At 40.1% G+C, this 72,089-nt stretch overlaps 3 protein-coding genes across 3 annotated transcripts; 1 reads left to right on the top strand and 2 right to left on the bottom strand.

The window, feature by feature from the left end:
• Positions 1–10,124: 10,124 nt before the first annotated feature.
• Positions 10,125–14,295, bottom strand: LOC308086761 (caspase a-like; the record flags this gene model as incomplete). The annotated part of the gene is made up of 8 exons (XM_080430409.1): positions 10,125–10,157; positions 10,271–10,380; positions 10,519–10,656; positions 10,782–11,016; positions 11,112–11,288; positions 11,413–11,609; positions 12,329–12,613; positions 14,286–14,295. 8 exons carry the CDS (start codon positions 14,293–14,295, stop codon positions 10,125–10,127), a joined length of 1,185 nt encoding a protein of 394 aa, XP_080286535.1.
• Positions 14,296–21,951: 7,656 nt separating this feature from the next.
• Positions 21,952–43,939, top strand: LOC308086254 (ELAV-like protein 1). Its single transcript, XM_080429720.1, has 9 exons — positions 21,952–22,110; positions 25,077–25,134; positions 25,749–25,799; positions 27,928–28,102; positions 32,608–32,711; positions 34,440–34,593; positions 36,851–37,073; positions 40,460–40,637; positions 42,709–43,939. Exons 2-9 carry the CDS (start codon positions 25,099–25,101, stop codon positions 42,871–42,873), a joined length of 1,086 nt encoding a protein of 361 aa, XP_080285846.1. The 5' UTR covers positions 21,952–22,110; positions 25,077–25,098; the 3' UTR covers positions 42,874–43,939.
• A 10,588-nt stretch (positions 43,940–54,527) lies between these two features.
• Positions 54,528–67,906, bottom strand: LOC308086759 (uncharacterized protein). The gene is made up of 4 exons (XM_080430408.1): positions 67,871–67,906; positions 58,127–58,268; positions 56,847–57,605; positions 54,528–56,345 (listed from the first exon to the last, which is right to left on the bottom strand). The coding sequence occupies exons 2-4, from the start codon at positions 58,233–58,235 to the stop codon at positions 55,072–55,074; spliced, it is 2,142 nt and encodes a 713-aa protein (XP_080286534.1). The 5' UTR covers positions 58,236–58,268; positions 67,871–67,906; the 3' UTR covers positions 54,528–55,071.
• Between the last annotated feature and the right edge of the window lie 4,183 nt (positions 67,907–72,089).

Genomic DNA, 72,089 nt, shown 5'->3' with positions numbered 1-72,089 from the left:
TAATCTACTCCCGGTACGTCTGCAGCGCTGCACTATCACATGACAAGAATAATTAATAATTAAATAATTAAAGTTTCTTAACCATCAAAACCATCTACAAATTATTAGATACATATTTCTTTATAGTCATTGTAACATGTGAAGTAGTTTACTACTCATTAAATATATATATTTAAAACTGATGTCATAATTTTTTCTTATCTGGAAGGACTATTGGAACAGTGGCAAAGGGCTACAAGAAGTTGAAGAAGGCTTTGGGGCCCAATGCTTATGTGGACGGTTGTGCCGGTGTGAAAGGGAAAGTCCTTGAGATGTTTCACAGCCACACTGACAACCGCACACAACAGCGAATACTCGAGACTTTCAAGAGGCCAGACAGCAACATCCGTTGCGTCATAGCAACGGTTGCCTTTGGTCTTGGTGTGCAGGTCGACGATGTTCGCCAAGTGTTGCACTGGGGTCCAGCTGTAGATGTCATGAGCTACTGGCAGGAAGTAGGAAGGTGTGCCAGGGATGGCCTACAGGGGAAAGCAATCCTACACATCTACCCCCAGTCAGTGAGTGCCAAGTTCATTCACAAAAGCATGACTGAGCTAATTGGAGCAGTCAAAATTGGCTCGGAATGTATGCGGAAGAGAGTACTGGAGTACTTCTTATTGCCCGAAATGGCAAGTGAGGAAATACCTGCTGCATGCAACAATCGTGGTTGTTGTTGTGTGTGTGACACAAGACTCTAGAGAGGTCACTATTTATTTTAACTTTCATTCAATCCTTAATTAACATGTAAATACAGGCAAATGAGTATCCTAAGCTGGAAGATTAAACATAGTCTAACACACCTTTTTTTTAATTCTGTGTCACGAAGATCCCGTCGGTCATCCATGTCCTCTGCCAGCCGCATCATTTGGTGGGCACATTTCTGAGGATCCCGGATCCCTTGCATGCAGCTGAAGTCCTGGAACCCCTTGTGCTGTCTTCCTGGTAAGTATTCTAATAGTCCATCCTTGTGAAATTCTTCTACAAATGTGGCTATGTCTTCACCATACCTATTTCGAGAAGATGCATGCACACTTGTAGACATGAAGTTTCCCAGTCCGGCCTCTGAAAACAGCCTGTCCACCTCCTTTCCGAACGAGCCAGACAGCTGAGCACACCGGGCAATCTGCTTATCTGTGTAGTTTCCTCGGGATCTTTTAAGCATGTCTGTAAAAGGAAAAAAAACATGATGAAGTTATACAAATAAAATGATTATGTCAGAAGAACACATTTATAAAATGCTCAATGAAGAGTCAAAAGTAAAACCTTTGAACTCGTTGTTCAGAAATTCGTTGACCAAATCCAAGCCGATGTTTCCCCCTGGTTTTCCCTGCAAATTGGCAACACGATTCCAGATCATGTCCTCTTGCAGTCTCTCTGGAAGGTGACCTTCGATTCCTTGAAAATATAAAAATATTAAATAACCAAGCTCATTATTTGACAAGGATACTCCTATTTCATCACTGATTACACATATAGTGATATGTGAACCCATAACACAAATAAGATATTTACAGTCACGTGTAAAAGTTAATCTTACCAGTCAACATTTGGTGGGCGATGATGAAGTATTTTGGATGCTTCCGATTCCAAAAGCTTAGCAGATCCATTTTCCAAATTTCTGTCATTGCTTTGCCATCACCCTCTCTCACAGCATCTCTTCGGGCCAGATGGGACAGTCCCTCCCACAGCACTGCTTTTGAGTAGTTTTGTACATGGTCCTCTCCCTGTGCACCATGCAAGCATTCCTTTGAACAATACCATGTCCCTGTTCAACAACACATGTTAGATGAAGTTAATTAATCATGAAAGTTTTTCGATAGCTTACATTAGAACAGAAATGCCTTTTATGATATGCACTATATAAAAAAGTGTACATTAAGTGTGCAAGTCTACACTCTTTCCTTACCTATGGTCTCAAGCCGCACTTCTGGGGTCAAGCATTCAAGGTGATACCACTCGTGTCTCTTACAGGCGTCCATCAGCTGGCACTGTACCATTGTTCCGCCAAGACGCTGGTGACAGTAGCAGTACACACATGCCCCGTTTTCCCAGCATTCAATGCTGCAGAACCAGTCACCCTTTGGTATTTTCTCCAGATCCACACACGATGGGTGGAACCAGCTGGAACCGCACACGTTGCTGCAGCACTGCACCATCTGCTCATCCTTGTCTTTCAATTGACAAACAAAAAAAACAAATAGTAACAATAGCAAAGGTTATTATAATGTCATCTTTATAATAACTTCTACAATTTGTATAAACGTCTTACTCCAATAAGTACATATAAACACAGTTACCTTCTTCACATGTGCAAAAGGGAAATAATTCTGCACTTTCGTCTCCTTCTACCCACTTAGTAGAAGCGACACGTCTGATGTCCTCTTGTGCAGGTGGCATCCAAGCGAAATCTACAACCTGCCTGGCGAGGTTGTTTAACCACAGTATTTGATCCTTGGTCTTGTCTGGGAAGCCCTGGGGTGTCTGGTCCACTTTGTTGAGGTCACACATTGTGGTGGCACACAATGTGACGTAGGCTGAAGTGACAAACTAAAGAGAGCATAATGCAGTTACACATAGAGCAAACAGTATTCTGATTTCTGTCATTACTGTTGTATACCCCCTGCCACATAGAATTTTTAAATGTATTTTATATCCCATCATCATATATATATGGTTTTTTTTTATGTTGTACCTCAATGAAGTCCCACACATGTTGCACATTTTCCTTCACATTCGTTTTTAGGGACTTGTGGGAAAAGAAGCCCTTCAGGTTCGACAGTGTTCCTCTTGAGCCTACACTATTCTGTTTGAATAGGAGGTTCATGGTGTCCTGTATAGAACAAGTTATTTGTCAAATATATAACAAACATTGACAAGAAAAGTGTAGTAGTAAAAATTGCTAATTATAGCAAGTGTGGCGTTCATATTGAATATATAATGACATTTTTTCTCCATCTGACCTGCAGGAGAATCATGTCTTTGTGAAATTCCTGTGGTGCCTCCACAAGTCCTTCAAAACGTTTTTCCGGATCACTTCCATTGAGCCTGGCGTCACGGCAGTGGACCATTCGCTCCACGCTTAGCCCATCTCCACAGCAAAGTATCGGGTAAGGTTCCCCGCTTAGGTCTGGCACAAATTTATGAAGGGAATCCATGATTTCTAGAACTCCCTCTGTTGTGCTGGGATTTGAGGGTATCACCCCAAGACTGACCTAATCAAGTTTAGAAAAATAGGCTAACTGTAAACAAATAAATAATGGCTGGAGGAAGAACATTTTACATTTCTGGGCACAAAACCAGCACTGCACTTCATTTTCAGATGATAAAGAAAAGAGAGATTACTATTAAAATGTTATCCCTTATTCATATATATTTATTTTCTTACCACTGTGCTCTTTTCCTCCATTTGGCTTGTGTATCTGTGAAGAATGTGCTTCACAACCTTTGGTTTTGTTTTATGAAGAGCCGCCAGATTGTCACTGAGGATCCTCATGACTAAAATAGTCATGCGTTCACGAAGTGCCTCGTAATCCTTTGTCAAGAAACAGTGTGCATTTAAATGTCATACATTTTATCCTTTGTTTTGGGTTAAACAGGATGCGGCTATGTGTGTTCAGTGCTTACTGTACATACCTCTGGTGATGGCAGGACCCGGTTCAGAGGCACATCCACTGCCTTTTGACCTTCTCCATGAAGATGGCCAAAGCTCACTTTATTTTGGTGGGCAAATGTTAGTGCCCACAGCAGGAATTTGTTGCCATGTCCAAGGCGTTGATGTTTGACATGTGCCGTCAACTGTAGAGAAGAAGATCACTTGATTATTTCTTTGATTAAAATAAGCTTTAAGAAAGCTGAAAGACACGCACAGCACAGACCTGATAGGCACAATGTTGTATCGGAACATTTATCAGTAGAAAAAGACTAAAAATCCACACATAAGTGTTATTCTCCCATATGCAAGTAATTTAATAGTAATGTTTCCAGACACCAGCCTCCTCTTATCACCTTCTGTGTAAGCTCACAGGGGAAGGTCTGAGGAGGAGCCAGGTGGCTTGAAAAATTAACATTAAATTACTTACCGCCTTATACTGGTGTGTTTTTTTTTTTGTTTGTGCTTGAATTATTTGCTCTGCATATGTTTTCGCACATTAAAGGAATGGTTAAAACAAAAAAGTACTTGAATGAATTCATGATTTATTTCTTTTTGCAAATTAATGAGACAATAATTTGCTGAGCGGGTGTATTTCCAGCAGAACACTCAAAGAGATTCTTTTGAGTCTCCTACCGGATACATTATCATCTTTTCGCCTGTCAACAAATCATTGGTTAAGGACAAAAAGAAAAACATATCCATGAATTCAAGGCTTTGTGGGGTGTGTAGTTGATAGAAAATAACAAATTTTAAAGTAATTCCTTTAACGTACATTATTATATATTTTTTAATATTCTGTTGTATTACTGAAATATATTTTCATTATTGTTTAATTTCACTTCTATTCTCATTATTATATCCCTCACAGTTGTTATTAAAGTGTGTTATTTACCTGCACATTGTCCCATGTCAGTGAATATGACTTCCCCCTTGAAAGTTGACCACCGAATGACAGTGTCCTTTTCACACCTTTTGGTTTCTAAAGGTGTTAAAAAAGAAATACTCAGTAATGGAATATTTTAGTTGCAGAGGTATATTTTAGATTAATTTTAAAAAATCCAATTTTATTAATGGTTACAAACCTCAATTGATGCCTTCCACAACTTCACCTGGTCATCATGGCCACTTCGCATTCTGTCTACATTGCCCACAGCCGATTTGTGGGACTGACTGATTCCCAGGCAGTTCAGGGTCTGGAAAATTTTGTGAGAGCAGCCCTGTCTCCACAATTCTACTCCTAAACAGCTCTGCACAAAGTTGAGTTTCTTCTGGCCCGCTGTAAACAGGATGACTGACATTACCAGCCCTGTCCTCTTGTCAATCAGTCCTTGTGCTTCAGCCTGTGTCATATGCCTAAAACAAATATGATCAATGTAATATTTAAAATACACTAAAAATGTCAGTGTTTGTGTTACCTTAGAATTATACAAATACATTTAAAATAATTTATTACAGTATCATACCTCCTCTGATTGTCTTCAGTCACTGTATGATGGCTGGTGATTCTATTGGCCTGGGGGAACATTGCCCTGAGGCACGTTAAGGTGACTGGGCCCTTCCCCTCCCCCCATTCCAGGCAGCTCTCCCAAGAGAATTCAGAGATCACTTTAGGGTCAGCATTCCTCCTGAATGGCCCATCTTGATCATCCACTAGTTTCTTCCTCTACAAATAAAAATGAATGGTCAAACACAATATCTAAAGGAAAAGATTAATATAAAAATATTAGCACAAACTTTAGAATAAGTTGAAATATTTTAAAACTTGTTTAACAAAGACACAACTTGATTATGCCCGTTGATGTAAAGTAGATCAATACTTTTAAATGGCAGTTCTATTTACAAAAGAAAAAAAAACCACAACTAAATAATTAAAGTGTAATAACAGAAATCAATAATAATCAAAACAAAAGAAAAGTTAAAACGTAATGGAAGACCTTGTGTTGAATAACTTAATTAAATCCCTTTCATTGTGTATTAACAGAACATAACCAAACAAATATGGAATACCTCTTGCTGAATCACTTCAGAGACGCACTGAATGAAATCCCTTTTGGCTGCATCAATCCTAAGAAGCGTCCTGAATAATCTGAGGTATTTGCTTTGATGTAAATACGTGTAGGCCTGTGCTTTAGGTCCTAATGCAGTGGGTGGTGGTAGGTCTTGAGGTGGAGAAGCAGATGTTGTTGGTGTTGTTTTCCTTTTAGGGTTGGGAGATCCTGTTGATTTTGAAGGTGATGCTTTATATTTAAATGGAGATTTATATGGAGATGGTTTCCTTTTAGGGTTGGAAGATCCAGTTGATTTGGAAGGTGATCCTCCGGATTTCAATGGAGAAAGTGATGCATAGGTTCTCTTTGTTCCTACTTTACCCTTCTTGATGGTCTTTTTCCTCAGATACCAAGTACAACTGGTGCAGATAAAGGTGTTTGTATCAGGGGAAAATCCTGGGAAGACTAATTTCGATGTTCTAGGACTTGTCAAAGTGTAAATTGATCTTCTTTGGTATCCATGTTTTGTTTTCTCAAATAACAATCCACAATTTGCACACGTAGAATCCGGGTAAGCAGACGCCATGGTTTGTGTTGGTCTAATGCCTGATTGCTCTGATTTCTTTTATGCTGAGCTGTGAAACCCCGGTGAATAGGTAAACAGATGTGTTCACTGGCGCAGAATCAGGAACTACTATTTGGGAGAAAGCATATAAAGAGGGTGCAATTCAACATCTGACCAGGGGTGGCAGCACGGCTGCCGGTGTGACTGACACTTCCGGTTACTGTAAACAAAGCGAAGAAGATGCACTAAAATGGAAAAACATTTACTAGATCAACTTTTTGAGGGGTAGTTTCGCTCCGTTCCTAAAATTTTATGCTCCGTTCCAAACTTTAAACATCCGTGCGGCTTGGAATCTACCATTAGTTTTGGGATACAACATATACAAAAGGGTAAACAGCGGAGCCTTGGCGGACGTTCACCCGATTCTGGAAGGTAACGACATAGAACCTCATCTCGGAGCTGTATAGCGGAGTGAGAGGTTCTTTATGGAGCTACATTTACCATAGAGATACATACAGTGGCCGAACATTTATGTTCGGCCACATTTATTGTATTGCGGGTCGTCTTTAGATCCCATATTCTGAGAGGACATTGAGCCCTCATTGGCTACATGACCAGCCAATGAGGAAAAAGTCACACAAAAGTCAGGACTAGCGACAAAAGTCAGGACTAGCGAGTGTAGTGTTACCAGGTTTTGCAACCTGGTAAAAATAGATTAATGAAAACTGAATGATGAACAGTTGAACCGTAATGAAATTGTCATTTTATGGTTTATTTTTTCCCCTCATTCTCCAATCCAGATATATTTCCTGCCCAACTACCGGTGAAGAAACATACCTACTGTGACCAGTGTGGAAAAGACTTTTTCACAAGCCAGAGCAGTAGTCTCAAACATCACCTGATAATTCATACAGGAGAGAAGCCCTACCACTGTGACCAGTGTGGGAGAGGGTTCAGCCAGAACGATGCTCTCAAAAACCACCAGGTAATTCATACAGGAGAGAAGCCTTACCACTGTGACCAGTGTAGGGAACAGTTCAGCCAGAGAGGTACTCTTACAGAGCACCAGATAATTCATATAATTCATACAGGAGAGAAGCCCAGTGTGGGGAACGGTTCAGCCGGAGCAATACTTTCAAACGTCACCAGATAATTCATACAGGAGAGAAGCCTTACCACCGTGACAAGTGTGGGGGATGGTTCAGCCGGAGCAATAATCTCAAACTTGCTTTCTTACTGTGACTTTTGTCATGGCAGAACTGCGTTTGCGCCAAGTTTGATGTGGATAAGAACAAAGGTGAGCCTGTGGCCGTTGGGGGCCCCTGAAGTGGTCCCTGGGGTCCACACGTGGTCCACACGTGGTCCCTGGTGTGGCTATTCTGATGGCAGTCCCCTGAACAATGTTTGTGCCAAGTTTGGTGCAGACTGGAGCAACGGTGCGCCTCGCAAGCCCGGATGTTATGTCTGTGACGCCCAACGGTCCACTGTCGACCCTCTAGGCAATTTTAAGATAGGATATTTTACAATAATAATATGGTACGGTTGTCACAAAATCACAAGTCACACCTGGACTAGCTTGTCTCACCAAGTTTGAGAACTTCTGACTGAATGGGGCAGACAGGAGAACTGAGCTCATCTCTGTATAAAAGGTCCTATGAGCCACAGCAGTCATGAACCTACCTTGTAATTTGCATTACAATCATTGCCATACAAGTGATTATGAAAAGGTATGTTATCATTTCAACCAGAATATTTGCAGCAGATTATCTTGCTGCACCTGAATGTCTGTTCTGTTGCTATGCTAAATGTTTCTAGTTGTCTTCCTTTGACTTCCCCAGTCTCACAGAACTTGGTCCTAAGTTTGGAAATGGTACCAGGGCTGACACCAAATAATGCTGCCACTCTGCATAACGGAACACCAGCTTCCACTTGTCTTACTGCACGGGCCTTATCCTGAAGGGACAAACGTGGCATCTTTCCAGTGTTGCTATTTGGAGCATACACAAACTCAACAAAGTTGCAGAACCCATGCTCAGGTGCCAGTCTGTCCCTGCTCAAAACTAGAGTGATTACCAAGAGAAGCATATTGGGGGATTTTGGCAAATTTTTGGGGGCCACTATCCACACATTTAGCTGTGTTGCTCATTCCACGAATGCCCGATCCTTACAATCTGTACCTCGTTGTAAATGTGACTAATCAACGATAAAAATGATATCAAACACAATACCAATTGGTATTATTAAAGGGGAGAAACTATCGACCGAAGTTAAGTTTCCAGACTTTTTGTGGGCATATATATGTATGTATGTATGTATATGTATGTATGTAAATCATTCTAATTCATTTCCAAATGTAGGCCTAAACAAAGATTTTAAACAAACCAAACACATATAAACACAAAATACTAGTATTTTACTATAAGCTACAATGGTGATGTTCACTGAAAATAAATGATATCAACAGGTATGAGTTGGTTGGTTTTAAAGCTGCCATGGTTGAGATTAATGCATTTTCGCAACTAGACTGATTGAAAATGATTCCCCTGTACAAATACAGTCAGAGTAACATTAATTCTTTATTAGTATTCATGTTGAAGAGTTTAGTTGTATTTACATTGAACACCATCACAAATTCAGAATAAAAACGTTTGAAGATAACCCGAACCAAAGAAAATGTAATCAACCCTTTCACCCTTACGATTACTCCCTAGCAAAATTTCAAATGTATTTTCTTGTCTGCAACTTAAGTGCACTTTCTCTTCTGTTTACTCATCAAGGGAGTAATTATACAGAAGCAAGCTGCACACATATCAATTTATACATCCTGGTATAAAGGTTCAAATAAATGAAAATGACCAAAATTATTATTGGCTCTCTGACCTAAAAGCAATATAATTCATAATGCTGCCTCCACTGCTGCCTTTACTTTTATAATATAAATATGATGCATAAACACTTGCATGATTTTCCAGTTTTTCGTCATAATAGTATATACTTCCCCATACATTTCTTGGAATTACATTCTGGAATAATATTTTGTATAGTTAAAATAAATCTGTTGTGAACTACTTTCCCCCCACTAGAAACTGGGCTAAAGTACAATGTGGGTTACAAGTCTACAAGATACACCACAACATTAAGATACCCATATACCTGTCAAAAATGTAAATGAAATCCACAATCACGACACCAGAGGCAGCTCCACTGATCATGTCCAACTCAGATTTGACACAAACAAGGGGTTGAACTCATTCTCCTGCAATGCAACAAACATGTGGAACGCCCTACCAAAAGTAGTGAAGGAGTGTAAAACCCTTCTCAGTTTCAAAACTGCCCTAAAAGAAATACCTTCAGGAGGCTGTTATTCCAAACTGGTCCCTGTAAAAGTCATAACCTAACAACCTAACTAGCTTTTAGTTTGTCCTTTTTTGTGTTTTTTTCTTGCCTTTAAAATGTTCATATGATGTGCTGCATAGTAGTGTATCTGTCTGTCTTTTAATGTCTCCATGAATTGAGTACGAGAGGATCCAATTTGAAACAAGCCATTGTGGCTTTCCTGGGCAATCCCATTTAGTTGACCTTGTAATGTAAACTGTACTTCCATGTGCTTTTTTTCTCTGCAAAATTATAAATAAAGTATTCAATCAATCAAAGGTTATATAATGGATAGCTACTGTAGTATATAGCCTCTGCGATGTATTTTACAAATCTAAATCATCATGATATAGAAATTCCATTTCAAAGCTTTCTGTTTTAACAGAGGTGTCTCAGTAGCCTGGAAAGAGGTAGAAGTATTTTGTCATAGTGCATCTGTCTTTGGTGGGCATCTGTCTCATTTTTCCGAAGGGATGTTCTTCAAAGCGTCTCATGACCTGTGGGGTTAAAACAGTGTATTAAAGGTACAGTAGTTGGACTGTAGGCAATAGAGCAGATCATACATGCATTTACACTCAAGTATTGTTCATCCTTGCTGTTGGATAGATCACAATGCAAAGCAGTGAAATTGTAGTCGATTGCAACACTTGCCTTCATGAACAGATCCTCAATGTGCTCCTCATGGGCAGACTTGTGGAATATCTCAAAAATGTACTTGATTAGAAAAGATCCAGTTACTCGATGTCTGTATGAAACAGTATCTGCAGGATAAAATAATAGAATGAACATCACATACAGTAGATGTTTTTTTAAGTATTTAAGTATCATCTAGGATTTAATTTACGTAGCTATTTTTTTTTCCTCCCCCTATTAACTATGAAATGTTAAGACACACTCACCTGGGGTGCATGAAAGGAGGGAGATGAAGTCCTTTTCTTTGTGTGCATGAAAGGATCCATCATCCTCTATGCCTTCTGTGTCAAGGTAAGCATCACTACCAATGTCACCATCAGGGACAATTGCGGATCCATCCTTCACTGAAACAAGAATGTCTTATTTTTAGTTACACAGAAAACAGTTGTCATGACACTGGCCAGGACAATAGGTAGGAAAACAATGCAGCGCAACTTCATGGGTATTCCTATTGTAACCAGAGCATCACCTCCTCTGCAGGCCTGGATGATGATAACCTTGGGTTTGTTCAGCAGAGCCGGACAGTTCTGTGTGTTCAAGTGTGTGTAGAGATTTTCAATTGGGAAAACGTCATTATTTCCCGGTGTCCAGTGGACGCCTTTGATGACTCCCAAATCCCCATGAGACATGATGACGACAAAAACGCTGTCTGCGCCGTAGAGACGCGGATCTTGCGAAAACGTCTTGACAGTCGAGTCCATCTCCTGTGACAAAACATTAAATCAATCAATTAATCACTAAATTACATTAAGTCAATCACTCTCTACATCAATAATTTCCCTTGTTAAGCCTACAGTACCTTCCCACTGAGATTTCTGTGTTTCACCACATCGTATCCCAACTCATTGAGCAACATCAACATGTTCTCCTCATCTTTATCAGCACCATTCCTTTTCATGTAATGTAAATCAAACTCCACATTAGTGATTAATAAGGCCAGGCGGTTCCTAGAGGACTTCTCACGCACAGGGTAAATCTGTGAAGAAAACAATTGTCCGTACAACAGAGTAGAATATTTAGAATACATACAGCTAGCAGATACTGTACATCTCTTCATTGTGTTATTTCAAAAATGTGTGGCTATTGTTAGAATGACTTACGTTTGGATTGTTTAGTTTCTCCTTCTTGAATGCATCAGTACTAAGGATGAGTTTGAGGGGCATTTCATTACCCTTTGCATCCTGGGACGGCATAGTGACTGTGGGGGCCATTTCACTACCCTTTGCATCCTGGGACGGCATAGTGATCTTGGGGGCCATTTCACTACCCTTTGCATCCTGGTACACTTTTGGCAGAGCTGGAAATCACAAAGTATTGTGTCAGTGGCTACTTGTGTAGTGTATAAAGATACAATGCTAGTATAGCACACTTAACTGAAAAGCATACATCTTTTCTTGGTAAAATGCAGTCAGGACCAGTGGTGGAATTAAAAAGTACTCATATCTTTTACGTAAAACTATCAATACTGCAATGTAGATATACTCTGTTACAAGTAAAAGTCCGTAATTCAAAATTACTTGAGTAAAAGTACAATAAAAATGTACTTAAAGTACCAAAAGTAGAAAGTACTCGTTATGCACAATGTCCAATTTCAAATGAATAAAATGTATACAAATATTTTGAAAATAGCTATTATATATAATAATAATATAATATCTACAAGCTCACAATGCGTCGCATCGCAACGCATTGTGAGCTTGTAGATCGGCTATTTTCAAACGGCCGACATGTATATAGGGCAGAAGTGGTTAATGGACTATGTTTTGTAATAATAATCAAAATCTACAAAGTAACTAGTAACTAAAGGTTTAAAATAATTGTAGTGGAGTAAAAGTACAATATTTGCCTCTGAGATGTAGTGGAGTAGAAGTAAAAGTTCAAAAAAATTGAAATACTCCAGCAAAGTAAAAAATACCAAAAAATTGTACTTAAGTACAGTATTTGAGTAAATGTACTTAGTTACTTTACACCACTGGTCAGGAGACATTAGCTGTTTACTGAAAGACCCGAACTGACCTGTCTGGGCCGGTTGCTCTGCTGAGGACAGACCCAGTTCTGAGAACAGTGAAGGGTCTCTCTCCTCAAGATGAGTGATCAGCGCGTTAGCAGACTTGTTTCCTTTCTTCTTAATAATGTCGACGAGATCACGTGCCTTGTCAGTTTTGGTAAGGTTCATCTGAAGTATTGCTTCTTTCTGTCCATCGTTCAAGAACTTATCCTCCAAGAGGTCGTCCAGGAGCTGCTTGAGTAGTGGAAGTGACACTTTATCTACAAATGAACTCCGGATCTTGCTAAGCTTAGCTAGGAGAGAGATGAAAATACAACAGGTTAACAAGACATAAATCAATTAAAAAAAAACACTTATAGCCTATTGAGTCTGATAAGACTGCGGCTTAAAATATGAAAATTGCATTTTATCTGTCAAGCTTATAATAATTCAAGTTGTCTGCGCCAGACCGAAGGCCGGAGACTATGTTTTCACTCCCGTAGGCTGGTTCACATTATACAGTTAATAGCTAATCAGGCACCGTTGGACCAGTCGGTGTGAAACTTTGAACGCACACTCCCAGTGGGCCAAGGAAGTACTGTACAGCCACAACCTAAGTATTTAAAATCAGCATCATTGTGGTGCTATAACAGCCCGCTTCAGGTTTTGAACTGTAGCTTATAATCAAACACAATTTGTGTTTTTTTTTCTTCAAAACACACTTTTTGCTACTGCCACAGATTTTGTCCAAAATACATATTATTTCTGTGGTCACGTGATTAAGATGTAGGCCTATCTGTCAAATTGTTTTCCGACTCCATTCCGCTTGGCTACAGTTGGCTTTCAAAGTTTGCGGGAGGGGCTGGTTTTGCATAAAATGGCACAAATCAACTGAAACTTGCAATTGCAAATGAGCTATCATTGTTACAAGCAGTTGCAGTTCCTTCTCGACAAAACCATGAAAACCACAACTAATGACAATGAGTCATCACCAAGCGGGTTTTGGCTTGGTGAGATTGGCGGCATGGGGCGGCAGTGGCTCAGGGGTAGAGTGGCCGGGTAGAGTGAACTGGAAACCGCAAGGTTCCCAGTTCGATCCCGGGCTGGGGCGCTCCCCTAGAGTTAGTGTCGAAGTGTCCTTGAGCAAGACACTGAACCCTTAATTGCTCCCCATGAGCAGGTTGGTGCCTTGCATGGTTTCCTCTGCCATCGGTGTATGAATGTGTGTGTGAATGGGTGAATGGCACAATCAATGTAAAGCACTTTGGATAAAAGCGCTATATAAATGCACCATTAATCCACTTCTTAATTCTTCTTAAATAATTGATCAAATAAACTAATTTGATCTAAATGTGAATATTAGATATGGATAAATAACTGAAAGGATTGCTTTCTTTTTTCTTTCTTTCTTTTACTCAGACAGACAACAGTAGCCTATAAGTAAAAGTCCAAGGGCGAGTTGGACATTAAGTAAAACCAAACCAGATTAACTTACATTTGTGTTTAGATTATTTGGCTATAACATCATACAAGAAATATAGGCTATAGTTTCCATCATGAATTTGATGTAATGTTAACATATCAATCAATCAATCAAACTGTATTTATATAGCACATTTCATACAGCAAGTGCAACCCAATGCACTTCACAGATCAAAGGAGATGTTTTTTTTTTAACATTAACGAAAGGAAAAAGGACAATCAATTGTCCTTTTTCTAAATAAAATAGGCCTATAAAGCATGAGCCTGTGGTCTTTACCTAATAAAAACAATAGTTCGGCTATTTTTAAATGGCCGAAATGTATATAAGGCTGAAGTGGTTAATATATGTTTTGTAATAATAATCAAAATCCTCAAAATAACTAGTATCTAAAGTTTTAAAATAGACGTAGTTGAGTAAAAGTGCAATATTTGGATCCTAGATGTATTGGAGTAGAAGTAAAAGTATTGGAAATACTCAAGTAAAGTACAATCAATCAGTCTTACCTGCTGCCATTTTCCACTACTGTAGAAGCTTGAGTCGAGAAAACGATATTGTTCAAATCTATCCTTGCAGTTAATGACAAAACTTCTCAGACGTCGCAAACAAAGTTGAAACAACAACATAGGTCTTGCAGTGGAGAGTAGCCTATAGACAGTGCAAGAGGGTTGTATTTATAGGTCTGTAAGCTCTCCTTTACTGAAACCCTATTGGCTGGCAATGTCCTTATTATTCCGTGAGCCAGGGGGGGGTTGGTCGGTATCATCTGAGGGGAATAATGCTCATAGTGATTTTTGTCATGGTATAAATGTCTAGAAAGTCCCAAATTCAAAATTAATCGAGTAAAAGTACAAAAGTAATGGTATCAAAATGCACTTAAAGTACAAAAAGTAGGAAGTACTCATTATGCAGAAGTTTTCATATGTATACAAATCTTTAAAAAATAGCCGATCTACAAGATCGGCTATTTTTGGCTGAAGTGGGTAATGTATGTTTTGTAATAATAATACAAATCAAAATAATACAAAATATAGTGACTAAAGTTGTCAAACAATTGTAGTGGAGTAAAAGTACAATATTTACCTCTGAGATGTAGTGGTAAGTAGAAGTAAAAGTACTGAAAATTGTACTTTAAGTACAGTAGGCTACTTGAGTACATGCACTTAAGTTACTTCCTCTAGTTAATTCCTCTAAAGGCCCAACCGCACCAATGCAACTCCTTGCAACAGCCATTGGGGATAATGGTCCCATAGGCTTAGGTTTTTAGCTGCGGCGTTGATGGAGTTAAGACGTTTTTCTACTGTACCACTCGTCCTAGGATATCATAACATCATAAAAAAAATATCAGAAAAACGTCGGTCGAAATTCTCCTTTAAGGTAGGGTGATTTCACAGTTAACAAGTCACAATGTAAGCAGTTAAAATGTTTGTGTTTTGTTTGCATAACTCACTCATCAATATTTTAATCAGTCAACCCAATGTGATTTGAATAGAAGTAATTGGATTACAAACAGATTACAGCTATATTCAGCTACTTGTACACATGTATGCAACTTCCATTGTTCTTTTTTTTTTTACATTTTTGCAAAGATCCACGTCAAGGTGGTAGTCTGCAGACGCCCCCATGTCATGCATTCCTATAGCAACTACCTCAAGCACCACGTGGCCATAAAATAAACACAAGAATGTTTCAAGACAAACCAGGCAATTAAAATAAGGTAGTGGTGGACACCACTACCTTATTTTGTATTGTTGAGTAGGCCTCTGTAATTTTTCTTAAAGGGATAGTTCACCCCCAAAATGACTTTTTTTTCCTATCGATTAGTCACCCCATGGAGACTTGAATTCATGGATATTTTTTTGTTTTTGTCGCATTCCTAAGCCAATAATTTGATGACCGGCAGCGGTTCCGGTAGGAGACGCAAAGAGTCTCCTTTGTGTCTCCTACCGGAACCGCTGCCTACCGGTCCGCTGGTCATCAATTTCATCAATTTAAAGGCTTAGGAATGGGGGGGGGCTTGACTTCCACTCCACTATATTTCAAAGACAAATATTGTGGGCTACTTTTTACTCCACTGCATTTCTAGGAAGGGACCCAAACAAAAAAAAACTAAACAAAGAAAAACATTATGAATTAACGACTTCAAATAATGAAAATAACTGATCTACAAGCTTGATGCATGTCCTAATCTAAAGTAGTTACAACCTGTATAGTCTCGCGTAGCCAGACAGCTATTCCTCAATCTCCGAATGCTATATAGAGTCTGGAACTACAACTCCCAAAATCCGATTGACGAAACCGGCACTTCTGTTCACGAAAATGTATTTTAAAATATCTTTACATTTTAATATCCATTTCTGTTAAGCAGCAAGATAAATATACTTAGATGATTTTGATTTATATTAGGATAAATCTGCGCGACTGTAAAGACGAAAAACGGAAGTGGGGAGGAGGCTTCACATCCGGTTTATATTTTAATCATGATAAGAGCTTCCAAATCCCAGACTGTATGACCACGCATTTGAAAATTGGGGGAGGCAACAGTCTGGCCACGCGAGACTACAACCTGTACAACTAGAACTCTGGGTGATACCTGCAGGTCTGACCTATCTCCGAGAGCCAGGGGTGTTGGTGCGTACCTGAGTATCACCCTAACCAGTGGTGGAAAAGAGTACTCAAATGTTTTACGTAAGTAAAAGTATGAATACTTTAATGTAGAAATACTCCGTTACAAGTAAAGGTCCGGTATTCAAAATGTACTTGAGTAAAAGTATTGGCATCAAAATGTACTTCAAGTACCAAAAGTAAAAGTACTCATGCAGAATGTCCCATTTCAAGTTCTCAAATGCTTTTGAAAATAGCAGATCTACAAGCTCACAATGCGTAGCGATGCGACGCATTGTGAGCTATTTTCAAATGGCCGAAATGTATAGGGCTGAAGTGGTTAATGTATGTTTTCCTAATAATAATCTAAAAATCTAAAAAGTAACTAGTAACTAAATATTTAGCTGTGATTAAAGTTCAATAGTTCAATAGTTCACTGCAATGATCAGTAATTCTTTGCAGCTGTTGTTATAGGTATCTATAGGTTTCACAGCTGTTTGAATTTGAATTGATGAGAAACTAGAAAAAGTGCTCCTCGGAGCACAAGTCTCCGCCAGGTCAGGTAGGTTATTATGGCCTCCTGGTGGCGCTATAATAGGCCAATGTGAAAAGGGTGCCATTTCTTCTTAGGCCTTGCACGGCAATCGGACACTGCATTCATGATTTGAGGCATTTTGTTCCAAAAATGTGGTTTGCTAAATTAGACCTGCTGGTGGCACTATAACAGGCCAATGTGAAAAAGGTGGCATTTCTTCCTCTGCCCAGTGGGAATGTGCGTGCAAAATTTCACGGAAATCGCACACTGCGTTCATGATTTGAGGAATTTTGGTGAAAACGGACCTATCCTGCAAACTTTGGAAGCCAATGTAGCCAAGTAGGATGGAATATGAAATATTGGACACATCCATCTTGATCACATGACTATAGAGATACTGTGTGTACCGATTTGCATGATTTTTTTGACAGAATCTGAAGGAGTAAGAGCAAAAAATGTGTTTTACAAAACTCAACCTCCTGGTGGCGCTCTAAAAGGCATATGTGAAAAATGCAGGGCAAAGGTTTTTCTTTGGCCTCTAGGGAGTGTGCGTGCAAAGTTTCATGCAGATCGGTGCAGTTATAGCTAAAAACGTGAATCGGCCTGTTATAGCGCCACCATGAGGCTGATTTGAAAGTTTTCAAGTGGCATTTCTTCCTGGGCCAAGTGGTAATCTACGTGAAAAGAAAACACGGAAAGCGCATGCTGCGTTCATGATTCGAGGCATTTTGTTGAAAATGAACCAATTCTGCAAACTTTGGAAGACTTAGCCAATCAGGATGGAATATGGAAAATCGGACAGATCCGTGTTGATCACATGACTATAGACATATTGTGTACCGATTTGCATGTTGTTTGGACAGAATCTGAGTAATATCAAAAAATGTGTTTTGCAAAAGTCGGCCTCATGGTGGCGCTATGACAGGCTGATCTGAAAAATGTGGGGCAGAGGTTCTGCTGTGGCATCCAGGGAGTGTGTGTGCACAGTTTCACAGCGACCGGGCCAACGGTGGCGTAGATTAGCTGCTCGCAGACAGAAGGACGGACACACACACGGACGGACGGACAGTGGGCAAAACATACTCTCTCGCCATGCCTTTTTCGGCCTGGCGGAGACAATTATCAATATAATTTAACATCAGTCAGTTTCACAGCTGTTTGAATTTGAATTGATGAGAGAAACTATACATATAGTTTAATGTTCTTAGCTGACCAGGTCAAAGCAATTAAGTTTGGCCAATCATGTTACTGATGGGGTGAGAGGGAATGCAAGCCAATCAAGGCCTGTGTGGTTTATACAGCCATGTGACATTAGCAAGGGAATATGCTGGCTGACTTCGAAGAGTGAAGATGTTATCTGTTCCAATTTTCTGGACTGTGCTTTATTGTTCAAACACGCAAATCGGTACACAGTATCTCTATAGTCATGTGATCAAGATGGATGTGTCCGATATTTCATATTCCATCCTACTTGCCTAACATTGCCTTACAAAGTTTGCAGGATAGGTCCGTTTTGAACAAAATTCCTGAAATCATGAACGCAGTGTGCGATTTCCGTGAAATTTTTTACGCACATTCCCACTAGGCAGAGGAAGAAATGCCCCCCTTTTCACATTGGCCTGTTGTAGCGCCACCAGCAGGTCTAATTTAGCAAACCACATTTTTGGAACAAAATCATGAATGCAGTGTCCGATTGCTGTGAAAAGCCTAAGAAGAAATGGAACCCTTTTCACATTGGCCTATTATAGCGCCACCAGGAGGCCACAATAACCTACCTGACCTGGCAGAGACTTGTGCTCCGAGGAGCACTTTTTCTAGTTTTGAATCAGTTCTAACCAAAACTTATATTCCCTCAAGTTTTCCTCGTGACATAATGTACACGTACTGCATACGTACCCCCAGAACATATGCTTTCAACACGTACAATTTAATGTTGTGGTCACCATCATCATCGGTGTAAAGAACAGGTCGATAAGTATCTTGCTGAGAAAAATCTAATTTACAAATTCCAATCTGGTTTCAGAACAAACCACTCCACTGACACATGCCTTCTCTATTTGAACGACTCTATCAAACAAGATGTCGACAATGGCAAATATTGTGGCATGGTCATGCTGGACCTCCAGAAGGCCTTTGACACCGTTAATTACCCAATTATGATCGACAAGCTCAAAGCAATAGGTTTTGATGATACGTCGGTGAGCTGGATGAGATCCTACCTGGAAGGGAGGGAGCAAGTGGTGGAAGTAAACGGCACCCAGTCCCTTCCCCTCCCAGTGACATGTGGTGTTCCGCAAGGAAATATACTAGGACCTTTACTGTTCCTGATATATGTGAACGATATGTCTTCAGCTTGCGACTGCAAACTGTTCCTGTTCGCAGATGACTCGGCTCTGCTGGTCTCGGACAGGAACAGGCTGCAGGTTGAGAAAACTCTCAGCTCTGAACTCAACAACATCTGCATCTGGCTCTCCGACAACAAACTATCATTACACCTGGGTAAAACTGAATCCATCCTCTTTGGGTCCAGTCCTAACCTTAGCAAGGCTGAGAGCTTCACGATCAAAGTGGGTGATGATGTTATCACAAGAAAGGACGAAATTACCTACCTGGGTTCCATCTTGGAGGCAAACCTCTCCGGTAACAAAAACGCCGAAAGAGTGATCAAAAAGGTTAACCAAAGAACACGCTTTTTGTATAGGATTGGACGTCTAGTCAGTAAGAATACTCTTGCAGGGGCCCTCATACAAGGTTATTATGATTATGCATGCACTTCATGGTATCACAACACCTCCAAGGCCTTAAAAACAAGGCTCCAAACATCCCAAAACAAACTAGTAAGGCTACTTCTTGGCCTCATTCACAAAACCCATCTAACCCCTGCTCATTTTGCTAGGATTGGATGGCTTAGAGTTGAGGACAGAGTACAACAACTTGCTATGGGCCTGGTCTTCAAGATACACCACAACATTAGGATCCCCCTGTATTTGTCTAAATACTTCCTAAATGTTAATGAAGTCCAAGCTGATTGTATGACATTCTGTATAGTAGTGTGTATATCTGTCTGTCTCTTATATGTCATCATGGTTTGTGTGCATGGGGATCTCATCTTAAACAAGCTCAGTGCTTAATGAGTCTCCCAGTTTAGTAGACCTTGTATTGTGAATTTGTACTTCCATGTACTGATGTTCTCATGTCTTACTAAATAAAGTACATCAATCAATCAATTAATCGCAGTGATCGATGGAAGGATACAACGGACATTAACAAAATTCGATAGGTAACCAAATGCAATGTAACACGGCTGCCTCGGGCTCGGTGGGAAAAATAGCCTCACAAAGTACACACAAAAACACACACACACTCTCACACACACACACACACACACACACACACACACACACACACACACACACACACACACACACACACACACACACACACACACACACACACACACACCGTCGATTTTTGTAGCAAGTTGTAAAGACAATTGGACAACTGCTTTGCTCTGATCGAGTTTGTATCAGTCTGCATACATACAGGCAGATGTGTAAAGTAACTAAGTACATTTACTCAAGTACTATTTAAGTACAATTTTGAGGTATTTTTAGTTTACTGGAGTTTTTTCCAAATACTCCAGTATATTTCAGTACTTTTACTTCTACTCCACTACATATCAGGGACAAATATTATACCTTTACTCCACTACAATTATTTGGAAACTTTACTAGTTACTTTTTACTTACTTATTTTTAACTCTATGATTTGAACCCAAGCCCCCAGAACCCAGTGGTTTTCATTGAAGCCAAATGGACATGGTGGCCATTCATGGTAGTGCAGGCGCGTGCAGGCCTGGGGCCTCAACACATGAACGACGCAAAACGCGTCACAGAAGTGACGCGTTCGGAGCCCCAAATAGGCCTCGCCCACCAAATTTCCAACCCGGAAGAAGGGGTGAATTAGGCATAGATATATATAAAGGCTAGATGACTCACCCGCACTGCTGGCCAATGGAGTACAACGTTGCCACATGGCGGCCATCTTGGGACGGTCATTCATAACATTATGTCTATGGGGCATATACTTTGAAATAACCATAGCGTGCTCAATTGTCATCCAATTTTCAAACGGTTTGGTGTTTTGTAAACACCAAAGATGTAGTTATGACACTGCATACTTATAATTATAATCATGTTTTTTTTTTTTTATATATAAAATTAAGTATGCAGTATCAAAACTACATCTTTGGTGTTTACAAAACACCAAACCGTTTGAAAATCGGATGAAAATTGAGCATGCTATGGTTATTTCAAAGTGCCCCATAGACATAATGTTATGAATGACCGTCGCAAGATGGCCGCGGTTGAGCTATGCTTGCAACGCCCCCTTGAGCCATCTAGCCTTTATATATATCTATGGAATTAGGCCCATGCGCTGGGTGAGCAACTCAATGCAAGTGGATGGGAGGAGATTTCTGGTGCCCTCTCTATTATTTTTAACTCTATGATTGAACAGCATTCATCCATTTAGATAAATTCTTAATGTTATTAAAACGGTCAAAAACAGTTTTTATTACACATAAACTTAATGTGTATTGTCTAGCTTCGTCTAAATCAGGGGTCTTCAACAGTTTCAGGCCAAGGACCCCCATAGCTGAGAGAGAGATGAAGCAGGGACCCATTGTGTAAAATTGTGTTTCAGATTAAACTTTATATTTTTTAACTTAGTCTGCTCTTTTTTCCCTCTACACCAAACACCTCTTTGCCAAAAATAGCAGATCTAGTGGTTAATGTAAAAAAAATCCTATCACACAGAGATTTGGCGGACCCCCTATAGTATCTCTGAGGACCCCCTGTTGAAGACCCCCGGTCTAAATGCTTAATATATAGTTTTAATGTGCAAATTAATCGTTTTTCAATCAATGGCTTCTTTTAACTCGAGAGGGTACTCTTATTCTGAAGCGATCGTCCACCGGAAGTCATATTGCCGCTGTTTTATTGCTGCTCACAGAACACAGCTGATGTTTTGCCACCAGACGGACTGACCTCGCCTCGCGCCGCGCTGCGTCTCAGTTTTATCAAACCAGACATAAATATAAAGACATTTAACACTTAAAACTCCTTCAGTCTGTTCGTAGTTTAGTAGTTTATCTGTGTGTGTATCTACGGCTCGTCAGTTCCGGGTTGGAGGTGAGTTTTTTTTAGCTTCACTTTGTTTCAGCTAGCTATAGCAGCTAGGCTAGGCTAGCTGCGTTAGCATGCTAACTGTTAGCGTGCTAACGCGAACACGTTGGTTTAACAACTACATGCACCTAAATGAGAAGAAAACCAACTGTTAATGTTGTTAAACCCGCTAAGACCGGGAAAGCGGCCGCTTAAACCATTATCGTCTTCTTTAGGCTATTCGAAAAATAGCAGAACTACAAGCCCATGGAGCCGCTCCACGAGCTTGTAGTTCTGCTATTTTTCGAATAGCCTAAGAAGAAAACAATGGTTACAGCTTCAATCTAAAATGACACGGATGCGTTCCCGGATCGAATGGGCTAGTGAATAATGTCTGCTAGATGTTTAAATGTGTGTTTTATAACCATAAACACGTCATTGTTTACAGTGAGATACAGAAACAATGGGCCTTTTTAATGAGTTTATTATCCAGGTTCGAATTCTCTTTGAATCGATCTTTATCTCTGTTTAGATTGTAGATACTTTTTTTTCCCCCGCTGAGTGGTGGAAAAAAGTACTCCCTTTTTTTTTACTTGAGTTAAAGTATCGATACTGCGATGCAGAAATACTCTGTTACAAGTGAAAGTATCCAGAATTCGAAAGAGTAAAAGTACAAAAGCATTGGTATCAAAATGTGCTTAAAGTACCAAAAGTAAAAGTACTTTTTGTGCAGAATGTCCCATTTCAAGTTTCAAATGTATGAACATCTTTTGTAAATTGCAGATCTACAAGCTCACAATGCGTCGACGCATTGTGAGCTTGTAGATCTGCTATTTTCAAATGGCCTACAAAATGTATATAGGGCTTAAGTGGTTACTGTATGTTTTGTAATAATAATCTAAATCTACAAAGCAACTAGTAACTAAAGTTTTCAAATAATTGTAGTGCAGAGTAAAAGTACAATATTTGCCTCTGAGATGTAGTGGAGTAGAAGTAAAAGTAATTATTATACCTCAAAACTATAAATGTACTTAGTTACTTTACACCACTGTTATCAACATAGAAATATGTGTTTATTATTAAAAGCACATCGGCCAGGACGGCAGATCTACAAGACCTCAACATGGTCCATAAGGTCAATGTGGGGCCCTGGTGCTCCGAGTTAAATTTACATGTTTATTTTGGATTTTTTTATTTGAGCTAAAAAGCATTATTTTACACTTTGGCTATTGAAAAATAGCAGATATACAAGCTCATAGCGTGGCACCGAGTGCCGCGCTATGAGCTTGTAGATCTGCTATTTTTGAAAAATAGTGAAAATGTGTGCAAATCTTTAAATATATATTTTTAACTCACATTAAAACATTTTTAACTCAAATATTTGCTTCTGGGATCCCCTGGAACAACATATTTTGAGATGGGGATCCGCGGCTAAATTCATATAGTTCTGGAGGTCCTTGACATGAAAAATATTGAGTACCACTGATATAGAAACATACGTTTTTCAGAATACTGTTGGTATTTAGGAGACGTGTAGAATCGGCTTCAGGTCTTAATGGGTTAAATAATCCTCAAGGACCCCTGGGGATCCCCGGACCACACTTTGAACCACTGGATCAAACTGGATCCTTGAAATGTATAAAGTGTTCATAGCAGATCTACAAGCTCTTCTAAATCACAGTTTTTGGAACAAACGTATGTTGCTATAATATCAGCGGTTCTCAAACTGTTTCATGTCAAGGACTCCCAAAATGATATGTATTTGGCCGCGGACCCCCCATCTCAAAATATGTTGTTCCAGGGACCCCCCAGAAGCAAACATTTGGTTTGAAAATTTTCGCTTTAAAACATATATATTCAAAGATGTGCACACCATTTTCAAGATTTTTCAAAAATAGCAGATCTACAAGTTCATAGAACTTCTAGGTCTGCTATTTTTGCCAATTAGCCAAACGTGTAAAATATGGACAAAGTTGGTTTGAATGGGTTAAGAGGAATTTAAACCCAAGAAATCCATTGGGGTCCTTTGTACTCAATTCATCCAGTTCAATCAGGTCATATTGTCATTTTAATTCATGTGTTAAATCAGGGGTCTTCGAGGTTTTTCAGGACAAAGACCCCCTAGCTGAGAGAGATGAAGCAGATACCCCTTATAGCTGAGAGAGATGAAGCAGGACCCCCTATAGCTGAGAGAGATGAAGCAGGACCCCCTATAGCTGAGAGAGATGAAGCAGATACCCCCTATAGCTGAGAGAGATGAAGCAGATACCCCCCATAGCCGAGAGATGAAGCAGGGTCCCCCTATAGCTGAAAGAGATGAAGCAGGGACCCCCTATAGCTGAGGGAGAGATGAAGCAGGGACCCCCTATAGCTGAGAGAGATGAAGCAGATACCCCCCATAGCCGAGAGATGAAGCAGGGTCCCCCTATAGCTGAGGGAGAGATGAAGCAGGGACCCCCTATAGCTGAGGGAGAGATGAAGCAGGGACCCCCTATAGCTGAGAGAGATGAAGCAGTGACCCCCACTATATTGTATAAAATTGTGTTTCAGATTAAACTTTTTTATTTACTTGGTCTGCTCTTTTTCCATCTACACCTAATACCTCTTTGCCAAAAAATAGCAGATCTACAAGCTCACAACGCCTTGCACAGCGAGGTGTTGTGAGCTTGTAGATCTGCTATTTTCGGATAATGTTCCCCTCGGAATAAGGATGCAAGGGTTCAAGTGGTTCATGTAAAAAAAAAAAAATCCTATCACGCAAAGATTTGGCGGACCCCCTATACTAACTCTAAGGACCCCCTGTATCATCGGAACCAATTTGTTGTGTATTTTACAACTTCACTTTATATTTCACTGATCAAATAACATACTTATTTCAGTGACGTTTGTTTGGTTTTCAGATCTACAGACCCTCATTATAACGGACATTATTGTTGTTTTGTTTTCAGATCTACAGACCCTCATAACGGACATTATTGTTGTTTTGTTTTCAGATCTACAGACCCAGGCTTCTCCATGGCTGTACGTCGAGGCAACATCAGATATCTCAAAGTAAATTGATTAATATTTTATTATTATCCTTACTATAAATTAATTAATACATTATTATTATCCTTACTATAAATTAATTAATACTTTATTATTGTCCTCACTATAAATTAATTAATACATTATTATTATCCTTACTATAAATTAATTGATACTTTATTATTGACTCAGTGTTATGTTATCCTCACTGTAAATTAATTAATACTTTATTATTATCCTCACTGTAAATTTATTGATACTTTATTATTGACTCAGTGTTATGTTATCGTCACTGTGAATTAATTAATATTTTATTATTATTGACTCAGTATTATCCTTGCTGTCAGACGTGTTTTTCCATTAAGTAATGTCTGTTTTATACTTATCATAAACGTATCATATGACGGTGTCACGCAATAAGTAGTGAAAATAGCCGATCTACAAGCTCACAATCATGAATGTCAGGCTAACAACGTGTCACATTGCACCGCCGTGTTTGAGTCAGATTGATGTATTAAGTTTAAAATTGTTGTTTAAAAATGTGTGAAGTCCATTATTTATAAATGTATCATGGTAAATGTATTTATAAACGTGTGTATTTTGTATTAATGTGTGTGTGTGTGTCATTGTGTTTTCAGGTGTGTGAAGTCCAGTCTTCAGGTGACTCTAAAGGAGCTTCTAACATCGAGGTGACATTTTGTTCATTTCATATTTTGATATTTTATTTTGATCAACTCACGTTTTACTTGTTGACCGTCCTGTCTGCTTCACTGGTACGACTTGTGAGGCTGAGAGGGGGGGGGGGGGGGCGGGGGCAAATAGCTGTGAGCGTCTGTGTTTTGGTGGCTTGTGTTTCACAGCTGATGCATAGCGTACCCGAGTACTGAGGTTGGCCCATACGTCAAAATATTCCTATCGACCATCGCCAGCCCAAAAATCGTCGATTGCCGATATATTCGCGATAGGAAAGCTATTAATGTGAGAACAGCTGCAGTCCTTAGCTGGAGTTATACTTGGCCGTACAGCGGGCTTACATCACATTTACAGTAGCTGATTAACCCATTTAGACCTGGAACGCATCTGTGTCACTTTTTTTATTTGAGCTAAAAAGCATTATTTTACACTTTGGCTATTCAAAAATAGCAGATATACAATTTCATAGCGCGACACCGAGTGCCGCGCTATGAGCTTGTAGATCTGCTAGTTTTGAAAAATCTTGAAAATGTGAAAATCTTTGAATATATATATATACAGGGTCCCCACGGTCATGAAATTCCTGGAAATATTTTGAAATAGAAAAAAAAATAATCCAGTACTGGAAAAGTTTGGGAATTGATCAAAGGTCCTGGAATTTATCAAGGGTCCTGGAAAAATATTTGGCTATGCATTGTTTTTGGCTATTGATTTTGTTAATACAAAACATTTTCATAAACATGTATAACATTACACGAAATATGTAACATAAGTAGTTTTTCGCCGAACGGGCTGTGTGATGGCATATATTATTTAAATAAAATAAGTCATACGGATGCCATAATGAGTCTTCCAGTGAGCTATGCCCTAATTTTGCACGAAATATTGAATGAAATTGTACTATTCTATATTCTATGCTTTATTTTTGCTACACTGCCTATCTTTGGGCATTCTACATAGGAGTAAGAGACACATTATTGCGCTGAATGATTGTTATGTAGGCCTGGAAATTGGGCTAAATATTCTGGAAAAGTTTTGGAAAAGTTTTGGAAATTCATTGCTAAAAATGTGTGGGGACCCTGTATATATTATTTTAAAGCGAACACTTTTAACTCAAATATTTGCTTCTGGGGGTCCCTGGAACAACATGTTTTGAGATGGGGGTCCGTGGCCAAATACATATAATTTTGGGGGTCCTTGACATGAAAACGTTTGAGCGCCACTGATATGGAGACATAGGTTTTTCAGAATACTGTTGGGATTTAGGAGACATTTGTAGAATCGGCCTCAGGTCATAAAGGGTTAACAGACAACTAGGAAAGCAAAAGCTATTCCCTCTTTCCTTTGCTCTCCTCCGCTCCATGCAGGTCCGGGTCCGGGAAGGGAGTCTAGGCTTTTCTAGCCTAGACTCCTCGGAAATCAGCGCAACAAGAACGTGCCTTATAATTATTAGAACGGCCCAAATTGATTAACATTTCCCGCACGCTTGTATTGCACTTTACATTTAATTTGGCTATATTTGAAGAGTTGAATTCTCAAAGAGGCAGATTTATTTAGCGAAAAAAACAACAACCGCCGATTGGACTCATCCAGTCGTCGGTTGCCAATGCATTTGCCATATTGTCCAACCTTACCGGGTACACATGAAGTGTACTCCACAAGATATGCCTCTATATGCAGATCCCTTTTATGCCCATATATGGAGATCTTGTATCTGTCAGTCCGTGTCCCTTTTATGCCCATATATGGAGATCCTTAATGTCATCAGTATATGCCCGTATATGGGCATGCCCCTTTTGCCATGATGATACATTGAGGTTAGACAACACACTCCATATTTGGGCATAGCTGTATTGGGAACACCTTACACGGTTATGGCTGAGTCATGGTGACATGAGCGTGACGTCAGAGGTCCTTAAGCTAATTTTAACATGCGATGTAACTGGTGTTTTATGTCGGACGGAGGTGTAAATATAACGTTGCTTTGTGTTTTTTTAACGTTTTGTGTTTGTTCCGACGGAGGTGTAAATATAATGTTTTGTGTTTGTTCAGACGGAGGTGTAAATATAATGTTTTGTGTATGTTCAGACGGAGGTGTAAATATAATGTTTTGTGTTTGTTCAGACGGAGGTGTACGACAACGGCTACGAGGAGCACATGTCTGACGAGGCCAGCGACTGCAAGACCAACCTGATCGTCAACTACCTGCCGCAGAGCATGTCGCAGGAGGAGCTGCACTCCCTGTTCAGCTCCATAGGGGAGGTGCAGTCTGCTAAACTGATCCGAGACAAAGTAGCAGGTAACCTCACTGAACACATGATGCGACCTCACTGAACACACAATGTAACCTCACTGAACACATGATGTGACTGAAGAAAGTAGCGGGTTACCTGACTGAACAAAGTAGCAGGTTCAGTAACTGAACAACCCAAACTACAACGTTATTTGTTGACCTACCTTTCTGTTTGGTCTTTAACCTGTAGGAACTTTACAGTTCTGACTAGAGTTCTCAACGGGCCTGAAAATTGAGGCTCGGCCCTAACTGGGCCCTACTGGAACAATTACCATACTTTTAGACCCAAAAACCCCAAAAGGTGACATTATGTGCTTGACTCATTCAGTGCCAAGTAAATGAATCAATAAAAGCCCATAGTGCCAGCGTTTTTTTTACCTTTTTCAAGTAGTCACAGAATATTTATCTCCAGTATGATCGATCCCCTGATGGTTGCTATTCACGGAGGGTTTCACTGTGCTTCCGTAAAAAAAGAAGAGAAAAAAAGGCATTGCGACCTCCCGTTAGCTTGTTATTCGCCGTTGAAAATAGCATGTCTCGCCAAAAATGCATAGTAAAACACAAGAGCCGAGATACAGGCTTTTCCCCAAATACTTTAACCAGAAAGTGAATGAAGCAGTACATCTTGGGATCACGTTATCTCCTGGTTCTGTGTGAGAAAAAAAACATATTTTTCTTTTACGCAAAAATGGGACGTGCGCACGTCTTTGGCGCTCTGGGCTTTTGAAAAAATAGGATGTGCACACGTCTTTGGCACTGAATGAGTTAACGTCCTCAGAGTTAATGTCCTCAAAGTCACACATCCAGCACGCTTTGAACTGAGCAGATCGGACCTTCCATTCCAGAGATAATGGCCAAAACGTCTCGATTTTTGATCGAGTTTTGGCCACTGTCGCCCTTTTTTCTTTAATAACATAAGCTTGGAAAGTCGGACGGCGACAAACTAGATACCTGAGTAAAAGTACACTTTGAGCTGCATCCAACACATCCACTGACATTTCCGTCGGCCTTACCGTTAGGCCGCTAGGGGCAGTTGACATTTATTTTTTGGGGACAATATAATTTTTTCTTTCACAGAACCCGAGGCTCGGCCCGGCCCGAATAATAAGCATAGATTTTGGCCGAAACGTTGTGTCGGCTAGGGTCAGGTTCGGGCAGAATTTGAGAACTCTAGTTCTGACCATTACGGTAGTTTATTTAACTGTTCTGACCATACTTTTAGGATTAATCCAATGATCTTAAACTGTGTTTTCTTGTTTTGTCATTTGTTTTTGTCTCTTATCAATGAATCGACACTAAAAGTCTCAAATCGATTGTTTTGATTTAAATCAGAAAATCAGTCTGATTAACGATTCAAGTCCTGTTTTATGCCTGGTCATACAATGGTTGCACAACCACACAAAATAGCTGATCTACAAGCTCACAACATGTTACCACATGCTGTGAGCTTGTAGTTTGTTTTTTTTACTATTTTTCATAATGTCTAAATGTAGTGAAATGTTTTCACTGCTGTTTAATCCACAGGATGTTAAAAGACAGCTGCTACGTGTACTGTGCACGTTTCTGTTCTTTTTAACATTGTATTTATTCTATTTATTGATTAATTGATTTGGGTGAGCTGGGAATCCTGATGAATAATTTCTAGTTTTTGAATGTACTGTTTTTTTCTTCGTTGTTCAACTCGTATGTGATGTTTTGAACTGTTCTTGTTTTTCTTTCAGGATGTGAGAATGAATGAGTGTTAAAGTGAACTGCCCTCCATCACTGTGATGTTTTTAAACTTTTTTTTCTTTTTCTAAAGAATTTTAACTTTAATCTTTTTAATGTTCAACAGAATTTAAACTTTCATCTTTTTAAGGTTCAACAGAATTTAAACTTTCATCTTTTTAATGTTCAACAGAATTTAAACGTTAATGTTCAACAGCATTGAAAGTGATGTTGACCTTTGGTCTCATCTTGCATATCCTCGCTGTCGGTAGAGATCTGGTTTGTCCTTTTCTTTTAAGGAAATGTGAAAAAACAACCTGTGTTCCAATTGGATGACAAATAGACCCCATGGCCAGTCATCTGGGATCAACATAAGTAGGAAAACAAGGCTATATGTTACTTTAGGCCACGTTTAGATGAAGACGCTCTCTAGTGAAAACGTCAAAGTGTCGTTGCGTTCTCACTTTTTATTTTGCCTTTAGACGGTGACTCACCACTGATTGAAAACGATGTAGTGTGCATGCCATACCATGCCAGGTGGCTAGGTGGTGGTGACGTGTCTTCTTGCTATCAGAACTGTTTGTTTGGTTGCCATGTCCACTTATTATAAGCGACTTTGGGCTTGTTTCTAAAGTGTAGTTGCTTATTTGGACTTGTTTCCCAATGTTGTTTAAACCAGTGGTTCTTAAACATCTTCATGTCAAATGATGTATTTGTCCACAAACACCCCACTTCTGAAAATATTTTGTGTCAGGGACCCCCATACAAGATTTGTGTTGTTAAAATTGTTAATGTTTCAAAAATGTTCCAGAATGACCTTTGTATTTTCTCAAGAAAATTTTTTCTTCTTTCTTTTTTTTAAAATAGCAGATCTACAAGCTCACAACGCGTCACGATGCTACGTCGCGATGTGACGCGTTGTGAGCTTGTAGATCTGCTATTTTAAAATAGCCGTAGCATAGACGCTTCTTTTGAGTTTTCATAGACTTGGCTGCTTATTTCTCTCGCAGAGTCTGGCAACACTAGTAAACACCGTCTCCAACACGTTCTTGCCCGTTTACATGGAGACGGCAGGCGCTGCATTTTCAAAGAATTCCACTCTGGAAGGAGGTTTAACTTTATTGCGTTTTCAACCCCTGATAACACCGTTGCCGTCTTAACGGACGGCACATCTGATACTTTATTTTGCCGTTTTCTGTAGAGACCGTCCTCGTGTAAACGGCACCTTAGTCTGGACTTGTCCTTTAAGCCCTATGTTAATTTTAAAACGTTTCAAGTCATAGTTAATCATTATAAAAGATCTACAAGCTCACACTGCATCACATGGTGCAATGCCTCTGTTCATAACTACCCGTTTCCTGTTCTGGTTCATTTCCCCATAGCTTCATTTGATTGGTTCATTTCCCCATAGCTTCAGTTGATTGGTTAATTTCCCCATACCTACAGCTTCAGTTGATTGGTTCATTTCCCCATAGCTTCATTTGATTGGTCCATTTCCCCATAGCTTCATTTGATTGGTTCACTTCCCTATAGCTTCAGTTGATTGGTTCATTTCCCCATAGCTTCATTTGATTGGTTCACTTCCCTATAGCTTCAGTTGATTGGTTCATTTCCCCATAGCTTCATTTGATTGGTTCATTTCCCCATAGCTTTGTTTGGTTCATTTCATAGCTTTTATTGTTTCAGTAGTGTTTTTGTTGTTGCTTTTTTAAGGTATTTTTTGGGGCTTTTATGCCTTTTATTTGACAGGACAGTAGGCTGACAGGAAAATGGGAAGAGGGGGGGCGGGGGGTACACAGCAAAGGTCGTCGGATTCGGAAGTCAAACCAACGACATGCTGTCAAGCTGGTTTACCAGCGTATGTGGTATGCGCCTCGACCGCTAGGCCAGCGGGCGCCCCCAGGTTCAGCAGATTTGAACAGGAAACTCGCGTGAAGGTGTCAACATGTGTTTCCTGTTCAGATGAGCATCTTTTATTCAGCATTGTTTTTGGTTTTAACCCCTTCAGCCCTATTTTAAGGATAATATTAAATTTCTGCCTCTAATGATGGACTTCATTATCACATCATGGGTTTTAACGTGTACAACAGTAGGGGGGGGGGGGTGATGAGGAAAAGCAAGGTGTACATGAGATTAGATTTATATAAGGTAGTCCACATAGCAGCAGTATGTACGTGAGGTTAGACTTATATAAGGTAGTCCACATAGCAGCAGTATGTACATGAGGTTAGATTTATATAAGGTAGTCCACATAGCAGCAGTATGTACATGAGGTTAGACTTATATAAGACTCATAGCAGCAGTATGTACATGAGGTTAGACTTATATAAGACTCATAGCAGCAGTATGTACATGAGGTTAGACTTATATAAGACTCATAGCAGCAGGTACAGCACTAGAACGCTAACAGAAGCAACTGATAGTTGTACAATATTTAGACATCTATCAAATTATATATATTATATTTAGACTTCTATCAGACCAGAGAGATTTTATAAGCCACAGTTTCATCCAAAGTTAAGCAGAATGAACTCCTGCTCGGCGTCTTGCAGGAGTTTATTCTGCTACATGTTTATCTCTACTTTGTTCCTGTCTTAAGTGTCTGTCGGTTCAGAATGCTTGGTTTTCATTCTTCCAAAGCTGAACGTTAACGGGGGTCGGCTAATGTTCTGAACAATGTTTTCACCTGATTGTTTTTCTTTTTTTCTTTTCCAGGATGTTAAAGAGCCTGTAATGTAAAGGTTTAAACAGAACAGTTTTGTTATTTTATTTTGTTGTTTTCCTGTTTGTTTTGTTTCCTCTAGGCCACAGTTTAGAATACGGCTTTGTTAACTTTGTTAACGCTAATGATGCAGAGAGGGCTATCAGTACCCTCAATGGCCTGAGGCTACAGTCTAAAACCATCAAGGTAAAAACCCCATGAAGACTTTTCTTTAAAGGAAGGCGGCTGTTTACTGCATGAAACTATATAGAATAATGATATATCAGATCCATGCCACACTTCTGACACCAAGGGTTTTTAATTTCAATATGTGTTGCTGTGACCACAGACCCCCATTTTTATACCATTTTGAGACATTTATCTCTTCACTGTAAAATCCTCCGTGTTAGTTTAACTGAGACAAACGGGCACCAAAATTCAATAGAATTTATTTAAATTCTTATTCAGTGAGAGTCGACTGGACCAGCTTATGAATAAACACATTTTTAATGATTTCCACCTTCGTCAGAAAATCGGTTCAGGAAAATGAAAGACATAATTTTCATACTTTGTTTTCTGATATGTGGCTTATTTAAACTAGCCCATATCCGGTCGACCCAAGACACCAAGACAGACAGACAGACAGAGGTTACTCCAATTATATAGTAGGATTATATAGTAGGATATATAGTAGGATTATATAGTAGGATATATATATAAGGATTATATACGTATATTAAATACGTTATTTGACAGTTTTCACTCTGCAGAGTCATCAGATTTCAGGTGCACAAGTAGCAACAATAGCAGATCTGCAAGCTCAAAGCTCGTAGATCCGCTCTTTTTGAATTGTGAGGTTTCCATGCGACGGCAACAAATCCTTGGTAGTGGGGGGTGTGGTTACCATGGTAACATAATGAGTACACAGCCGCCTTCATGCTCCTGTACTGCCATCTGCTGGGTAGGAGGGTGTTTAGAGCGAGATTTAAAAATCTTCGGCACGTTGGATTGTTTTATGTTTTTAAATTCAACTCTGCGTTTATTCAAGATGTCTTTTTGTTTTTGTGCCAAAGTCAAACTCCAGAATGTCTTATTTATGTATTTATTTAGTTTTTGTTTTAATTCAGTCTAAGCTCCAGAATGTCTTATTTATTTAGTTTAATTATTTATTCAGTCAAAGCTCCAGAATGCCTTATTTATTTATTTAGTTTATTTATGTATTCAGTCGAAGCTCCAGAACGTCTAATTTATATGATTTGTATTTTGAATTTTTTATTCATTTGTCTTTTTCAAACACTGTACATCAATAGCACTTTGTCATGGTGTAATGTTCTTTTTTTTTTTTTACTGTTCTTTTTTTTCTTTGAAACATTTAGTCTGTGAGTAACCATGGCGTTAGCCCCTTTCGGACCGCAGTTTACCTTTTGTGTATTTGAGACGAGGTTTACACTGGGTCCCTTGAACATCAATGTATTCTCCTGTTCAGCGCTTGGTACAACTCTCTGGTCTCTGAACTAATAGAACAACTCTTAAGTGTTGCAGAGAGATTTCAAGGAGACTCAGAACTGCAGTAGGTTTTGCCATTAAAAAGGATCACTGGCTAGTAAGCCAAATATGCCTTAATACATCATAATTGCCCTCTACAACTAAAATATGTATTTTTAAAACACCCTAGAAACTGTTCGTCTTTAACTCAAGAGAGGCAATGCCCGTCGCAAGTCGATGATGTCATTTGTCCCCTGTGTGATACCAGAGAGTGGTACCAAGCACTGAACGGGACAAAGCATTGACGTTCAAGGGACCCAGTTTAAACCTAGTCTCAAACACCAAAGGTAAACTGCGGTCCTGAAGGGGCCGATGCCATGGTAGTGGGTTGATGCACGTCCTTATAAGGACATGAGGTGACTGTGTGTGTGTGTGTGTGTACCTGTCCAGGTGTCGTTTGCTCGTCCCTCCTCTGACACCATCAAAGACGCCAACCTGTACGTCTCAGGTCTTCCTAAGAGCATCACCCAGAAGGACCTGGAGGACATGTTCTGTCGTTACGGACGCATCATCAACTCCAGAGTCCTGGTGGACCAGGCTTCAGGTACACACAGTAATACTGATAAAGCACACACTGTACTACACAATGTACACACACACTATACTACGACTATAGGCTTCAGGTACATACAGTAATACTGGTAAGACTGAGCATGTACACCATGACCCTCATTTATCAATGGAGTGTAAAAATCTGCGTATTTTTTTTGCCTTACATTTGCCCCTTACGCCAACGTCCAAGTCAGAACGTTCCAATTTTACGAAATGAAGAACCAGAATACGACCAAACAAAGCATGGATTATTCATTATTATTTAGTGTTAGAATTAGATATACCGTATTTTCCGCACTATAAGGCGCACCGTCAGTGCGCCTTATAGTGCGGATGCGCCTTATAATCCGATGCGCCTTATATATGTATCAATATTGGTTCCCTTGGTTTCCGCACTATAAGCCGCACCGTCAGTGCGCCTTATAGTGCGGATGCGCCTTATAATGCGGTGCGCCCTATATATGAAAATAATACATTTATTGAAGGTGCGCCTTATACTCAGATGCGCCTTATAGTGCGGAAAATACGGTACATTTTGGAGTGGATACGTACGTGTCCAGATGCCTGTCAGACAGTCAGACAATGCTGGTTCGCATGTCTAGGATGGAACAAACGGGTGCAGCCAAAGTCTACACGCCCTCAGACCTGACGTGAGATCTGAGCGGGCCGTACGTACGCTGAAGTCAAAGTCACGATAGATTGATAAATGCCAAACTGCGGTGATCTCGCCATACGCCCTGGGCGTCAGAACGAATTTCACTATTCGAAAGCGATTTTTTAAAATAATATTCAAATATTAAAATTGCCATTCGAATGTAGTTTAAAAATATATTTTATTATTATTATTTTTTTTCCTGACCTACCAATGCGAAAACAAATGCTTTCATCATGTTTGCCCCTATAAACGTCATTTGAAAGTTACGTTTTAACTTTAATAGTTATCACAACAGCGAAAGCTGAAAATCAGCTCTGCATCTCCTCCCTGTCTGTGCTCGACTTGCCCAGCTGTGTGACGTTCCTTCATCAACATGCTGGAGCGTAGTGTAGCTCCGCCCCCGCAGATCTGCAAGACCACAAGCTTGGCTGATGCAACGCTGTGTGGGCTTGTAGGTCAGCTGTGTTCTCTGCACGTCAGTGCGCGACACAAAAACAGGCACTTGTAGGCAGGAACACATGCAGACATTATTTACGTGCGGTAAGAAGTTGTTGCCTAATATTTCTCGAAAATTAACTAACTATATAAATTAAAGCCATAACCATAAACTAATATAGTTCAGGTTTCACTATTTTGTTTAGTCTGTTATTAGAGCATTTGTATGTGCGCCTACCATTATTACATGCAAGCGACATCAGTGTTGTGTTGAAAAAATAGCTTTGGCGTTTGGATGGGGCGCCGTCTAGTGGACATAACGTGCATAATTAACTAACATTTTCGAAAAATAAACCTGCACGTGCATATTCAAAAATATTTGAATATTAGAAATAACATGGCTTTGAAATTCAAATGACATTATACAGTACAACTGACAGCCCTAATGTACACACACTACACTATGACACAGTAAGACACAATGTACAATGTGTAATGTACAAAAATATTGATTTGACTGATCAGAAGTAAATCAACTTGGATGCTGTTGTCTTGACTGTGGTTCTCAAAGTGGGGTCCGGGGATCCCCAGGTGTCCTTGAGGGAGTTCCACGGGGTCCCCAGCTAAATACAAGATAGTTAGGAACCAAATGGACCCTTATGGGTCTGTACCAAATGGACCCTTATGGGTCTGTAACTCTGATTTGTACACTCTCAGAGTTAAATGAACATAGATTTTACAATATAAATTGGGGTCCCAGAGATAGAAATGCCATTAAATGGGGGTCCGTAGCCTAATGCATGTCAAACTGGAGCTCCTTGAAATTAAAATGGTTGAGAATCAAAGTCACACTGATTGACACACTCACAGTGCAATGAAACTACATTTCAGAGATGAGTTAAATTGTATTGATTTTTAAAGCCCTGATCTAGAGAAAAATACAAATGTGTATTTTTAAAAGGGTGATATTTCTCTCATATTAGATAAGATGAGAATCAATCTGTAACATACAGTACACAACTAACTACACAAATATAAATTATATTATTGTTGTTATTCATGTGTCAGGGCTGTCGAGGGTCGTGGCTTTCATATTATTATTCATGTGTCAGGGCTGTCGAGGGGCGTGGCTTTCATATTATTATCATTCATGTGTCAGGGCTGCCGACGGGTGTGGCTTTCATCCGCTTTGACAAGCGCGCCGAGGCGGAAGACGCCCTCAAAGACCTGAACGGACAGAAACCGCCCGGCTGCTCTGAGCCAATCACAGTCAAGTTTGCTGCCAACCCCAACCAATCCAAGAACCCCCAGCTGACTCAGATGTACCACGGCCAATCACGTCGCTTCGAAGGCCCCGTGCACCACCAGGCCCAGAGGTTCAGGTAAACAAAAACACTGTACTAATACTAGTCCACAGAGAACTTTCTCTCCTATCACTGCTCTCTTTCTGTAGCTTTTATCCTGGTGGTGGGGGTGTTCCAGACATGTATTAATGGTTTTATTTCTCTCTAGGTTCGCTCCTATGGGAGAACACCATTGTTAATTTTGACAGCTAATTGGTTTGCCAATAATTTGATTCCCGTCTCCTACCGGCTAATGTATCCGGTAGGAGACACAAAGTAGATTATTTGTGTCTCCTACCGGATACACACCCGGTCATCAAATTATTGGCTTAGGAATGCCACAAAAACAAAAATAAATCCATGAATTCAAGGCTTCATGGGGTGTGCAATTGATAGAAAATAAGTAATTTTTGGGGTGAACACCTCCTTTAAGCTGGCCTTAAAGGGATATTTCACGTAAAAAAAAAAAGAAGGGTAATTTTATCGTCTACTCAGGCTTTTTGGAGCACCCCGGACAGTTTTTAAGTTGCTTGATTCAGTATTTAGATATTCATTTTATCAGACACGCCCCCCCTCCTATACAAACCCATTGTAACTTCAAACTCCATTTTAACCATGTTAAATTCATCGGAAACACCCGTCCTTGGTTCTGGTGACTGATATTGTCCTTCTAATACGTGTTTCGGGTTACTTCTTTTTTTTTATTGGAAAATGAAAACAATTAAATACAATAATAAAAATAAAAAGAAGTTATCGAAATAACACGGCCCCCTCACATATTAGGGGGGGCAGGATGAGTCACCGGAACCAAGGACGGTGTTTTTGATGAATCTAACATGTTAAAAATGGTGTTTGAATAAAATGAATATCAAAATCTAAATACTGAATCAAGCAACTTAAAAAAAATCTGAGGGGCTCACAAAAGCCTGAGTAGACGATAAAATGACCACTCACTACAGGATAATCTGTGGAGGAAGAATGCTTAGGACTTTTACTGTGATCTCCCGCTCTTGAAATAGATAATCCTTGGTTTCTGTTGTGTGTAAACAATAATAGCAATTCAAAGCAGTTGTCCCCCAAACCCCACCTCCAGTGGCTGTCATTAGAACTGAGGGAGCGCTCTATGATCATGACACCAGAGCCTGCTTGACTCGCGCAGCTGCAGCCCGTCAAGCCTATGCTCTGTCCCGCGAAGGTCCTCCAAGCTCACGCATCCGCGTCGTGGTTGTGAGCTTGTATGTCAGGCTATTCTCAGCGCAAAATACAATTACAAATACAATTGCGCGATGAAGTACATATGTCTCGCTAGGGCACGCCTCACTAGCCAACACACAAGAGGAAGTCAGGTTGAATGAACTGAAACCAGCGCTCCCCAAAACAACAGGTTTGGGGATCTGTTGGGAATTGATTACATGAGAGTCCAGTCTCAATGTTAGTAAACAAATAATTGGTCTTAAGAGCATACACTGACTGGCGATTGTGGAGAATCGATTCGGTGTGTCTTTTTCCGACATCCAGCGGCGCCTCACAACACGCACGCACACACACACTCTCAGAGCTGATCTACAAGCTCACAACGCGTCTCATCCGCGGCACTTGTGGTCTTGTATATCGCATAATGTTATCCGCCCGACACCATTGTGCGATGAAAAATAATCCTGGCTGGCACAGAGACTTCCCTTGCAACATCACTTTGCAGATCTATCTACAATGCGGCGCAGATTGAATACATTCTGAGCGCAACACCATTGTACGTCGAAGTATACATTGGTCGTTACTGGATCAATTGCAGCTGCTACTTGTGCAGAGAGACAGACGGCTTGAGATCGTTAAACATTTAATCTGCTACTAGTTAGCAAGAGAAATGACACACTATCCAAAAGTATAAAGACGTATTTAGACGGCACCACAAGATAAAGCATGGAATGGTACCAGGCAAGTTATATAAACGTTTAATAACATCCTTCAGGTAGGGATAGATTCTCTATGAACATTATAGCTATAATAGCCTATATGTAGGAGTGTCAGTCCAATATTGTAAAATGAAAATATTAAAATCATTATCAAAATAATGTATTTTAATTAAAATAAAATGGATCCACCGCAGCTGAACCTGATTGTCCAATCTACATAAACAACCCGACGGTATGGAAAGAGTGTGTGTGTGGCATTGCGGTGTCGGAACAGCGGCCATATTTCTCTCGGTCCGACCCCCGCTGTGGTGTTCCATACAGTAGCGATCCAGATGAATAGTCTCGACCGTCCTGCGAGCAACTCGGGAGGGTTCAGATTGAATCTTTGAACCCTCACACTACACAATATTTAAGCCTGAGATTCGCCCCCGATCTAGGCTGGGGTAGGGCACCTACCGATACTCGGGAGAGTTACACTACCGATTTATATTGTAGTGTAAGGCCACCTTAAGTCTTAGTCTTTTGGATAATCTTCGATTCGACTTTCGATTTTAAGGTCACGATTCGATTTTCGATACGATATACATTTTTAAAACCATTTTTTTTCAGCTTTGAGGCCTATATGATTATTAATTTAAGCTATTGTCTTGATTTGTAAAGAAAAACACATGTTTCTCAATAAGTCCCTTTTTTATTTGAATAATATCAAATGAGAATAACAAAAAGGGTTTTCATGCCCTTACAACAACTGTCATTTTCAGATTCGTCTTTAAGATGAGTTAACAGCAACATTCTTGTGAAGCTCTATAACTAAATAAAATCTAAATACAAAGTTGAACATGTAAGAAAAAAAGATCCAAAGACAACTGTTATTTGGCTACATGTTCTTAAACTTCTTAAAGTATGTTCACATTGTTTGAACAGGTAAGAGCTTTAACAAACAAGAAATGTGAATAATAAGCTACGCCAGGGCTTTTACCTTATCCCCATCCCTTTCCTGAGGTGAACTTTAGCCAAAAATAGCAGATCTACAAGCTCACAACGCCTCGCAGCGTAGAGGTATAGGTGTAGAGGGGAAAAAGAGAAGACCAAGTAAACAAAAAAAGTCCCTGCTTCATCTCTCTCTCAACTAGGCCCCTTTTTTCCTCCCCCGTCGTAAGCGCGCATGCACGGAAAAACAATAACAGGGGCTCGAGCATGGCTTCACCCGGACGTGCAATCGGCGCATGCGCGGGAGTATTTTTTTTTAATTAACCCTTGAATCACGATACGGCTTTTGATTTCGATACACTGTATTGAACGTCATTTTCGGTACATTTTCGGTACGTATCGAGTATCGTGACACCCTTACCATTTAGCTTGAGTCCTATTTTAGTCCTCTGAAATTGTTTAGTCCTAAGTCTAGTCTTAGTCGACTAAATATCAAATCTTAGTCTTAGTCAACCAAATTGACAATGGATAACACATGGGAGGTGGAGGAGGAGGTGTTAATGTTATCTACTGTCTCTCTAGGTTTTCTCCTATGGGAGAACACATGGCGAGTGGTGGTGGAGGAGGAGGTGGAGGAGCTGCATGGAACAACACAGCAGGAGCAGGATGGTGTATCTTCATCTATAACCTGGGGCAGGATGTGGATGAAGGAATCCTCTGGCAGATGTTTGGTCCGTTTGGAGCCGTCACCAACGTCAAGGTCAGTGTCAAGGTTAAAGGTCAAAGCTTTAGCACCTGGGTCTGGGATGTTCAGGGGTTCAGGTGGGCATCTTGGATGATGGAGAGGGACACTATATTTCCATGCTCGCTCCAGAGGGCCACTATATTTCCTCACTCACTCCAGAGGGCCGCTATATTTCCTCACTCACTCCAGAGGGCCACTATATTTCCACGCTTGCTCCAGAGGGACACTATATTTCCTCACTCACTCCAGAGGGACACTATATTTCCTCACTCACTCCAGAGGACCACTATATTTACACACTCACTCCAGAGGGCCACTATATTTCCACACTCACTCCAGAGGACCACTATATTTCCTCACTCACTCCAGAGGGCCACTATATTTACACACTCACTCCAGAGGGCCACTATATTTCCACACTCACTCCAGAGGACCACTATATTTCCACACTCACTCCAGAGGGCCACTATATTTCCACACTTACTCCAGAGGGCCACTATATTTCCTCACTCACTCCAGAGGGCCACTATATTTCCACACTCACTCCAGAGGGCCACTATATTTACACACTCACTCCAGAGGGCCACTATATTTACACACTCACTCCAGAGGGCCACTATATTTACACACTCACTCCAGAGGGCCACTATATTTCCTCACTCACTCCAGAGGGCCACTATATTTCCACACTCACTCCAGAGGGCCACTATATTTCCACACTCACTCCAGAGGACCACTATATTTCCACACTCACTCCAGAGGGCCACTATATTTCCTCACTCACTCCAGAGGGCCACTATATTTACACACTCACTCCAGAGGGCCACTATATTTACACACTCACTCCAGAGGACCACATTGCATATCGTTGCTGTGCGGCAGAAACCAGCTAACCAGCTTTTGCATGTTTTTCCCATAAATCAGTGCTATTGAACACCCTTTACGTCTGTGTGTTGATTAAAAAAATATTTAACCAATGAAAAGTATTAAAAAGTGCTTCTAACAAAACCAGCTAACTACATTGGATCCTCAAACTTTCTGCTAAACCAGATAACTCCAGCAAAGGGGGGTGGAGTTGGCTGGTTTTGCTGACTCAAGGCTCCACCCCCTTTTGGCCTCCAACCTCATTGTGAGCTTGGAGGTCCATTTAGCTGTTCTTATCAATGATGAACAAAACCTCCACTTTTTGTTTTGTCATTTCCTGAAAAATGAACATTTTGGAGATAGCTAGTTGCTGCCGGACAGCAGAGATTTATAAAAATACAGACACCTCTTATCTCTGTCTTTTATTTTTTTTCATACTTAACCATTCTATGTCATACAAAAGTAGCCACCTTCACTTAATGCGGCCCGCAGGTTAATATCGGAATAAATACTGATATTATTCATTTCAGCTGTTACAAATTCCAAACATGCAAACATGACCCGCTTTAATGACTTGAGTCTATATTAGTAGCTTAATGACTGGTATTAATATTCTATTGTCTTTTTTTATGTCCAATGTATTTGTATTTAACTCATTCACTGCCACAATTATTGCTGGCCGCGTTTGCCCACTGCCAGAGATTTTTCATCGAAAAAAAAAAGTACTCAGGAGCCGAAATACAGAATTTTTAAGTTAACAAGGAAGTGGATGGGAGTCTAGATCTTTAAACAATCATATCTCCTTGGTCTTTGGGTCAAATTTGAAACAAAAACTAAAAAAAAAACTAAAAAAAAATATATATATCTTTTTTTGAAAAATGAAAAATTACGTTTTTTACGTCAGTGGCAGTGAATGAGTTAAGTTCATAAAGTTAACAAAAGTATAGCTAAATGCATTTGAAATGAAATAAAAATGTTACTTTTCAGGATTCCAATAAAAAATAAAATAAGGGGTTCCAGTTCAAAAACAGCAGATCTACAAGCTCAAAATGCGTCGCACTGCGACACGTTTCGGCTATTTCTGCTACTTTTGTGTGACATAGAATGGAGTATATATGCAATGTGGCCCTCTGGACTTGAGTGTGTACATATAGTGGCCATCATCAATGTTGCCCACCCCTATTCTACATCATAACAATAATAATGTATTTTAATCCTCCAGGTGATCCGTGACTTCAACACCAACAAGTGTAAAGGCTTTGGTTTCGTCACCATGACCAACTACGAGGAGGCGGCCATGGCGATCTCCAGTCTGAACGGATACCGTATGGGAGACGCAGTGCTTCAGGTGTCGTTCAAAACCAGCAAGCAGGGACACGGAAAGTAAACAAACAACCAGACCTTTAATTTTACTGTACATTTATGGGTTTTTTTTTTATTTGTTTTTTTTAGTCATTGTTTTCTTTCTGAGCTGGCAGGAATGGTTTGAACTTCCAGTCGTTTTCGTTTGTTTTGTTTAAAACATTGAGTTTGTTTTTACACACATTGTAAACTGGTTTCCAGCTGGCTGTGAAGCGCTGCTGCCCTCTAGTGGAAGCCAGTGGAACATGGTGATTGTGTTTTATTGAAGCGGAACAGAATCCGTTCACAATGTAAATAAAAGTGTTAATTTAAGCTCAACGAGAGCCACGCCCACGTACAGTAGAGCCACGCCCACACATGTGTTTGGTCCATATATGGGCCATTTTATGACGACATATGTATCCAATTATGCAAGTCCCCATTTGAACCGCTTTCAACCCATGTATGTCATGGTAGCAAGATCTACAAGCTCACACCGCACGCTGTGAACTTGTAGATCAGCCGTTTTTGAACATTTGGAAAAGTGGTTAAATAAAATAAAGACTTTTTGATTCTTACAAACTAATGTGTGAAACCAGGTCATTGTGGTCTAGGACTAGTGGGGCTCAAAGTGTGGTCCGGGGACCCTCGGGATTCCTTGAGCGGGTTCCAAATGGACCCTTAGAGGTCTGTAACTATGAGAGTGTACAAATCGAACCAAATGGACCCTTGCAGGTCCATTTGGTTCAATGTGTACACTCTCAGAGTTATTGGGGGTGCTGGAGAAGTAAAGGTATTCTGGGTTCTACATGGTTCTGGGTTCTACATGGTTCTGGGTTCTACATGGTGGGAGAAGCAGAATACTCAAAAATCCTGAGTTTTCATTGAACCATGTGGTGTATTTGAGCAGAACCTCTTCTTCCCAAACACTTAGTGTGAATATTAAATACAAAAAACATTTGTTGCATTTTGGTTTTTAAACGATTTATTTCTTTTTTTTAAGGTATTTTCTTTCTTTTTTTAAATTGAAGGCGTTTTGATGACGAGATTGTTTTTGTTTTATATTTGTTTTGTTTTCTGGTCGATTAAAGTTTGTTTATCAGCAACTACAATGTGATGTTGTTCATTTCACTGCTGTCCACAGGGAGGCGCTAGAGCTCTTGACTACTATAGAGTTCCATTCTTATGTCTTATGAACGATGCAGTCTCTCCCGTGTCCACAGGGAGGCGCTAGAGCTCATCTATGTGCTCATACTGAGACGGTTCCATTCTGATGTTGTATGGATGATGTTTATTTCTTATGGATTAAAGTCACTCATTTGGATTAGAGCAGGGGTGTTCAACACGGCGTCTGGGACCCCTAGGGGGTCTTGTGTAATAGGAACTTATTTTTTAAATTGTATTTACAGTAACCACTTGAACCCTAGCATCCCTATTCTGGGAGGAACATTCATCGAAAATGGCAGATCTACAAGCTCATAGATCGGCAGTTTTTGGCAAATGGGTTTGGTTTAGATGGGGTAAAAGGAGCCGACCAAGTACAGAGCCAAAATAAGTATACAGGGTTTAAGTGGTTAAATGTCTGAAAATACACATGAACATGAGTCATATTAATGCTAAAGATGATGTTTAAACATTTTACACATGACATCATGATGATTGTAGCTGCCACATAATGACTGGATTTACAGGTTTTGTAGCAATTGTAGAAAAGTTAGACCTTAGTTGTCAAATGCTCAAGCATGTTCTAATCATACTTTACTGAAGACCTTTGTTGCAGAGACTCCTGCAAGATATAAGGACTGTATTTCCTAATGGGCTGATTAGGACCTTAGTATTTATGGGTAGGATATGATGCCATGCGGTCGTAAGACGACGTCACGCTGGCATTGTGTCCATATGCGGGCGTAGTACCGTATCGCCGTCGTCTTCGTAACAACCTTTTTTCCTAATATTTTATAGTCTCCGCCAGGCCGGAAGGCTGTTTTGCACCCTGACCATCCGTCAGTGGTTCCGTCTGTGAACTGCTAATCTCCGGCGCCGTTGCCTTGATCGAAGTAAAACTGTGCGCACACACCCTGGATGCCAGAGCAGAACCTCTGCCCCTAATTTTTCACATGGGCCTGTTATAGCGCCACCAGGAGGCCGATTTTTGCAAAACACATTCTTTGACAGTATTCCTACAGATTATGGCCCAAAATCCCGCAAATCGGTACACAGTATCTCTATAGTCATTGAAATATCTAAGATTGGCTTCCAAAGTTTACAGGAGTGCTCCGTTTTGAACAAAATGCCTCAAATCATGAACACAGCGTGCAATATCCGTGAAGGTTTGCACACGCATTCCCCACTAGGCTGAGGAAGAAATGCCTCTTGAAAATGTTCAAATTAGCCTCATGGTGGGCGCTATAAATGACGATTAGTGTTTTACCTATAATTGCATTGATCTGTATAACACTTTTATGCACACTCCTAGAGGCCAAGGAAAAACCTTTGCCCTGCATGTTTCACATCTGCCTTTTATAGCGCCACCAGGAGGCCGACTTATGTAAAACAATTGTTTTGATAGGGCGATGTAAACATACTTGTGAAGACATCACAACATTTTTGAACAGCAATTTTATGAATGCCATTTCTCAAGGTCTTTGTTACATTTTAACCATAACATAAGCCTAACATAAGCCTAAAGCCGAATATAGCTCACAAAAGCTGACTTGTAAATCTGTTATTTTCGGCACAGCTACGTCACTTCAACTCCAACCCATAAAAAACTGTAAAATCCTGTGTGTGTGTGTGTGTGTGTGTGTGTCAATTTAACTCTGAGAGGGTACAAATGGAACCAGGCTTTTTATTTTTAATTTCTTTTAATGAGCTAGACTTTGTCAATGAATGAGTTTGACTAGAGTAAAGCAGCTAGTGTAGAAAAGAGAAAAAAGAGTGAACAGTCAGACACCCATTCAGTCTCATGACAGTGTTCAGTCTCATGACAGTGTGTGTAATGTGTCACTATAATAGTTTGGTTTAAACAGTACAGTTGTTACTCTGCTAGTAGACGGTTAACAGTCTGTGTTGAAATGAACCATGATGGACTCCAATCAAAGTGGTTCTCAAAGTGGAGTATGGGGACCCCCAGGGGTCCTTGAGGTGGTTGAAGGGGTCCCTAGCTAAATTACCTTAGGTAATATAACATCAAAACCAGTTTAATGAATTCTATACATCCCCTATATATATATATATATATTGGCTATTTTAAAATAGATCTAAAAACTCACAATGTGTCAAGATGTGATGCATTTATTTATTTACAGGATCTTTGAATATTTTTGAAACATTTGAACACAAATCTTGTATGTGGGCTCCCTGCCACAACATATTTTCTTGACATGGAATACCTCATCCTGTCAGGTTCAGTTTAACCAACCTGGAACACATAGGGGTCCTTGAGGGGGTTCTAGGGGTCCCCGGCACTATCAGGTTCACTTTCAAGTCTTCACTCAGTGGTGAGCAGACAGATGCTGAACATACATTCATAGTATCATCAACATCATCACTTTCTGGAAACGAGCAGAAGTGGTGCATGATGAATAATATCACATCTCTTAAAGGTCGACTTGTTTTATTGTTACTTTTCATTATTTGAGTTACAGACATTGCATGTGTGTTAGCCACTGATACACCGGCTGGAGTTTGTACTATCTGCACACAAAGTAAGATCATTTCCAAGCACATATTGGTGAATGAAGCTCACTGTGTTGTGAATTGAGGCCCAAGATGCTGTGAATTCCCTCTGCACAAGGATCTCTGCTGCCCCCAAGAGGCCAAAAGCCAAACAGCAGCCAGTATGTCCAACTGCCTGGATATTTGAGGAAAAAAAGAGAAAAACAACACACAGGTGTACAAAGGTGCACCTTTCATTCACATGTGATCATATTGTTCCTTTTTCTCCATTAAACCACTTGAGCCCTAATCGGACATAACAGATCTACAAGCTCAACACATTGTGAGCTTGTGGATCTGCTATTTTTGTCAAATATCTATTTTTGTCAATTATAACAAATGTAAGAAAATTTTAAAAAAAACATGAAACTACAACTCATTGGGTCATATTATTGAAACATTGTATCAACACAAATCTTGTATCAGGGGGGGCTGGCACAAAAACATTTCAGATGGCGGTCTGTAGACAAATACATATTAATTTAGGCGTTCTTGACACAAACAAGTTTGAGAAGCACTGCTAATAGAGAAGATGTTTTCTCCAGGCCAAGGACCTCTTAGCAGAGAGATGAAGCAGAGTAATTATAATGTGAGGAATTGTTTTTATTCCATTTTAAAGAAAGCCTTCCATGCAATTTGATAAAAGGTTTCTAAAGGTAGCTTTCCATATTTAGCTGATTGTCTCATCGTGACTGTTGAGAGATTTGAGATGAGCTTAGAAGTATTCCACAGGTTTTTATTATAAGTGACCATGAGTTGTCTCTAAATGATGAAGCAGCTTTGATGACTTCATAGATTTGCTCAACAGCACATGTGATCAGTGTTGATCGGTACATTACATTTTTTTATTTTGGGTTTGTTTTAGTTTTTTTATACATATTGTCTTCACAAATTATGTTGTTGTCAATGTGTATTTTCAGACAAAATCTTCAGAAGAAAATGTGGCTATAGTAACTAACTCTGAGGGTCCAAGACCCACCTGTTGAAGACCCATGAACCCATGTTTACTTGTCTTGTACTGTTTTTGTAATTATATCACCCCTTCAGCCTGCTCAGGAACTACAGATGAAAATTAGCTTTTGGCTAACTCTGGCTCATTAACACATTCACTGCCAGAGGTTATCTAGAACAGGCTGCAGCCACTGCCAGCATTTTTAAGCATTCTCACTAATCTTTGAAGAACCACAGAATATTTTGTGCTATCACTATGTAAACATGAAGTTAGTTGATAGCATGTTCTGTTTTTTAGTTATTGGCAGTTGAATACAGCTTGATTTCACCAAAAACAGCTGTTTTTCTCTAGAAAGAGAGATACATTTTAGTGAAAGAGACACGTTACAGGCAGAAAAGTGATTTGAAAAGTGATTTGACATTTATTTTTGCCTTTAGTGACATCAGGAATCTCAACAGTAGCTGATTTAAAAAAAAATGCTTTTGAACATACTTTTATGGTTCTGTTTCACTCCAATGTCATTCAAGTGCAATCTTAGTTCAGCTCATTTCATACTCGGTAATATATTTCAAGTAACATACATCAAATAACAATAATAAATAATAATAAATCAAAGTTCAAAGTAAAAATAAATACAAAATAATAACATAAAAGGTTCAGAAAAGGTGAAAAGGTTTCACAGGTGTGTGTGTCTCTCTCTCAATACAATTACGCATTACTCCAATGTCATTCAAGTGCAACGTCAAAATAGGCTACATACAAAATAATAGAAAGGTTCACAGGGGTGTGTGTCTCTCTGTGTCTGTCTCTCTTCTTCCTCCTCAACCTTTTCAGGCTGTGACCCCCCAAAATAATCATATTTGAACTGGGGACCCCCATTTTCTTTGACTCGGTTCCACAGATAAATAGTGAAAATAGCAGATCTACAAGCAACGTGTTGCGAGTCGTTGTGAGCTCTGTTGTGGTCCTGACCCACAGGTTGAGAACCACTGATCTAGCGGTGACGTAAGAGCCTTCAAATTCCACTTGCTACCAGATTTTGCGAGAGAAATAAGCAACCAGGGGCCTGTTCCTCAAAAGGTGAATTAGAGCGAAAGCCTGGCTTTACCACCTATCCTGGCTTAATTTAGCCAGGATTAGAGCTGAATCGGTTCCACGAAAGCTGAATTATCTTGAAGATTAGTTTAGCCAGTTCACCCTGGCTAAGTTTAGCCTTATCCGATTCCACAAAAGAGAATTGAAGCAAGCCTACCTTAGTTACCATGGCAATTTAGCTGTGAAGTTAGCCTGGGGCCTGTTCCTCAAAAGGTGAATTAACAAAGCCTGGCCTTAAGCCAAATCAAGGCTTGACAAAGTCGGGTCCGAAAAGCCTCGTTTGTTCCGTTCCTCAGACGCCAAGCCAGGCTGAAAAGGAGCAACTTTGTCGAGCTAGACCTTGTCAAGACAGGCTGTGTCCAGCCAGGATAATGAAGCCAGGCTGAATGGGCGGGGATTCGCCGGCGACGTATTTCTATAAAAGACCATGAACTCGAGCACAGATTCCTTGAACTTGACCAATCACGTCCAAAACCAGAGCAGCGTTCTTCTCTGTGGCTGAATAGCAGCACTGCAGCAGCTCATGAAATCATACAAGGAAGTAAAATGTATTTAAGCAAGAAAGGAAACGCGACCGCAATAAATAGATCCAGGGAGAAAGCATGGCAAAGTATTGCACACACACACAGTGTGTGTGTGTGTGTGTGTGTGTGTGTGTGTGTGTGTGTGTGTGTGTGTGTGTGTGTGTGTGTGTGTGTGTGTGTGTGTGTGTGTGTGTGTGTGTGTGTTTGAGACGGACGGGCAACGGGACGAACGGGAACGGGACGGGGGGGGGTGTACTGCGACGGGGGCCACAACGGGACGGGACGGGGGGGGGGGGGGACGGGGGGGGGACAGGGGGGTTGACCGCGACAGGGGGCCGTGACGGGATGAGCGGGGGGGACGGGACGGGACGAGACACGCAATAAATAACCCCACATTTGACCACTTTGGTAGAGGTTTGGGTTGTGTAGTTACCTTGCCATCATGATGTAACTCCAAAGGTGGACAAGAAATAAAAAATAATTTCTCCATTGACTAGAAATTGATAATTTAAAATATGCTCCTCATTGACTTACAAAGAGGCTCCTTTAAACCCTTAACTAATAATTTTTATATATATATATATATATATATATATATATATATATATATATATATATATATATATATAAATTATTAGTTACGGGTATATGTGTGTGTATGTATGTGTCAGACATTTTTTATAATATTTTTTTTAAAATGGAATATATTATCAAACATCTAACAACAAGATGAACTATAGTGTTAACTATAACAGAGTGACAATTACATATCACATGAGTCATTGTGAAACAATTATGATTATGATTCATGGTCACACACTATTTCAGTAATTAATTTGATTATATCTTATTGTATTTATTTCATTTTATTTGAATGCAGGGTCATTAAAATGAGTCCATATACAAACACATGTTTTGAATTAACTGTGTAAAAACTTGAAGAACAAGGCACTAGATTAAGTAAGCTTGGCTGTTAGCCTGCTCCTGACCAGGCTAACTTCACAGCTAAATTGCCATGGTAACTAAGCTAGGCTTGCTTCAATTCTCTTTTGAGGAATCGGATAAGGCTAAACTTAGCCAGGGTGAACTGGCTAAACTAATCTTCAAGATAATTCACCTTTTGAGGAACCGAGTCAGCTCTAATCCTGGCTAAATTAAGCCAGGATAGGTGGAAAAGCCAGGCTTTAGCTCTAATTCACCTTTTGAGGAACAGGCCCCTGGTCAGGAGCAGGCTAACAGCCAAGCTTACTTAATCCAGTGCCTTGTTCTTCAAGTTTTTCCACAGTTAATTCAACACATGTGTTTGTATATGGACTCATTTTAATGACCCTGCATTCAAATAAAATGAAATAAATACAATAAGATATAATCAAATTAATTATATTACTGAAATAGTGTGTGACCACGAATCATAATTGTTTCACAATGACTCATGTGATATGTCATTGTCACTCTGTTAAAACTATAGTTCATATTGTTGTTTGATGTTTGATAATATATTACAATTTTTTAAAAATATTATAAAAAATGTCTAACACATACATATATATATATATAATATATATATATATAATATATATATATATATATATAATATATATATATATATGAATATATTTAAATATATACATAAATTATTAGTTACGGGTTTAAAGGAGCCTCTTTGTAAGTCAATAAGGAGCATATTTAAAATTATCAATTTCTAGTCAATGGAGAGATTATTTTTAATTTCTTGTAACTACACAACCCAAATCTCTACCAAAGTGGTCTTGCAAATGTGGGGTTATTGCGTGTCTCGTCCCGTCCCCCGTTCCCCGCTCATCCCGTCGCGGTCAACCCCCCCGTCCCGTGCGTCCCGTTGCAGTCCCCGTCGCAGTACAAAGCCCACCCCCCCCCGTCCCCGTCCCCCCCGTCCCGTCCCGTCTCGTCCGTGCCTCCTGTTGCCTGTCCGTCGCAAACACACACACACACACACACACACACACACACACACACACACACACACACACACACACACACACACACACACACACACACACACACACACACACACACACACACACACACACACACACACACACACACACACACACTCTCTGTGCGTGCTTGCAATACTTTGCCACGCTTTCTCCCTGGATCTATGTATTGCGGTCGCGTTTCCTTTTCTGTTGATAACATGTTTCACTTCCTCATATGTGTGACAAAGGTGAAACGGGGGTTTCTTAAAACTTTTGTAAATGTTTTTATTGGTGCTTAATGTATAATTATTTGCTCATTTAACCACCATCTTATTATTTTTGTACAACCGTTTTGCACTGTATTGGGTTACAATTGTTTTCCCCCGGTCCTTTGGTTCACTCATTGAGAGACATTCAGTGGCAGAGAGGTGGTCACGAGGTCCCGCCCAAGGCCACGGTCATGGCCAATGTCCCCAGACATTATGTCACCACGGACAAATGAAGGAAGAGAGAGGTGTGGTTTTGACAGGTATAAAAGAGGAGGCGGGACAGTTGAAAGGAGAAGCAGAGCCCCAGAGAGACAGAGGGTCAGACGGAGAGAGGAAGCAGAGGAGGAGGTTGTATGAGAGCCCCGGAATAAAGTGAGGGAACTTGAGCGAGTTACACCAGCCACCAAGCAGTTGGAAGCCGAGGTGTACCTATCTATGAGCAAAGAGGGAGGAACGATCGAACCGAAGGGGAGGAAGAGAGAGCGAGACCAGACCATAAGCAGAGGACCATACGAACCGAGACCAGACCATAAAAGGAGCGCTGAGACGAAGAGTGGTGATAACGTTGTATACGCAACCTACTCAGCGCCAGGTGTAAAAGCCTGGCCTGTCAGTAAGTACCGATCCATGCAACGTTCATCCTTGTATAACCACCAACTGTGAAAACGCGCATGTACTTTACCAATGTACAGTGAACTGGTCATAGTTTCTATCATTGCAGAAGGAGAGAAAGAAGAAAAGAAGACAGACGACTGGCTTAAAAACCCTCTTCCTACTTACCCCCATATATGGACATGCAGCATTTCCCCCTGAAACGAAACGTGTTGAGTATCTCAAAGCACTTTATTGGCACAGCACTTTTCTTATGAAGTATTGTTGCACAGAAACCCCTGCTAATTGAAAACCTGTTGACCAAGCCCTGCGTAATTTGCACAACTTTATAATTCATTTTATAGTTGTTGTGTAAATTGCTTTGTTGTGTTTTAGTTAGGTTTTATTAGTATAGTGTTATTTTGATTGTTTTTAAGGCACAGAAGCCACTGTATTAGGGACCAATAAATATACTTACCTTTTTGATACATTTTGCATCCGTGTCCAGTTTCTCAAGGGAATTTTCTAAAGTGTTGTGTTCTCAAAACCAAAGTATTGAAACTTACCAGTAACTCGAACCTGTGAAAGCCGGTAGAAGTAAAGGTGTATTTAAAGGGGACCCTCCTCTATAAAAAAGGTGGCGTAGTCGACAAACTAAACAATATTAAGATTGGACTTTGTAGATATAAATTATATTATAAAACATACATTAACCACTTTAACCCCAATCTGGGAACCCAAAGCCAAATGAGAATGAAAAACAGCGCCCTCTGCTGTTTGTACTATCTCATTTTAGCTGAATCTGTTCTTGAGAGATTACTTTAACCCTATTCTATACCTAGGCTATTTGAAAATAGCCGATCTACAAGCTGTGAGCTTGTAGATCTGCTATTTTCAAACATTTTAGTACTTTTACTTTTGGTACTTTAAAAGTACAAAAGTATTGGTATCAAAATGTACTTACTCAAGTAAATTTTGAATTCCGGACTTTTACTTGTAACAGAGTACTTCTGCATTGCAGTATTGATACTTTTACTTAAGTAAAACATTTGAGTACTTTTTCCACCACTGCAATCATAGGACCTTTTATACAGAGATGAGCTCAGTTCTCCTGTCTGCTCCATTCAGTCAGAGGTTCTCTAACAGTGTGCTGTGAGACAAGTCCAGGTGTGACTTGAGATTTTGTGACAACCGTACCATATTATTATTATTATTATTAGTGAACCTGGGGTGACAGGGCCTTCTCTGCGGCTGCCCCCACACTGTGGAACTCACTCCCAGCTCACATCAGAGCTGCCCCCGCACCCTCACCATGGTTAAAACCATGCTCAAAACCCACCTTTTCAGAATCGCATTCCCTACATAAAACCCCAACCCTTGCCCCTCCCTTTTGTTTTGTTTACTTTTATCTTTGTTATAGTTTTAATCCTTTTTAACTAGTCGATTCTAATAAAGTTGTTTTTATGTGCTCTGTAAAGCGCCTTTGAGTACCTAGAAAAGCGCTATATAAATGATATGCATTATTATTATTATTGTAAAATATCTTATATATATTATATTATAAAATTGCCTAGAGGGTCGACAGTGGACCGTTGGCCGTCACAAACATAACATCCGTCCTTGCGAGGCGCACCGTTGCGCCAATCTGCACCAAACTTGGCACAAACATTATTCAGGGGACTGCCATCAGAATAGCCACACCAGGGACCACTTCAGGGGCTCCCACGGGCCACAGGCTCACCTTTGTTCTTATCCGCATCAAACTTGGCACAAACACTGTTCTGCCATGACAAAAGTCACAGTAAGAAAGCAATAGCCAGAACTCTGAAGTCCTTCTGGTACTTTTAATTCATAAGCGCACGGACACGCACAGCAAACATGGATGTGGTTTGGCGTCAAGCCTTCCTCAGCGTGTAATCCAGATACACGCTGAGGAGGGCTTGACACTTGAATTAAAAGTACCAGAAGGACTTCGGAATGCTGGCTATTGCTTTCTAACTGTGACTCTTTGGGTTTTCTACTATGACAAAAGTCACACCGGAGGCCACATGTGGCCCCCAGGCACCTTGTCAGGGGCCCCCGGGGACCACAAGCACACCGTTAATGAAATCCGCACCAGACTTCTCACAAACACTGTTCAGGGGTCTGCCATGAGAATAGTCACAACAAAAAAAACTAAATTGAACATATATGGGGCGCTACAGTTGTATGGGGCCCGTAGCGGCCTAAAACATATATATATATATTTTTATAATCTATAAAATATAACAAATAAATGTGTTAACCTGGCATCCCTGTTTGGGGTAGGTCATATGTATTATATGTCACATAAATAAAGTTTATCTACAAGCTCGAGCAGCTATTTTAGCTGTGAATACAGGTGTGTGTAGAGATTCTCCATTGGTGTGCCTTGGACACAAAGTATGAAAAGCACTGCATTACAGTGCTGCCTTGAACAGCTTCAACAAACATTAAGCACAGAGCTCATCAACAGAGACAGTCATTATCACTGCCTCCAGGCAAAACACAACACACTTGTTCTTCATCTACTGATGGATTTATTTGGCTCAATCACAGCATTCTAATATCGGCTTCTATCCACCGTTGAACTGTTAATGAATAAAGATATAAAGTAAACTAGCACTAAAAATATGCATACGATGTGAACATAACAGTAGATAAACATATGCATGCTATTGTACAACAAAACTTAAATTTCATAAAGACAAAAAATACACCTTAAAGTAAAAATCACTGACTGCATACAACTGTAATGAAATGAGTCTGTAAACTAAATGTCCATGAAGAGACAATGCAAAATTCATATTTGGACAAACAAACATCTCCTTCCACTTAAAGTCTCCAAATGGAGGAGGAAGTGTAACCACTAACTGTGTCCTCTTGACACAGAGTTCAAGGGCAGAAACATAAACACCTCCTGCACAGTGGTAACACAAAAAACAACTCACATAAAAATATTTCCACAGCTAACATCAGCATATCCACTATGCAAAGATGAGGCTTTAAACTATGCCTGTTAAAACCCTTCGTACACTATTCACAACTGAAAGGCTTATTTTCCAGTAGTGTGAATTGTTTGAATGTGTTTATTTAAGGAAGTCAGACATCCAAACGCTTTCACACAATGGTCAAAGTGGTAGGGTCGTTCTCTCCTGTATGTATTCTCTGGTGACGTTTAAGATCACTGCTCTGGCTGAACCCTTTCCCACACTGGTGACAGTGGTAGGGCTTCTCTCCTGTATGAATTCTCTGGTGAATTGTGAGAGTACTTTTGTGGCTGAACCGTTCCCCACACTGGTCACAGTGGTGGGGTTTATGTCCTGTATGTATTCTCTGGTGAATTTTGAGATGACTGTGTAGGGTGAACATTTTCCCACACTGGTCACAATGGTGGGGTTTATGTCCTGTATGTATTCTCTGGTGAATTTTGAGATTACTGTTCTGGTTGAACACTTTCCCACACTGGTCACAGTGGTAGGGCTTCTCTCCAGTATGAATTCTCTGGTGAATTTTGAGAGTACTTTTGTGGCTGAACCGTTCTCCACACTGGTCACAGTGGTAGGGCTTCTCTCTTGTATGAATTCTCTGGTGCTGTTTGAGATTACTGCTTAGGCTGAACGTTTTCCCACACTGGTCGCAATGGTGGGGTTTATATCCTGTATGTATCCTCTGGTGAATTTGGAGATTACCGCTCTGGCTGAACACTTTCCCACACTGATCACAGTAGTAGGGCTTCTCTCCTGTATGCAATCTCTGGTGATTTTTTAGATGATCTTTTCTGCCGAACATCATCCCACACTGGTCACAACAAAAAACATTATTTCCTGTTTGACTCCTCGTGGATGTTCTTTGCTTTAATGACTTCGGGTTCTGAGACAGCTTGTTGCTCAAAGACAATCTTTGTCCTTCCACATGTTGCACCTTGTGTGATTCCAGTGTGTTTACAACTGACTCAACATTTCTGTTCCTGCAGTTATCACTGTCATCAGTATCAGATTCAGAACAGTGTGAAGAGATGAGCTGGTCATCACTAGTTGGTTGCGATGCTAGTATTGTCATGTGTTCAGTTGAGGTGCTAGCTTGAGGCTCCGTCGCTCTGTTTTCATCATCAGCTTCGCTTTTCACTGCCAATAATGTCCACGATGACCCTGCAGCCTCCCCTGAGCTTAGAAGCATCTCCTCCTGTTTCACCTGGACCAGACTGGGCCTCCTCTCCTGCTGTTCCTCTTTAATCTGTGGAGGTTCTGGTTTCACCTGGACCAGACTGGGGCTCCTCTCCTGCTGTTCCTCTTTATTGTGTGGAGGTTCTAGTTTCACCTGGACCAGACTGGGGCTCCTCTCCTGCTGTTCAGGGGAAACCTCCTCTTTACAAACAGGAAGTAGAGTGAGGTCTAGAAGGAGGAGAGAGGAGGGAGAACATCAGGGGAGAACAACTCAATAGCCAAATTCCAATTCCTCAACGTCTGCCTCCTCTGCACTCCAGCATGAATCAGAAATGGTTCACATAAATGTTCATTTGCTTTAGGGTGAGCACAGAGTGAGTAGAGAGGAGGCTCCCCAAGCCGCTTAGAGCGATGATAAGTGAGTGTACATTAAGTGTAGATTTCATTGGCTTTCCCGACTTCCCTATCCCTTAACAGAAGCGTTGAGTGACTATCTATTTTGTTGGCAAGGATGACGAATTAATAAATTAATTCCTGACAGTCAATGTGTTAATACAATAATACTGCCTACTTTGCAACCCTTTGCTGTTGGTTATTAAAAACTTTAAGCAACATTAAAGAGATCCGTCTTTAAAATACTGTATAGCACGTAGCTTGTAGATCGACCACTATGAACATATGATTCTGTAGTAGTCAGTTGAAACATCCAGTTAATAAAACGGTACATACCTATCCTGTACAGCTTTACTACAGGTTGCAGCATTGCATCAAACAGTCTTTTGTGGCTGAACCGTTCCCCACACTGGTCACATTGGTAGGGCTTCTCTCCTGTATGAATTATCTGGTGCTGTTTGAGATTACTGTTTAGGCTGAACGTTTTCCCACACTGGTCACAATGGTGGGGTTCTGTTTTTTGTTTGTTTTTTGGTTCTGTTTTTTTCACTGCCAATAATGTCAACGATGACCCTGCAGCCTCCCCTGAGCTTAGAAGCATCTCCTCCTGTTCCTCTTTAGTCTGTGGAGGTTCTGGTTTCACCTGGACCAGACTGGGGCTCCTCTCCTGCTGTTCCTCTTTAATCTGTGGAGGTTCTAGTTTCACCTGGACCAAACTGGGCCTCCTCTCCTGCTGTTCCTCTTTAATCTGTGGAGGTTCTGGTTTCACCTGGACCAGACTGGGGCTCCTCTCCTGCTGTTCCTCTTTAATCTGTGGAGGTTCTAGTTTCACCTGGACCAGACTGGGCCTCCTCTCCGGCTGTTCCTCTTTAATCTGTGGAGGTTCTAGTTTCACCTGGACCAGACTGGGGCTCCTCTCCTGCTGTTCCTCTTTAATCTGTGGAGGTTCTAGTTTCACCTGGACCAGACTGGGCCTCCTCTCCGGCTGTTCCTCTTTAATGTGTAGAGGTTCTAGTTTCACCTGGACTAGACTGGGGCTCCTCTCTTGCTGTTCAGGGGAAACCTCCTCTTTACACACAGGAAGTAGAGTGAGGTCTAGAAGGAGGAGAGAGGAGGGAGAACATCAGGGGAGAGTAACTCAATAGCCAAATTCCAATTCCTCAACGTCTGCCTCCTCCGCACTCCAGCATGAATCAGAAATGGTTCACATAAATGTTCATTTGCTTTAGGGGGAGCAAAGAGTGAGTAGAGAGGAGGCTCCCCAAGCCGCTTGGAGCGATGATAAGGGAGTGTACATTAAGTGTAGATTTCAGTGGCTTTCCCGACTTCCCTATCCCTTAACAGAAGCGTTGAGTGACTATCTATTTTGTTGGCAAGGATGATGAATTAATAAATTAATTCCTGACAGTCAATATGTTAATACAATAATACTGCCTACTTTGCAACCCTTTGCTGTTGGTCATTAAAAACTTTAAGCAACATTAAAGAGATCTGTCTTTAAAATACTGTATAGCACGTAGCTTGTAGATCGACCACTATGAACATATGATTCTGTAAATACAGACTTCTCTCTGTAGTAGTCAGTTGAAACATCCAGTTAATAAAACAGTACATACCTATCCTGTACAACTTTACTACAGGTTGCAGCATCGCATCAAACAGTCCATGTCTCTGGTCCATCTCTCGCTGTTCCTCTGACCATGTTAATGATCTTTTGGAGGCCATCTCTCTTGATAGCGTAGATCTCTCCCTGTGGTGCTCTGTGGAAATAGAATAAAAAACATTTAGTTTTCATTCATCAACCTTACATACCACAGAGAAGATCACTGAAGAGCTTCAACAAAACAGTGGTGGTTTTATGTTCAATCAACATCACATTTAGAAGACTTTCATGATACTTTTAAAAGACTTTGCAAAGACTCACTTCTAAAGAATTTGTCACAGACAGGGCTCAAATGTAAGTGTTTTACTTGGTAGAACTGCTGCTACCAATTTAAAAAATAAGGAGCACCAGAAGAGATTAGGAGCACCCACCAAAATTTAAGGAGCACCCATATGCATCATGTATTATTTTATTTGTTTTACATAATTAATAAAAAACAATAACATAACTATGTGGTTTACAAATATCTTACAATGATGAAAGTAGCCTTAAAAATGACTAGTAGACCACTGGGACTTTATGTAATATTCTGGGGCCAGGATTTAAAATGTAGTGTCCTGACTCTGTCCCACATCCATCCATCTCTTCAAAGAGACTGAGGTATCAAACATCTCCAGATGAGGACCCTCTACACTGATTTCATTCAATCACATGTTCATCCGTTTTTTTATTCAACTTTCCTAGCCTATTTAGATATTATAATTGTCTAAATAGGCTAGGATTTAGACAATTATAGCGCTGGAATAACAGCGACTCAGCACTCAGCCCCGCACCGTTGTGTCAATGAGTTAACTACACGCTACATGCTATTACAGGGCTCGATATTAACGGTTGTCCGCTTTTCCTGACAAGTGATTAACAATTTAGGACATGCAGATTAAAATCGGAGTTGTCCATCGGACAAGTAAATATTTTCTCCACAATAATGTGACGCTTATGTGAAGCATAACACTCACTCGGTTATGCACCGTTGTATCATATGGAGAAGTCTACTCATTGTTGTAGTTGTCCAATACATTATTGTACTTGTGTATGATTAGCTGTACATTTCTCAAGATGAAATTCAAAACGCATTGATTTTAGACTGGCAGGGCTTGACATTAACTTTTTGAGGCGTAAGTTTCCCATTCACTTGTACAGGCACTAAACCTATATATACGTTTATAACTTTGAAGTGCTCATGTGGCCAATAGTCGCTTCTTTTGGGCCTGTTTTCATAGACCTGGTTGTTTATTTCTTTTGCAAAATCTGGCAACACTGATCACTTGGCTTTGAAGAGGAGCAGATCTACAAGCTCTCAACATGTCAAACTTCAATGCATGGTGGGCTTGTAAATCGGCTATTATGATTAACAAATAGTGGTATTGGTATTTTCTTACGTTCAAATACCATGCCATCGAACAAAAACTATTTGGGTCAGCTCTAAATATGTTTTTAAATGGCCATCGGCCTTCCCTTTTCTCTAAATATAAAAGAAAAACATTTAAAAAAAACACTAATGGCCACATTACACAGTTTTCTTTTCTTTCTTTTTTGTACTTGAGCTCATTTTTACACGGACAAGTAACTTTAGTGCCCGGACAAGTGAATAAGACATTTACTTGTGCCTCAAAAAGTTAATGTCAAGCCCTGAGTACCATATAAATACTGTAGCTATTACAGTAGGGCACTCTGATTGCATGTCATTCTCTGTCAAATATAATATAACATATTAAAATATATTTATAATAATATTTATTCAGAAATAGCAGCATTATCAGCCACAATGTGCATTTGTCATTTTAAAAGAAAAGCCGAAATCCCCAAATTTTGTAGGAAATAAATACTACAGCCAGACAGCCACACAGGCTGTAACATAAATAAAGTATATCAAATAATGGAAATACAGCATTTCATTGTTATATTCAATTAGTTCACAGCATATCTTATTTAAAGTAATATATTGTCTCCGGTTTTGAACCTAGCCCACTGATCTGATGTGGAGATCTAGGGTAAATGTACTCAAACTTTTATGTTTTCTCTCTGTGAAATATTGAAGTTGTGTGAATTGTATGGGATATCAACCATTCTAGGCCTAATGGCTACCCCTGCTATTCAGTTCATTGCAAACATGGACTTGTATACAAGCTTGTAGATCGGCTATTTTCACCGAATGTTCAGTCCCAGAACGGGGACACATGTAGTCAAAATAAGTAAGTAAATAAAGAGTGGTTGCAATAGCTTTAGTTGTATTGTTAACAGGAAGGTTAGCATCCCCATCTACTGTTAGCATTCAGCTCATGTTAATACATGTATGTCTTAACTCATTGAGTGCCCAAATTATTAATATCTATTTCTGGCCATTACGATTTTTATTTTTTTATTTTTTCAAAGTAAAACAAAAGTGCTTAGGAAGCGAGATACAGCCTTTTTCAGTTATAAGTTAAACAAGGAGTGGAAGGAGCTGCAAATCTTCAGATAATGATATCTTGGCCTTTTTTTTCGAGTTTATTTCTATTTTTTTCAAAAACACGTGAAACACGTTAATGGCACGTTGCACCATAGCGCTAAAACACGTGAAACACGTTAATGGCACTCAATGAGTTAAATGTAGGTCCTAATGAGGTCACAACAGTCATGTTAATAAATGTGTTAATTGTAGGTCCTAATGAGGTCACAACAGTCATGTTATTGTAAAATCTTCTACAATGACCATGAATTCCACAACACATTCAAACAACACACAGAGGTTATTTTCTATGTCGCTGTTGGAAAGTAGAACAATATCCGGAGCAGAAACAGAAGCAGTGTCAGAGAATGATTCACTGATGTACATTATCTAATTAAATTACATTGAAAGCAAAAAGCTAAATTTTTGAAGAAAATATCAATCTTTCCTCCTCTTTCCTTGCGGAACTTGGCTCCGCTTCATTACTGACGGCACCCCCCCCTCCCTCCCTCCCAAACTGTTTTATGTACATATTTTTCTTTTGGATTACTCGTTTGTATGATGAGTTTGCATGGTATTGTATCTGTGTCTGTCATTAAATGTTTTGATGAATTGAGTACACAGGACCCCAATGGAAACAAGCCATAGTGCTTTCTTGGGTTTAAAATCCTCTTAGCAGACCTTGTATTGAACTGTACTTTCCTGTGCTTTTATTTTGCAAACTGTTAATAAAGTATTCAATCAATCAATCACTGGCGTGCCAATAATCACGGTAAAGCTCACCCTCTCATGTGCCTATTCCCATATTGTTGAAGCAAGGGGGCGGGGAGGCGGGGCTGGGAGGCCACGCCCCTTCCAGGCATGGCGCCGTTTTAGCCGAGTTGCCTCGCTTCAAACAAACAATGTATCGCGACGGAGAGACACATATTTTTCCAGAGTTTTTTTCTTTCAACGGAGAAAACAAACGAACGGTAAGAAACTCCAACTCAACTCGTTAACTCAAGGCGTTATTGTGTTGCTATGTGGGGGGGGGACAACAAAAGCCAGGTCGGCCTTGCATCAAAGCCCCGCCTCGCGCCTCCTCCTCCTCGCGCCGCCTCGTGTCAAAGCCCCGCCTCGCGCCTCCTCACGTAAAAAAGCCTGTCTCGAAAAGCCATGCCTCGCGCCGAAGCCCCGCGCCTAAAAGCGAGCGCTCCTCTTTCAATTTCCCTGGAATGCCAATTTCCCTGTGACATATACATGCTTCTGCTGACCGAACCATATGCCCAGACCGTGGTTTTGCCAGAAGGTATATTTAACGTTTAAAAAGACATGTTGGCCTGGAAATGTGGTAAAATACTTTGTAATGACAATTCAATGTTAATAATTTGCGAGAACCCTTCCTTTTGTACCGACTCTTCCAAAAGCACTTTACGGCAGAGTTTGGTGTGAGGACGGGTCCGGTCATGCTTTTGGCACTGGAGAGACAGATCGCACGGTACAACGGTGTTTGTGAGCAAACCTGTGCCAAGATGAAAACATCAGCTGCAGGGACCCCTCTCGTTGCCATCCGCAGCCCGTTAATGAAGCGTGTGCACACGACCAGTCGCAGTGGGGAACTTTGTTTCATTGACTCGTCTGGCAATATGGACAGCGAGAGCACCAGGGTATTCCTGCTCCTCACGCACAGCTGTGCAGGTGGTTTACCACTTGGAATGATCCTCTGTCAAAGTGAATATCAGGCCACTTATAGTTGAGGGTTTGCAGCTGCTGATAGGGATGGAGCTCGAAAACCGGGTCCATTATATACCCGGGCATGAATTTATCGAGACCCGGGTATCGATGAGCTTTGGGCTTGTCGAGCCTGTTATCGAGTGCAGCGGCCCATGACGTCATGTCTAAACTATCAAAACAAGAGGCGATCAAGAAATAAATCGAATCACCCACGCTGGCACAAACATGTCGGTCTAAAAGTGTATTGATAGCTGCAAGTTGTGCCAAACAGCGCTGCCCGGGGAAACAAGGAAGAGGAATTTTATTGGCTCACTACATCACTATTTTAAGGGGACTGTAAGCGTCCATTTGGTTCCATTTGTACACTCGGGTGGTTGCGTCGTTGTTGTGTTTACATGTGCGGTGCAGCGGTGAAACAATAGCGTTAACGAGTGAAACGCTCAAAAGTTTCACTCGTCCTCTTCTACCCAAGGTAGCAAGTCTCCGTTGACAATTTTAATAATCCAATTGATAATAATCCGTTTGGGATCTCCCTGTGAATGAATAACTAGTGTTGCTTGAGCGTGTCCGTCTTCTCAGTCTATCGTTGCCGAAAATGGCAGATCTACAAGCTCACAACGTGGTGCGAACAGACGCAGTGTGAGCTTGGAGATCGGCTATGTTTGGTGCGTGACACTGTCGTACGATGAAGTATAAATTGTGCTTTTAAAGTGACAGTACACACATTAACCGTTTCTTCAATATTATTTTCCAAAAGTAAAAAGGTCACTTGCCTTCTGTCTGTTAGAAAAGTACTGTATTTGAAGGCCCTAGTAAAATGTAGTGCGAGTGATATATTTTGGTTAAAACAAAGAAAAAAGAATAGAAAAAATAAATATGCATTTTTTTGTTTATAAAGAGTTGAAGAGACATGGAGATATTTTTCACTTTTGTCATCTTCATTTAATTTTAGATAGTGGTCAGCCACAACCTCACTGTCACAACTGGCCAATAAAAAAGGATACCGGTTCTGTTCAGAATCTTTCGTCTCACGTCTTTTTTCTTAATAGAAAAAGATCGATAGTGGGCTCGATAAAAGCTCGGTTCGATAAGCAGGATCGATAAGGTGCTCATTATCAATAAATATTAACGAGCTCCATCATCCCTAGCTGCTGAAAGAGTTGCTTCCAGAAAAAGCCTTTAATGGAAAAGCAGGCCCCACTCTTTTCATGACCGACGACAGCGAGGCAGAGAGGGGGGCACTGCGCCAAGTCTTCCCCCAGGCAACCCTGCTGCTTTGTTCATTCCATGTCCTCCAAGCTGTGTGGAGATGGCTGTGGAGCAAAGACCATGCCATAACACTCAAGGACCGAAAGGTTCTGTACACAGTTGTGAAGGGCCTCCTTTATGCAGATGAAGTGGCACAGGTGGAGCAACTCTACGAACAGGCCATAGCCACAGTTGTTAACCCATTAATACCTGGAACGCATCTGTGTCACTTTTTTCAAAAATAGCAGATATACAAGCTCGCGCTACGAGCTTGTAGATCTGCTATTTTTGAAAAATCTTCACATTTTTTTTTTTTTTTTTCAAAAAACTGTTAGAATTTAGATTTTTTTAAAGAATCGCCTCAGGTCTTAACTCTATAACTGCCAAAGACGTTTATAAACGTCTTTGAGAAATTAGCTGTTGCCTGCCAAAGACGTTTAAAAACGTCATGAAAAAAAGAAAAAAATTCTAAAAAGATTCTCTAATTATTTAGTATTGACACCTTTTCGATATTCCAAACGAATAAGGAGATAACAATTTCCAAAGATTTGCTGCTCCATCCACTTCAATGTTAAAATTGAAACGGACAAACAATTCACAATGTTTTTTGGTTTGAAACCACTGGTTTTGAGCTATTTTCAAACATCAAACACCACATGACAACAAGGTCAAATTGACCTCGTTGACATTTGTGAAACCACACCTGAATCTCATCTGTGATTAGAAATTTTCTGGGGATCAATCATACTTGAGAAAAATATTTTGTGGCTATGCGAAAAGGTACCAAAATCGGTCAAAACCCTGGCAGGCTACAGACTGTTTCTGAAAAAACTCTGGCAGGGCAAGAGTTAATGGGTTAAGAGGTACAGTGTAGCCATGTCATAGATAATGATATTTTAAGAATAATTCCTCTATCTGCTATGTGTTTAATGTTGTTTGTGTTTTTAGCTACCCTAGGTTCCTGAAATACTTAAAGGACCTGTACCGCCGTCGGGAGAGTTGGGCTTACAGCTTCAGGAAGGCCATGCCAACACGTGGCAATAACACAAACAACTTTGTGGAGGCAGCAATGCGAGTGTTAAAGGGATACTTCACTTTAGGGCCGGGGAAACATTTAAAAAATATATTAAAAATAAATGAAAAAAGTTATGGAAAATTCATGGCCCCCTCACGCATTAGTAGGACACTCTAATGCGTGAGGGGGCCATGAATTTTCCATAACTTTTTTCATTTATTTTTAATATATTTTTTAAATGTTTCCCCGGCCCGAAAGTGAAGTATCCCTTTAAGGACATCTCTTTTCCCTATAATGCCTCCTTTCTCCTGCTTATAACTTTTGGAATTTATTTCATATTGTTTTTTATATATCTTTTAGATTGATGCCAGAAGTTTTAAGGTGAAGAGCAGCACAACTTCAGGACTGACCTACTCTGTAGACATGGAGTCTAAGTTTTGCACCTGTCCAGTGGGGCAAACAGGTGCACCATGCAAGCACCAGGCTGCGGTGGTGAAGGCATTCGGTGTCTTTTCTGCCAACTACGTTCCTGTAACACCGGAAATGAGGGCGGACCTGCTCAAACTGACAACAGCAGGTATGGTTTGGGTTTATCACCCGTTGCAATACTCTTATGTATGCAGTTGTTTGCTTTTGTTGTTCTCATGCTACAGCACTACAGTAATTAACAAAGATGCAATTACGTAGACTGTTTCAGGTGCCAAAGGTGCAGCAGTAGTGCGCCGCACGTTTCTGATGGCTCTGAAGGCAGATCAAACTGGAGAGAGTAAGTCCTAATGCAATAAATCACAGCAATAAACAGCAATAAATCAAAATATACATCATGTATATTGGACTTTGCAAACACAACAGTGTCACAGCGGAAAAGAAGGGAATATGAACAATAATTCACCCTATGGGTGGGTGGTAGCATTGTAATAACAGGAGTACGGTTGTGTCCACCATCTGCAGACTTTAATCAACCTCTTCAACCAAGCCACCATGAACACTCCACCCCGCTCGAGTCTGCTCCAAGTGCAGGTACTCCGCCTGCGTCCACTCCTGACCACCCTGTGCTACATGATGAAGAGGGTAAGAATAATAAACTAGCTGTATATACAAATACTTCATTATAGAACATTATTTTGTGTACATTTAATTCTAAGCACAGATATTGTGGGAATAGTAAGATCCTACTGTCACTGTAAAGTTGTACCTGTTTTAACAGACGCACCAGACTGTTGCATCCTCATGGACCTCCTGAGTAACGGCATCACCACCATGCACATCACCTTAAAAAATAATGCCATGCTCTCCGATCACACTATAGCTACACTTACCAAGCGGTTTGTAGGATAAGGATAATTCCTTTTAACAGGACGTTCATGAAAGTCCTTGCGGGCTTGTTTCCAATGAGGGCCTGTGAGCAATTAGGGGTAAAGAGTCTTACTCAGGGACAAATTTCATTTCATCGACACATATGCTGGCGTGGCCTGGAATCGTACCTGAGGCAACCAGGGCTTCTGGCTCCCTAGGCGGGCTCACTAACCACTCAGCTATGGCCGCCCCGTAGCTGTAAGTAACCCATCAATGGAGAACTATGCCATTCGCTCCATTTGTGGGTTCACAACAAACACGACCGTAAAAGCAAGGGCAATCCGACGAGCAGCGAGGCGATCAGGCAAATGTTTCAATGTCATTTACATTGAATAAAAGCAAAAAGCTTAATCCTTGAAGAAAATATCAATCTTTCCTTGCGGAACTTGGCTCCGCCTCATTCCTGACCCCCCCCCCCCCCCCCCGAAATGTTTAATGTACATATTTTTCTTTTTGATTGCTACTAGTTTATATGATGATTTTGCATAGTATTGTATATGTGTCTGTCATTAAATGTTTTGATGAATTGAGTACACAGGACCCCAATGGAAACAAGCCATAGTGCTTTCTTGGGTTTAAAATCCTCTTAGCAGACCTTGTATTGAACTGTACTTTCCTGTGCTTTTATTTTGCAAACTTAATAAAGTATTCAATCAATCACTGCGTGCCAATAATCACGGTAAAGCTCACCCTCTTAAGTGATCTTGCTTAACCCATTGAGACTTGAAGCCGATTCTACATGTCTCCTAAATTTCAACAGTGTTCTGAAAAACGTATGTTTATATCAGTGGTGCTCAATCTTTTTCATGTCAAAGACCCCCAACATTATATGTATTTGGCCACGGACACCCATCAAAATATTTTGTTCCAGGGACCCCCAGAAGCAACGATTGGAGTTAAAAATGTTCTCTTTAAATATATATATATATTCAAAGATTTGCACACATTTTCACGATTTTTCAAAAATAGCAGATCTACAAGCTTGTATATCTGCTATTTTTGAATAGCCCAAAGTGTAAAATAATGCTTTTTAGCTCAAATCTAAAAATGACACAGTTCCAGGTCTTAATGGGTTAATTCTAGGCCTAGTAGCTACCCTAACCCTGAAACATGACTGTCTGACAGTAATGATGATACTTCAAACTGTTTGTTGCACTTTCTCCATTTACAGCCCGTAGGTACATCTACATAAACGTTCAGATTTCAAATATAAAGCTCTCACCTCATGGCCACGGATGTTACAATGTACATCGGGTGGGTCTAAGTACCTGTATCTTCCGTATTGTTAAATAAAAATAATTTTAATCCGATCGGGCAGCCATTTTTTCACATAGTTATAATATAACAGAGTGCAATACACCTGCCAACTGATAGGATCGCGCAGTTTAAAGCCTATGGCGAAAATTCGGGGAAAATGGCCACCGATCGGATTATAATGATTTTTATTGAACAATACGGAAGATACGGGTACTTAGACCCACCCGATGTAAATTGTAACATCCGTGGCCATGAGGTCAGCACTTTATAATTGAAATCTGAACGTTTATGTAGATGTACGAGCTGTAACTGGAGAAAGAGCAAAAAACAGGTTGAAGATCCGCCATGACGCTCTGGACGGACGAGCGTCGTGTGATCCATGGCTAGTGGCTACCCTTGCTATTCAGTTCATTCAGTAAAACATGGACTTGTTTGACAACAGTCATGTTATTGTAAAACCTCCTACAATGACCATGAATTCCACAACAAATTCCAACAACTCACATTTGATTTCGATCTGCTTGACTGCTGTAGCAGCTATGCTAGCACACTATGCTAACTGCTTAGCTTATTGTCCTTATCCACGGTGTGGGTTAATATGTGACGCAGTAACATTCTCAACTGAACACAAACACACATTCTATAGTGAAAACAACAAGAAGATACAACATGAACTTTACCTGATAGACTTACACAATCAATGACGTCACTGAGAGGCTCCAGCTTTTAATCCGTTTGAGGCGACGTAACCTCGCGTCACCAGTCTCTGGAAAAGAGGCGACGAGGAAAACAAGACAGAGTGTTGCCAGATTGTGTGAGAGAAATAAGCAACTAGGTCTAGGAAAACAAGCCCAAAAGAAGCAACTAGGCCATTATGAGCACTTTAACCTTTTACTGTATTGAAAATAGCCTACAAGCTCACAATCTACAAGCTCACAATTTACAAACTCACAACGCGTTGCGATGCAAAACGTTGTGAGCTTGTAGATCGGCTATTTTCAAAAAATCTTGAAATAAAATGTGGAATAGTTAATAATATAATTCTAACAACACAACACATTCTAACAACACAAATCTGGTGTGGGGGTCCATGGCACAAATCATTTTCAGATGGGGGTTACGGGTTAGGGACAAATATATATTAATTTGGGGGTCCTTGACATGAAAGCACTTGCTAACCACAGGTTAAAATAAATTTAAAAATGTGAGGCAAGCCCAAATAATCAACTACACTTTAGAAGCAAGACCAGAAAACCGCAACCACCAATATTTAAGGAACTCCACAGAAAAATAAGCAGCTTATAATAAGTGGACATGGCAACACTGGTTTCTGGCTCGTTCGTATCACGATTTGGCTGTCTCGCGATACCGTGGCATGTTCCGAAACTTACTTAACAGGACAGGTGGGCACCAAAACCATCTGGGCACTAAGGACAACTGGGCACTGTTCTTTAAACCTCCAAACACAACACAACAACGAGGTCAAAAGTACAATATAAGAGTTTATTTGAAAAAAATATAAAGTAGGCTACTGTTAAAGAATAGAACAAATTGGGAAAATACCGAAAAGAATTAAGGATACCAAAAAAAAGGTCAAATGATCAATGTTAAGATAGAGAAAACATAGTTAAACAGTACACTATAAAATGATAGAAAAAAATATATAGACAATATAGTAAGTAGCCTACTGTTAAAAAAGATAGAACAGTACACTATAAAATGTTGAAGAAACGGTCAAATAATCAATGTTAACATAGCTAACCAGAAAACAGTACACTGTAAGATGGTTTTTAGATAAATAGTAGCCTACTGTTAAAAAGTACACATTAAAAAGACCCCCCCCCCCCTCATCACTATGTATGCTGTGCACAGGGTGAGTTAAATATCACTTACCAACAACAAAGCAGCATGCTATGTAGAGTTAAAAAACACTTGTGGACACAGATCCTAATTCAGGTGCCCACTCGTCCAGGTGCCCACATGTCCCTAGTGCCCAGATGTCCTGGTGCCCACCTCTCCAGGTGCCCAGTCATCCCAAAAGTATGGTGCGCAAATGTCCCTAGTGCCCACCTGTCTTGTATTCCATGAATACACTTCCTACACACACAGTGGTACCACAAAATAAACCAATGCCTGTTAAATAAACCACAGAAACAATGAATACATTAAAACATAAAATAATGGCGTAATGATGAAGGCAGCTGAAGTCATTACTACAGCCCAAGGTAAAGTAGTTTGATAGTTCTTCTGTTTGTGTTAAAGGTATGATCCCAATTCATCCCATTAGTCTGGCATGTAGTTAAACATAACTTATATGATATATAAATACATTATTTTGACACTGATGACAGTACAGTACATCAAGTAAGATGAGATAAAAATCATTTAAATGGTCATTTGGCCATTGATCTGTTCAGCCCCTAGAGGGTAGTGTAAACCTATTTTTGTTCTTATCCAGGGGGAAATGTTGCAGAACAGCAGCAGTGAGAATCTCTCTCTCTCTCTCTCTCTCTCTCTCTCTCTCTCTCTCTCTCTCTCGCTCTCTCTCTCTCTCTCTCTCTCTCTCTCTCTCGCTCTCTCTCTCTCTCGTGTGTTATGTTTGATTACTATGTTCAACTGTGACCTACTGTGGCCTACACTCAAAAAAATAATCTATTGGATGAACGCAATTCAATTGTAGGCAGTTTTTCCATCCAATAAATATATCTAGCCCCAACTCAAACTAAGTGCATTCAATCCAATGAATGTTTTTCAATTAGTCGAACTCATTTTTAGCAAATTAACATAAGGTCAAATAAATACTTTACATGAATCAAATTGATTTACATTAGTCCAACTCATTTTTAGCAAATTAACGTAAGGTCAAATTAAATAAATACTTTACATGAATCAAATTGATTTACATTAGTCCAACTCATTTTTAGCAAATTGACGTAAGGTAAAATAAATACTTTAAATGAATCAAATTGGTTTACATTTGTCCAACTCAAACTAATATAACTTAAATGTGCTGGTGCAACTCATTTCTATCTAATAAAGCCAACGTATAATCATTACATTAATAAAGTTACACTAAATTTACTTTTTCGAACTCAAACTAATTGTACTTACAGTTTCTAGCCCCATAAGACATGCACTTAAGACAAAACTTTGGTTATCATTTGTTTTTATTTAAATCCTGCAGGGAACTCTTTTCCCCCTTTTACATTTTGTGCAACAATGCAACATGAAATACAAACAAAAATATCAGTGCAGGTTATAAAATGTTATAGTTCACCCAAAAAATTACTTATTTTCTAATTGCACACCCCATGAAGCCTTGAATTCATTTTTAGTTTCTGTTGCATTCCTAAGCCAGAAATGTCTCCTAGATCCGTCGGTCATCAAATTATTGGCTTAGGAATAGGACAAAAACTAAAAAGTCTCCATGAATTCAAGGCTTCATGGGGTGTGTAATTGATAGAAAATAAGTCATGTTTTGAGTGTACTACCCCTTTAACAGTTAAAACATTAAAGTGCAGGTTAAACTTCGACCTTTTAGGTTTTTTCTCAGCAGCAAGGTGAACACGTTTATGAACTTTTTTTAACTGATTCACACAAAGGTGAAAACTTTTAAAACATATTTTAAGAACAATTTGGTCAATGTGTATTCTTTTCAACAATACTTTTTTAAAGTATGACCCTTTAAGTTTTTTAATTTACGCAGCAAGGTGAAAATGTTTTTTAACAAACTGATTCACTCAAAGGTGAAAACCTTTTAAAATGTACAGCTTTTTTTTAAAAACAATTTAAGAGTGTTACTCCTCATGTGCTTTGAATCAAAAGTCCAGTTACAGCTTCAGAACTGTTGAAAACAATAATGCCCAGTCTTAATTACGCCTCTCTAAGACAAACATGCCACCTGTCCCAGCAGGTAGGTGGCATCTGAGTTCCCAGACATCCTAGGAGTCCATGAGGTCATGAGGTCATGAGGTCAGTTAAGCTCAGGCCTGTCTTAGACAAACCAGAGTCCATGAGTTCAATGATGGTCGCATTGACTTGTAGATTAAAGTGAAAGGGAAAAAAAATAAAAAAAAGATCAAGCATGCATGGTGACAAAGAACTGTGTCCAGCTCTTATGCAAACAACTTGATTTTCAGCTGCGCTATCTTTGTATTCAGCTTGTGTGCATCCAAATTCATTATGATCTTCTGGATGAACTCAAATGTGTACTTGAACTTGTCTGGGTAGCTTAAGTCAAGCGCATAAATGAGGCCAAACAGCATGATGAACCCAAGTATGACACTGCCGATGTTATTCAGGACCTTAACGCCTTCGATGACAATGCCAACATCCTCTGGCTCCCCATTTTCATTCTTCCCAGCCGCGTAGATCCCCATGAGTCCCATGTCGGTCTCTGCACCCTCAGCATTGGAGTCCTATAAAAGACAAACAAAGACGCAAAATGCTGAACACCATAGAGAGGAAAACTATATCCAAAAACACAAATAAACATTCTTAGATAGAAGTAGACCAAGTGTTTAGTACATAGGATAACACTGTTCCAACACTACATAGGAAACAGTGATAAAGTAACTTACCAGATATTCCTTGAAGAGCAAGTTGGGATCCTCATTGAGGTACAACATCAGGCATTTCAAGACGCGCTCCCTCCTTGTGTTTATGTTGACACACTAAAGTGATGACAAACAAAAACAGAATTTAGACAAATTGTGTTTGACTGAAGACCAGAGGATTGAATCTGTCCAGATGTCCCTGAGCAATATACCTAATCCCTAAATGCACCCAATGAGGCTGTAGTTGTCTTGCATGATTTACACAGTCATTGGTGTGAGTGGATGAATGAAATGCAAACAATGTAAAGTGCTTTGGATAAGAGCACCAAATGAGCAGGCCATT

The sequence above is a fragment of the Gymnoscopelus braueri genome, assembly GCF_963280865.1.
Source record: "Gymnoscopelus braueri genome assembly, chromosome: 6".
NCBI lineage: Eukaryota > Metazoa > Chordata > Actinopteri > Myctophiformes > Myctophidae > Gymnoscopelus > Gymnoscopelus braueri.
Note: the sequence above shows the minus strand (reverse complement) of the source record. Positions and strands in the feature narration are given on the sequence as shown.

What these genes read in the sequence shown, in the direction of transcription:
- LOC308086254 (XM_080429720.1), top strand. Translation starts at nt 25,099, where the DNA reads ATGGCTGTACGTCGAGGCAACATCAGATATCTCAAA. An exon ending in TACAGTCTAAAACCATCAAG is followed by an intron (nt 32,712 to 34,439) that starts GTAAAAACCCCA and finishes GTACCTGTCCAG; the next exon opens with GTGTCGTTTGCTCGTCCCTC. An exon ending in GAGCCGTCACCAACGTCAAG is followed by an intron (nt 40,638 to 42,708) that starts GTCAGTGTCAAG and finishes TTAATCCTCCAG; the next exon opens with GTGATCCGTGACTTCAACAC.
- LOC308086759 (XM_080430408.1), bottom strand. Translation starts at nt 58,235, where the DNA reads ATGGCCTCCAAAAGATCATTAACATGGTCAGAGGAACAGCGAGAGATG. An exon ending in AGTAAAGTTGTACAGGATAG is followed by an intron (nt 57,606 to 58,126) that starts GTATGTACTGTT and finishes TCCTCCTTCTAG; the next exon opens with ACCTCACTCTACTTCCTGTG. An exon ending in AGTAAAGCTGTACAGGATAG is followed by an intron (nt 56,346 to 56,846) that starts GTATGTACCGTT and finishes TCCTCCTTCTAG; the next exon opens with ACCTCACTCTACTTCCTGTT.